The 72,089-nt window shown below is 43.9% G+C and overlaps 1 protein-coding gene and 1 long non-coding RNA gene across 2 annotated transcripts; both read right to left on the minus strand.

Annotated features, from left to right (window-relative positions):
- Positions 1–22,686: 22,686 nt before the first annotated feature.
- On the minus strand, positions 22,687–27,291 carry LOC109940150 (uncharacterized). The gene is made up of 3 exons (XR_002262668.3): positions 26,862–27,291; positions 23,792–23,892; positions 22,687–23,065 (listed from the first exon to the last, which is right to left on the minus strand). It is a non-coding gene; the product is annotated as an uncharacterized lncRNA (long non-coding RNA).
- A 6,876-nt stretch (positions 27,292–34,167) lies between these two features.
- On the minus strand, positions 34,168–35,929 carry LOC111589572 (mitogen-activated protein kinase kinase 1). Its single transcript, XM_023300433.1, has 4 exons — positions 35,848–35,929; positions 35,645–35,729; positions 34,598–34,732; positions 34,168–34,284 (listed from the first exon to the last, which is right to left on the minus strand). The coding sequence occupies exons 1-4, from the start codon at positions 35,913–35,915 to the stop codon at positions 34,228–34,230; spliced, it is 345 nt and encodes a 114-aa protein (XP_023156201.1). The 5' UTR covers positions 35,916–35,929; the 3' UTR covers positions 34,168–34,227.
- Between the last annotated feature and the right edge of the window lie 36,160 nt (positions 35,930–72,089).

A 72,089-nucleotide genomic window follows, 5' to 3' on the forward strand; every position in this document is an offset into this window, starting at 1 on the left:
AAGCAGTACGTGCCGAAGGGTGTGATGAAGCTGGTGCTGGCCTTGTCTTCCTCTTTCATGTATATCTAGTGGTAGCCGGAGAAGCAGTCAAGGAGGGACATGACTTTGCATCCTGCTGCGCTATTGACTATTTTGTTGATCCGTGGCAGCGGGAAATTGTCCATGGGACAGGCCTTATTGAGGCTGGTGAAGTCGATGCACATGCGCCACTTGCCGCTTTTCTTTTGTACCATGACCATGTTGGCGAGCCATGTAGGATAAGCGATTGGTTCGATGAAGTTGGCTTCCAACAGGCGGTGCACCTCGGCTTTGGTGTCTTTGGTCTTTTCGTCGGACATTTTGCGCAGTCGTTGCTTTCTTGGGCGCACCAAAGGGTCGATGCCCAAACCGTGCTCAATGATGGTGCGACTGACTCTGACTAGGTCGAGGGCGGACCGGGCGAAGACGTCCTTGTTTCGGGAGAGACAGGAGATGAGTTTCTCCTCGTCTCGCGAGGTCAGGTCTTCGCTTATTACGACCGTTTGCTTGGGCGTGGCCGTATCGAGGGGTACCGCCTTCGTTCCGTCGTTGCTCTGTAGCTGTGCCTTTACTTTTTCGTCGGCGACTGGGCGGGTCCCTTCGAAGACTTCGCGTTGTGCTGTGAGGCAGTGTACGTTCCGTTGGCCTAGAATGAAGTCTCTTTCAATAGACTGTTATCGCGCCTTGCGGACTCGAAATTTTCATGCAGAGGTAAAGTCTGTGAATGGCCACTTCAAATTTATTGATGGAGCCCGGCCCATTATAGCGTTGTACGGGTAAACCATGTCGACGATGTCGAAGGTGACCTGCTCACTCCGTGCATTGGGTGCTACGCCGAATGACAGAGGTAGTTCTATCTTGCCGATGGGAAAGGTGCCCTTGCCGCCGAAGCCATATAGGGGGTTGTCCGAAGGCTTGAGTAAGCTATGGCTGATACCCATGCGGTCGAAGGCGTGTAGGAAGATGATGTCAGCTTGGCTGCCATTGTCGACCAGGACTTTGTGTAGGTCCCAGCCTGCTACGCTGCAGTTGATCACCATGGCGTCCACGTGAGGCGAGCTACGCAGATCAACATCTCTAGCGTCGAAGGTTAGTGGCACATGTGACCACCTTGTTTGTACCACTGGGCCCGTGAGAGCGACATGGTTAACGCTTCGGTAATGATCCCTCTTCTGCTGCTTCGTTTCGAAGTCGACGCTGGACCCTCCGGTGATCATGTGGATGACTCCGCGATATGGCTGCTCGGCGAAGTCTTCCTGCTTTGGTGCTTGGGGGTGATTTTGGTGGTGTGGGTTTGGGTGATGCGGAGGCGGATGCGGGGGTGGAACAACTTGTACTTCCTGATGGTGCTGGTATGCGTGGTTGTGTGGATGCGGGGCGTGGTCGTTGTTGTATTGTTGTTGTTGGTGGTGGTGGTATGTGTGTGCCACAACTCTCTGGTTGTCGGCTGGCTGTGCTCGAGACATCCTGTCCCTGGTGGCCTTTGTTTCTGGGCAATCTCTTGTTGGGTGTGCGCAATCCTCGCCATGAAACAGGCAGTAAAATCTGCGTGGTTGTTGCGTCCGTCCCCGGCCCTGCCCTCTCGTGCCATTACCGCGGCCCTGGGGGGATATTCCTGATGACGAGCGGCCTCGTCGACAGGGTGCTGGTTGGCTATGTTGTGCACTTGCTGCTGATTGTGGCTGTCCCGTCCGGAGTCTAGCTGCGAAGGCCTGGTCTAGGTTCTGCTGGACTGCGGAGGGTCCTTAGCCTTTCTCTGAGATTCGACCTTTCGCTGATGTAGCTCTTCGGATCTGGCATACTTCTCGAATAGATGATATAGCTCTTGGAGGTTTCTGGGTGGGTCCCTGATGCAGTGACTGTATAGGACGCCAGCCCGAAGGCCACTGATGGCGTAATGGATCACGATGTGGTCGTCGACCGATGGCAGTTGTGACTTGAGAGTCAGGAACTTGCGGTAGTACTCCCGAAGAGTTTCCTTCTCTTGTTGCTTGCAGAGTGATAGCTCGGCCAAGGCATCAGTATTAGGTCGGTGCCCTTGGAAGTTGAGCAGGAACTTGTCCCGGAGTCCTTTCCAGGAGTCGATGGATAGTGGCGGCAACCTAGTGTACCAGGTCAAGGCCGGACCCTCAAGTGCGATGATAAAAGATTTGGCCATTGTGGCGTCATCCCCTCCGGACGATGCAACGGCGACTTGGTAGCTCATGATGTATTGTGCTATGTCAATGCTGCCATTGTACTTGGGGTAGGTCCCTGCCCTAAAGTTGGCGGGCCAAGGTGACGCTTGGAGTTGTGGAGCCAGGGGGCTTTGCTCATCAAGGTAGTTGATCCCTTGGAAAGTTCTGACATGCAAGATGAAGGGTCCGCGCTGAGGTATGAATAAGTCTCCGGCTGGGATGCGCTGTTGGAGGGGCGGTCCGTGCTGCAGATCATGCTGGCCTTCGCTCTGCATGAGCGTGATTTCTTGCTCGAGCTCTTGAGCTCTCTACTCCTCGTCTCGTATCATCTGGTGCACCTTGGCTTGCGCAGTGACACGTTAGCGCTTGGCCTTGAGGATGTATTTCTGCTTTTGGAGGTTGTGGTTCTTGATGCGTAGGGCCCGTAGCTGTAGCTGTTCTTTGGCCGAGATGCCGATGACTTTGCCGTCCTCTACTGAGTCTTCGCCCTCTGGTGGAGCGAAGCCTGGAGGTGGTGCTTGTGATAGTCCTCCGGAGCTGCAGGTGCGTAGGGTGCCTTCGGGAGTGGGGTGCTCTTGGCGCTGTCTTTTGCTGAGAGATTCGTCTTCGAAGGCTTCTTGGGGGATGTTGTCCGTGAGGTCCTTGCCTTTTTTTTCTCAGCTAGTAGTGCTGCCTTCACTGCTTCGTCGATGGATGGGGCTGCCTTCGAACTAGCTCGCTTGGGTGCCATCGCGGGTGGTTTGTTCATAGCACGAACGGTGGGCACCAAATGTTGGTACTCGCCTTTCTGGGCAAATAGATCCAACGGGAGATTGGTGAGAGTGTTTGCCAAGTTCAACGAGGAATGGCAATAGCTCTGTTAAATCTGGCCTCTCGAGGGCACTGTACGGGGGTATTTATAGGCACCCAAGTGACCACCGACCTATGGTGAGGACGTTTATGCCCTCGGGTACCCGGACTATCCCCAGAATATTCTCACAAGGGGAGGTTACAGACCGTCATTACAGAAATGGCTATTACAGACGCGGCCCGTAACACGCTTATCCGCGCGGGGCCCGTTACAGTGGGCCGAATCCCACATGGGCCTCCAGACACGATGAGGACGTGGGACTAGCAGACTTCGATGGAGCCTTGCTTTCGTCTTGTAATGGAAAGGACGAAAGGCGACCGTGCCGGTCCTCATCCGTTGGCGTAGCGAGGCGATGAAGGCATCGAGCGAAGGGTAGCGTCTTCGCCTTCGGCTCAACAACCATCTAGGAAAAGAAAATGTTGTGGCAGATGCTTTGAGTCATAAAGGTCAAGTAAATTGTATTACTACCTATTTGATGCTACAAGAATTATGTTGGAAAATGGAACAACTAAACCTTGGTGTGCTGAATAATATGGAAGCAACAATTATGGAAGTGGAATCTACTTTGGAACAAGAGATACATAAAGGACAGGAATCCGATGAGAAAATTAAGGAAATTAAAACTCTGATTAGTTTAGGTAAAGCCCCAGATTTCACAGAAGATGAACAAGGCACCGTTTGGTTTAAAAAGAGAATCTGTGTACCAGAAGTCGAACATCTACGTCAACTTATTTTGAGAGAAGCTCATGATTCGACTTATTCTATTCACCCTGGAAGTACTAAGATGTACTAGGACCTAAAGGAAAAATATTGGTGGTATGGTTTGAAAAGAGATGTTGCTACTCATGTTGCACTATGTGACGTATGTCAGCAAGTTAAGGCAGAATATCAAAGACCCACAGGTTTGCTACAACCTCTTAACGTGCCTGAATGGAAATGGGAAGAAATTAGTATGGATTTCATAGTCGGGTTACCCCACACACGTGATGGATATGATTCCATATGGGTTATTGTAGACAGATTGACTAAAGTTGCACACTTTATACCTGTGAAGACAACTTACTCCGGAGCCCAGTTAGCAGAGTTATACATGTCAAGGATTGTTTGTCTGCACGAAGTACCAAAGAAGATCGTATCAGATTGAGGAACCCAATTTACCTCGTGCTTTTGGAAAAGATTACATGAGTCCATGGATACCAAGCTAAACTTCAACTCAGCTTACCATCCACAAACCGATGGACAAACAGAGAGAACAAATCAAGTAATAGAAGACATGTTAAGAGCTTGCGCTCTAAAGCATGGAAGAAGCTGGGATAAAAGTTTGCCCTATGCAGAATTCTCTTATAACAATAGCTATCAAGCAAGTCTAAAGATGACACCATTTGAAGCACTTTATAGACGGAAATGCACAACCCCACTATATTGGAACCAAACCGGAGAAAGTCAAGTGTTTGGCATAGAAATTCTCCAAGAAGCAAAGAAGCAAGTGCAGATTATCAGGGAGAATTTGAAGACAACACAGTAAAGGCAGAAAAGCTATGTTGACAATAGAAGAAGAGAATTGATATTTGAAGTTGGAGACTTCGTATATCATTAACTTTCTCCAATGAGAGGAATGAGAAGATTTAAGGTCAAAGGCAAATTATCTCCCCGCTACATTGGTCCTTTCAAAATTTTGGAAAGAAAAGGTGAAGTAGCATATCAGTTGGAGCTACCCGACAGTTTATCGGACGTGCATGACGTATTTCATGTATCACAACTTAAGAAATGCTTAAGAGTACCGGAGAAACAATTACCTATGGAAGAACTCAACGTTAATGAAGATTTGACTTATTCGGAGTACCCTATCAAAATTTTGGAAACATCTCGCAGAATTACTCGGAGTAAAGTTATCAACATATGCAAAGTTCTATGGAGTCATCATTCGGAGGATGAGGCCACTTGGGAAAGAGAAGATGAACTCAGAGCAGAATACCCCCAGTTATTTTTAGAAGTTCCCTAATCTCGAGGACGAGATTCTTTTTAGGTGGATAGGTTTTGTAACACATTAAATCTATCAATTAAAACAATACATTACTAGTAGTTAAACTTACTAGAGAGTAAATTAAATTTTTGGAAACAAGTGCTTGCTTTTATTTACTTTTGGAGAATGATTTTTGTTTGCTAATAATTGATTGATGATTTTATTTATAAAATCTTTTTATTCGAAACCCAAATTTTTAATATTATAGACTTTGGTCTAAAGATAAATATTTAGTATTTTAATTACAAATATTATTATTAGATTTATTATAATTTTGGAATATTTTAAATATATTTATGAATAACCTTTTCTAAAAAGAAAATAGAGGACAATGAATTCTGAAATAAAAAAAAAGAAAACCCAACCAAACGCACTCAAGCATGCATAAGAAAAGAAACAAATTTTGAAATTTAAAAAAAAACATCACACACGATAGCACAGGCCTAGCAGACTCAAGCGCCAGACTCCCTTTCTCACATGCATCTCCCCTTGGCTGGCTGGTGGGCCCGTGTAACACTCTAAATTTAGGGTATAAAATTTTTTTCTTATTATCATCCAAATTCAGGTGTTACTCTTCTCTATCTCACTCTAGTTTCTCTCTCTCTAGTTTTCTCCCTCTCTTTTTCTTTTAATTAGGGTTAGTTGAATTAGTGAAGGATTATTTATTTTATTTTGCCCAAAACATATGAGTCATGGAATGTTGCATCATATTGAGCCTAAATATTCTTTGAATTGTTGCACATATTTGATTTGGTTTGAATTTGAAACTTGATTTGAATTTGAATTGAAAACCCTAGAGAAAATAAATAGAAAAGGCAATAGAAATTCTGGTAAAAAGGAAAAGGCCAATTCGGCCCAAACCAACCCACTAAGCCGAGCCCGCACGCGCGCTCGCACTCGCACACCCTCGGTGCCTGATAGGCGGGCCCCGCCTGTCAGCGCCAACCCGAGCGCGCTCACTCTCTCTCTCGCTGCTCTGTGGGGCCGAGATGTCGGCGCCGTTCTTTTCCCCCGCGTCCTTTCTCTCTGTCCCGCTGTCCCCACCTGTCAGTCGTCCCTAACCTCTCGCCCACGATCTCCCCGCCGTACACGCGCCCACGTCCACGCGTTCTCCGACCACGTCCTCGCGTCTGTGCCCCTTTTGAGCCCCGCGCCCTGCTCGCCCACCTCCCCTCGCTCATTTGTGCCCTCTGCCAAGTCCCCTCACCCTCTCTCTCTCTCGCTCTGCCCACGTGAGCAGAGAGCTCTGCCACCGCCCGTCGTCGACTGCTGCCTGTTCTGCGGCCACCGTCGCGTTCGCACCCCATCCCGTGCCACGGTGAGTTCCGCCTTGCTGTTAGCTGCTCACCGGAGCTATTCTTGCGCAGCCAGATACCCGCTGTCGTTGCCGTTCCCCTCTCTGTTTCGTCCGGTCCACGCTCACCGGAGCGATTCTTGCGCAGCCGGATACCCCCCGTCGTTGCCCCGTCGCGTCCTTGCGCCTCCGCCGTTGCCCCGTGACTCCAGCGCTACCCCTCAAGGTGAGCAACCCGCCCGCACCCTTAATTTGGTCATTGCTGCTCTGTTGCTCGCGTGATTGCTCGTCGGAGCTGTCCCGCGCTGCCGTTAGCTAGCCTCGCCGTGTGCAGCGCCCTCTAGTGCTCCCGCGCCGGCGTGATGCCCATGGCCGAGTCTGCCAGACCGCCCTGAACACGCCCGAACTAGCCCCTGAGCCCCTGGAGCTCCGCCCTGGCCAGCCTCCTCGTCTCCGGCGAGCTCTCGCCGTGGGACCGAGCGGCGCCACTGCGCTCGTGTCTGCCCCTGGCCGTTAGATCTCGGGCGTTTGTCCGAAATCGGGCGGTTTAGACTTAACCCAAGAGAATCTAATCCTAGCCCTCCAATCTAGATCTGACCACCCCTCTCTCCCCCTCACTCGCGCCCCTGCCCCTAGGCCCGGCTGGTCAGACCGCCTAGCCCGCTGACGCCCTGGCCCCGCTTGTCAGCCGCGTCCGCGCGCCTGCGCCCGCGCGATCTAATCTGGGCCGCTGATCTCTGATCCGATGGCCAAGGTTACCCCGTACCCCTTCTGGTGTAAGTTTTGCTTAAGAAACCCCTTGGTTTTAAGAAATCAACCCACCGTCCTCTATTTTAACGCGCAGGCCCTGGCTTCTTTTGAATAGCCCCCTGTACTTTTATTTAATCACAGATTTAACCCTAATTTCATATTTCAAACTTCAAAACTTGTTTATTTCATATCTTTTTCATATGAACTCCAAATTTAGTGGTTCAAATTGCAAAATGTTCATAAAATTATTCTCTGTTCAAATAAAATAAGCCCAGCCATGCTCTGTATACTTTAATTTTACACTTAGAATATAGGATTAAAGTATATGTTGATTTATTCATTTAATGAAATAAATAAAAGGAGAATCCTAGGAGTTAAAGTATATTTAATCTTGTGAGATTAATAATATGTACTACATGAATTCACCTTTGGTTTAACTTTTAGGTCTTAATGAAATGAATAGAATTAGGTTATGTAATTATGGATAACACTTAAAGGATAATCAAATTCCTAAATAAGAGTAGTTCATCTTATAATTTAATCTTTTCTTTGTTTAATTACTACTTTACTTTTTGAGCTATGTTCCAACACTTAGAGAGTAATCAATCCCAATTAAGATTAGTCCATTTTATAAGTTGATCTCATTCTCTTTTATTTAATACTATACCTTTTGAGATGTTATTCAATGTTGGTATATGCTTGATGTGATGTTCATTTTGTACTTTCCAAATGTATTGAATGTATGATCGCTTTATTTAGACAACAAGCAGCTCGTGGTTCCTGAGTGTGTTGCCAACGATCCCTCTGAGCAACAACCTGGTGAAGGCAAGTGTCCTCAGACCTATCATGTCCTACTTTACTTTATAATTCACTGTCCCGCATTACATTATTGAAAATTAAGGATTGACTAGTCTGTATTTACCTAACCCTTGTTTACCTGTTTGGGTCAATCATGGTTAGCTTATGCTATTGCTTAAACTTAATCAATGAACATGATGTGATTATTTATGATACAATGATGTTATCTCGATGAGGTTCTTGTGATTACCTTAGGGGGGCTCAGGCTGTTTGCTGAGTACCTCTCCGTAAGGACCTGTTTGGGGAGTGACAACCCAGGATAACACTCCAACCATAAGGGTGGAATGGGGCGCCCTTAGCTGATTAATTAGAGGAACCAGAGGATTAGTTGGCTTCGCCGTAGGGGCCGTCAATGGGGTCCGGGCACAGTACTTGCTCTACTGAGGCTGGTTGCAGAGGTTCTTTGATTTGGTTTTGTTAGTCACCCTTCCTTTAGGGAGATGTACTGTGTTTATCAAACTAGAGAAACCTAACAGGAGACTATGGCCTCTCAGGAATCTTTGTAAAGGCTACATAGTGAGACCCTGCTAGGTCACCTTGGTACTGATCAATGGGGAGGCTAGAACCCTGGGCAGAATGGGAATCACGGCTTGTGGGTAAAGTGTACGACCTCTGCAGAGAGATAGAAACTGGTATATCAGCCGTGCTCACGGTTATGAGTAGCCTTGGGATCATCTTTAATTAGAAGAACTTTGATTACATTTATGATGATGATTAGCAATGATGGTTATAATTTTGATCTCTGGTATTTCCTCTTGGAGGGTGTACTCCTGGGTAATAACTTGGTTTATTACTAAAAGTTGGCTCTATTTATAGTAATAAAACTTGACCAACTAAAAGCAACTACTTAACCTTAGCTCCACATACAACTAGTCCACCTTAGCCAAACGGGACATTTGCTAAGTACGTTGAAGTGTACTCACCCTTGCTTTACAAACCACCCCACCCCAGGTTGTCCCCATTGTACTCAGTGCTCAGGAGGTGAAGGTAGCAACATGGAGGACTTTGAGGAGTTCCAGGACTATGACGAGTTCTAGTTTACTTTAGTGGCAAACCCCTGGTCAACTGCCTGTGTAGGATTATCTTCTACGTTTCGTTACTCAGCACTTTGATATTATTGTTGAACACTATGGATATGTATTAGACTCTGTGGATGTCTCAGACATCTTGATGTAATTAAGTACCTTTTTGTTATCTAATTCGAGCATTATGTGATGATGTCCAATTATGTAATCGTTGTGTACATGAGTTCTGATCCTGGCACGTACATGGTTCGCATTCGGTTTACCTTCCAAAACCAGGTGTGACATATGTGGTATCAAAGCCTTGCTGACTGTAGGACCGCTAACCTAGACAAGAATGGTCGCCCTAAGGACTATAGACCCCTACTCTTACCTTGACCTTAGTGTCTTTTCAAAAGTTGGTTATCTTGACCAACTCTATGTTATTTACTTATCTCAAAAAGTTTTGTCTCACTTTTCTTTCTGTTTACTTTTTGGTCTCATAGTTCTATTCTTACTCTTGTGCTTACGATGTCTTTTGTAGATGGCTCATATCTGGTGCACTGCACGTAAGTCTGTGATCCCCTTTTTGCCTTCTCGCCTGGCAGTGCGTCCACTGCGTCGCATGATGTCAGGTCAGTCCAGTCACCTGGAGAGACTGCATTGTCGCCTACATGAGGAGCAGGAGCACCAACGCCAGGAGCAGGAGCAGGAGCAGTAGGACTCTTCCCCCTTGCCTCAGTGGGAGGTGGAGTCTGAGAGGCCGCCTTCCCCTACACCTCAGCCAGAGATGCCCCCTGCACCACCACAGGGCATCCCGGCTACTGGAGGAGACCCTGACAGAGACAGAGACGACGACAACGTCGGTGGCAGTTCGAGCCACGACACGGAGCGCTCGGAGAGGGGTGGATCACTAGACCCGTCACTCGTGACGCTGCTCACGGGTGTCACTTCCATGATGCTCTCGACACCCTGCTGCGTCGGGCCTTCAACCGACACACTTGGTCCATCGAGTACCGTTGTGTAGTCTACCAGCATCGTCGCGGGTTATACCCAGACCAGTGGGAGGCTACTTGCTTAGTGCGCCATCCGGACGATGATCTCCAGGGTGTAGAGGCCTTCTCAGAGCTCTATTACATCACTAAGAGGGACACTGCCGAGGCAGCCATGCAGGATGCAGCATGACGGGCACTTTCTCAGTATTGCTCGTTGTTCAGTGGGGTAGCTGACGGCCTTGACCTGAAGTACTACCCTCGCCGTTCTACCGGTAGTGCTGGAGGTGTGATTGTCTCACCCATCGGTGAGGGCAATCCCAGGCTGAACAACATGGTCAACCTGGTCGTCGTGATCAACACAGAGTTGGACCACGCCCTTGACGAGTTGGGCAAGGTTCGGGCAAAGGTTGCGAAATTGCATGCTGAATGTGCGGCACGCCACTATCTTCATGGTGGTTCTCCCGCCCTTGTCGGGATTCAACACCTTTATCGTTCACCGCCCCATGGTCACTTCGACTATGGTACCCTAGGCTGCAGGACCCGGATAGATTTAGATCCATAGATCGATGGAGTAGGAGTCTGTAATAATGCTTAATTCAGTGTCTTATTCTAGCCAGTCTTAATTAGAGTTAGTTTGCTTATCTTATGTTGGATGCTTGTCATGATGAACATGTAATGAAGTTGGATCTTTGTAATGATTGTCACCAAGGTGTGGGTATCCCCTGCAACTTGGTGTAGTTATTAATAAAGTGAGTTATTTAGTTGGGTAATCCATTTATTTCCACTTTCCTCTTTATTTGAGAATTTTTCAGTGAAGATGATCAATTGTTCAGTGCTATGAAGATTTTCGTATATCTTTTCTTATGCTGAAAGACTGTAGAGTCAGATCTGATATGTGTGTGATTTCTACAGATGTTTGAGAACAGGCGCAGAGGTGCGAGGCGTGCTCAGCCAGAACAGTAGGCACCCCAGGAGGATGCAACTCAATAGCAGCAGTTGCCACCCTCGATGACAGTTGAGCAGATGTTCATGATGCAAACTCATGCAGTCCAAGCAATTGGTCAGACCTTAGCAGCAATGCAGCAGGTGCAGCAGCAGCCACCCCTTCCTCAACCTCCAGTGCATGTTCAGATGCCACAAGTGCCTAGAGACAAGCGGGCAGAGTTCATGAGGGGTCATCCCCCTGTCTTTGCCCACTTTGCTGATCCCATGGACGCAGAAGATTGGCTGCGTACCGTGGAGCGTGAGTTGCATAATGCTTAGTGCAACGATCGTGCGAAGGTGTTGTTTGGTCCCCGACAGCTGAGGGGAGCAGCATAGTCTTGGTTGAAGTCTTACCTCGCCACCCATGCCAACCCTGAAGCCATTACTTGGGAGGAGTTCAGGGATAACTTCTGTCGCTACCATGTGCCCGAGGGACTGATGATAGTGAGGAAGGAGGAGTTTCTCACCCTGAAGCAAGGTCCCTTGTCCGTTAGTGAGTACAGGGATAAGTTTTTGCAGTTGTCACGTTATGCCCCAGAGGACGTTAACACGGATGCTAAGAGGAAGTACTGCTTTCTGAGAGGATTGGTTGATCCTCTCCATTACCAGCTAATGAACCACACTTTCTTCACCTTCCAGCATTTGATTGACAGGGCAATCATGACTAAAAGGAAGCGTCGGGAGATGGAGGATATGAAGCGCAAGATCGGAGGATCTCAGGCCGGGAGTAGCAGTCGTCCCTGCTACTCAGGCAACTCACCACAGCAATTCAAGCTAGGTCACCAGCACCAGCATCAACGTCAGCACCAGCACCAGTACCAAAGGCAGTTTCCTCAGCAGCAGCAGCAGTACCGTCAAAACACCCAACTAGGAGGAAATCAGTTCCAGCGTCAGAACAACCAGGCAGCTCGTCTTCCCGCCCCAGCAACCAACCAGAATGGCCAAGCAGCCCCAGCACAAGTAGGAGGTCGTGCATGCTTCTACTGTGGAGAACAAAATCACTGGGCGAAGAATTGTCCCAAGAAAGCAGCTCAGAAGCCGCCAGCATTCAATGCCCCAGCAAGACAAGGAGCACCACAGCAAGCACCAAGAGTCCTTGGTCAGGCCTACAACCGTGGAAAGGTGAACCACCTGGAGGCCGAAGCAATCCAGGATGCTCAGGACATGGCAGTAGGTATGTTTCCAGTCGAATCCTACCCAGCAAAAGTACTATTTGATACTGGTGCCACACATTATTTTGTTTCTACATCTTGGGTAGAATCACATAACATCCCCATAGAACCAATGATTCCACTTTAAGAGTTAATTCAGTTGGGGGAAAGTTCAGTCCGATAGGATTTGTCCGAATCTAAGGATTGAAATAAGGGGGATAGATTTCCCCGCTAGCCTATTAGTAATGGGAACTCAAGGGTTAGATGTCATCCTAGGGATGAATTGGCTACACAGAAATCAAGCCACTATCAGTTGTGACAAGAGAACAGTTAAGTTGGTGTCCCCATCCGGAAAATAAGTAGTAACCAAGCTGTACTTACCTGAACTAGAAGGAGCCTGTCAGCATTTATCAATAGATGACAAGGAGTCCAATCCGATTGAGGCAATTAGGATTGTGTCAGAATTCCCCGATGTATTCCCCGAAGAATTACCAGGCATGCCACCTGAAAGGAAAGTTGAATTTGCCATAGAGCTTATCCCAGGCACTACCCCTATTTCCAAGAGAGCCTATCGAGTGTCCAGACCAGAATTGGTGGAACTCAAGAAGCAAATTGATGAGTTATTAGAGAAAGGCTACATCAGACCAAGTACTTCACCTTGGGCAGCCCCAGTACTATTTGTGGAGAAGAATTATGGTACGAAGAGGATGTGCATCGATTATAGAGCTTTGAATGAAGTCACTGTCAAGAATAAGTACCCCCTGCCTTGAATTGAAGACCGATTTGATCAGTTGAGAGGAGCCAGTGTGTTCTCAAAGATAGATCTGAGGTCAGGTTACCATCAGCTTAGAATCCGGCCCGCAGATATACCTAAGACATCATTCATCACTAAGTATGGATTATATGAGTTCATGGTTATGTCATTCGGATTGACGAACACGCCAGCTTACTTCATGTATCTGATGAACAGTGTGTTCATGGACTACCTCGACAAGTTCGTAGTTGTTGGGGACTTGTTCTCAAATGCTAAGAGTTAAGAACAAGGCAACACAGAAAATGTTAAACGTTAAAGTCCTTAGTCCTTCGAAGCATTATTTCACTTGGGATATAATGATTTTCGGACGAAGGTCATGAAGGACATACCTTCATAAACATTACATATCATAATGAAGAAGGAATTACATGGAATATAAAAGATAACATAAACAGTTATGTATTATTATCAACTCATTTCTATTTTATTGCTATGGAAAAATGGAAATGATATCGGGTTACAAATATACCTTTGACTTGAAAGAAGGTAAAAGTACAAACGTGACGCAAAAGCAAATGTCAAGTCAGCGTGATCAGTACAGGGTTACTGTTCACCTATTTATAGGCACGGGACGCAACCCATGTAAAATTACACCTATGCCCTTTACATCTGCTAATAACTCTATAATAATTCATCGAGGTCTAAATAGTCTTTTCATCTTTAAGTCGGTTTCCCTTTCCGCTATCATGCTGAAGCTCTTCTACACACAGCTTCGGCTCCGCGCCATCCTTCGTACCCCTTCTGTGCTTCTTCACGTTGTGGTTTTAACTCAGGTCCGAAGATACCTGTTCACACATTGTACTCCAGAAACATTGTTAAATCATGTTTTTGAGGACCTTCGGAAGCCGAAGGCCCCCAACAGTAGCCCCTCGCAATATTAATTTGTTAGAATGATAAATTCAGATTGCGATATGGACGAAGGCCCCGAGCCGAAGGTCCGAAAAAACACCTTCCCTTTGCTAGAATAGCAACAGCCACTGACAAGCGGGACCCTTCTGTTTTCGACGTACTCGGCATATAAATAAGAGCACATCGCGGATTCATTTGACACACTCCCTTGCCATCTGCTTTTGCTTGCCCAATTTTTAGCCCTTGCGCACCAACACTTTCTTGGCTTTGAGTTTTTAAGCTTCATATTCGAGAGCAGTTTTTCAGCACCTCTGAAGATGTCTCAAGATAAAAAAGCTGTTGCTGAAGCGAAACTGAGCCTTTTTGAAGAGAAGAATCTTGGTTTTCTTGAATTAATGGCAAAGACAAATACAGAGAAGATTACCAGGGAGATTTTGGAAGGCTTGTCTGAAGATACTGGTGATAGCGACAATTATGATGTGGAAAGTGGTGGAGAAGACTACGAAGATCGATCCTGGCGACCAAGTCATACAGTTTTTGGAAAATCAACTATTAAACAGAGTCATCTTGATAATATGAGGGGAAGATATTTTCGGGACATGTCTATTGTAAGGGCTGATGACAGAGAGAGGACTGTGCCTACTCCCGAAGAGAATGAAGTTGTGATCTTCCAAAGCTTTTTTAAGGCTGGGCTTCGGTTTCCATTAAGCAAATTTGTGGTTGAGGTTTTAAAGATTTATCAAGTCTACCTACATCAAATTACGCCCGAAGCAATCATAAGAATGGGAATCTTTGTCTGGGCCGTGAGGAGCCAGGGCTTGGAGCCAAATGCAAAAAGCTTTTGTAATTTTCATGAGCTAGTAAATGAGACGAAACCCTGGGGTAAAGAGCAATATCATAACAATTTTGGCTGTTATAGCTTCGGTGCCCGCTCTAGGTCAAGCTGTCACGTGCCAACTTTTCGGAAGAGATGGCTCGGGGACTGGATGAAGGAATGGTTCTATGTGAAAAACGATTTGAAGGCACGAGAAGATATTAAAGATATCATCATGCGCCCTATCTGGCAGCGTTTCGGACTCCGGAAACCGAAGGTGGAAATGGATGAAGCAGCCGAAGAATGCCAGAGGGCCTTCGGCGTAGTCTGCTCTTTCGTCGGGACAAGAGATTTAGTCCAGGAGCACATAGCTTTCAGAGTATGGCCACTTGTAGAAAAGTGGGAAATGCCAAAAGAAACTATTACCAAGCCTGACGAAAGTGGGCTGATTAGGATGAAGTTCACCTTCAGATACGAAGGTAAATTTGTCGAGCCAGATGATGATTGGCTGAAATGTATTGAAGCCACAAGCGATGAACTGCTTGGGCCATACTGCAAGACGGAAGATAATGCGCTATCAGCGAACTTCGGTGGTCGGAAAAAGAAGAGGCTGAACAGAGTTTTTGATGCTATTGGATTCGTCTATCCTGACTATCGTTACCCAATACAGGGTCAAAAAAGAAAAGGTACAACTTCTGTGAAGGAAGTTGCTTCGGCCGCTCCTAGTGAGCCAACGCCGAAGAGAAAAAAGATGAAGGTTCTTACGCACCGGCCACGCTATATTGAGCCGGCCACAGTGCTTGAGTTTGTCGGCGAGGCTTCTTCGGCTACTGAAGTCAAAAAAACCTATACCTGCGCAGAAAGCTGAAGAGTTGTCTGCAACACCGAAGGCTGAAAGAACTGAAGAGTCGAAAGCTGAAGGGACAAAAATATCAGAAATTTTAAGCCCTTCGACAGAAGTTGGAGTGCCACAAGCTCAGAAGGGTCCGGCTGTGACCCCAAAAAGGAAAAGGATGGTTAATGTTTTGGATGTACTGGAGACAATAAAGTCTTCAAGCTCTACGCCAAAAAAAGTTGCCGAAGCTCAAAAAGCACAAATTGAAACAACAGCCTCTGGAGGCGAAACTACAAAGCACCAGGCTGAAATCAAAACTGGACCTTCAGAGTATGCCAAAGAAAAAATCCTTGGAAACTGAAGGAGAAAGTAGAAAGGAAACTTTAAAGCAAATTCTGTCTGAAAAAACTCTTTCTTCAACTCCCGAAGCACCTTCCAAATTGCCTGATTATATTGTGCGACATGCTTCGGGCAAAATACTATCTGAAGAAGAAAAACGAGAAGCTCATCATTATGCCCAGAAATTAAAATATCCGAAAGGGGCGTTGATATTCAATGGCAGTGGAAAAGAAGACTTCTTGTATTGTCTCCCAGACAACAAGGAGATCTCTGTCTGCCGAGAGATGGCAAGAAGCTTCGGATTCCCAACTCTAGAAGGTGGGCTTTCAGTTTTGTCAAAAGATGAATTGGCCGACAGCTTAGCATATAACAGCTTAAAGGTGAGAAAATACACTTTTTGTGTGGTTAGAAATCCGTTTGTTTATTTCTTAATATCACATTCCTTTTGCAGGGCCTTATTCTCAGCAATGCCCTCAGAGCGCAAAAAAGTGCCGAAGATGAAGGGTGCACCATGGCTTTAAACAACCTTCGTTCCAAAGTAATTGAGCTAAGGAATGAAGGTCTTGAGAAAGATAAAATATTAAATTCATTAGTGAATAAAATAAAAGAAGACGAAGCTGCTTCCAAAGCCCAAGCTGAGGCCCAGAAGTGCGAAATTGAGGATCTTCGGAAACAGCTAGCCGAAGCTAAAGAAAAATGTGCAGTTGCAGAAGCTAAAAGAGAAATTAGTGAACAATGGACAAATCATTTAGAGAAAAACCTTGAAGAACTTCGTGCATCCAAGGAAAGGTGTTATGAAAAGTCTATAGAGTGTGTTAAGAAAATAAAAACTAGCTTCGCCAATGTTGGCGCACTCTCTAACGAAGACAACTTCGTAAGAGGTGATCCTGAAGGCCCAATTGATTGGATCAGCAACGAAGCTGAAACTTTTGAGGAAGTTTTGAGTGGTCGCGGGGATATCTGCGCTTTCTCAGGTGCCCGAGGAATCATGGCTATTTTGGAGCAATCAGGCTGCGACCATGTGAAAACTTTGGCTCAAGCCGAAGCTACTTTAAGTATTGAAGATACAAAAGACTCTTCGGCCGAAGCCAGCTTAGTGGGCGGAAAATTCTTTACTGACATCTGGGAGAATGGCGGCCGAAAGATGGCACATGAGATAATAAAAAAGAGTGAAAAAGATTCTCATGATGCAAAAGAAGCGATGAAGGCAGCTGAAAAAACTGCGGAACTAGAAAGGAGGATAGGTATTGCTTAATAACTTCTAACTTTATGTTTTATTTTTGCGACTTCGAACTTATTTACGGTTTCTATCGCAGCTGAGCTATCTCCTTCCCCAGAGCCCTTCGAGCCAACGGCCGACCCAGAAGCAAAGAGAGAGGAAGAAATCACTAAAATGGCCGAAGCTATTTTAGATGAAGATGTTTCTCAACTGTTGAACGAAGCTGCGGAAGCAGTTTTGAAAGAAGAATAGCTGTTATTGTAAAAACATTTGGAATGTAATATTTGCTGAACAAAGTGTGTAATATTTTTATAATTTTGAATGTAATGTATAAGTTGCTTATAACTTAATTCTTTACGATGCATGAAACTTTACATACATACCGTTTTTGAGCCTTCGGCGAAAAAAACACCTTCCCTTCTTTTTAGGCTTCGTGAAGAATATCCATATTTCATAAAAACATCCAATCTTCGTAAAATCAGTAAGCAATAGATCTTTTAATTTTAGAGTTTGACGAAGGTATGCTTCTTCAATAATTATTTTGTGCCTTGGCACTGCTTCTTCGAAACAATCTCCGAAGATCAACATTGAACCCCCTTCTTGCGTCATTGATGCAATATGATGTATGATGTTATGCTATGCAAATGATGTGATGATGTGATGTTATGCAAAATGATATTTGTGCCGAAGATCATCGCTGACTTTTCGCTGCAAGCCTCCCTTAGGAGCTTCTTCGCCTTCTATTTCGGCGGTATCAGCGTTTATTTTTCGCTCTAAGCCTCCCTTAGGAGCTTCTTCGCCTTCTATTTCGACGGTATCAGCGTTTATTTTTCGCTGTAAGCTCTGCATTCCCTTTGGAACGACTTTTGAGCAGAAAACTTACGCTGTGCTCCCTTAGGAACGACTTTTTGTTGCTTCGGGAAACTTACGCTGCGTTCCTTAGAACGACTTTTTGTTATTTCGGAGATTCTCCTTGTAACCATAAGTTCTTATGCTTCGGCAACTTTTATTTGAACTCCGTTATTCTATGGAGAAGGTATATTTTTACTATGGCAAAAACGAAGCTATTACAAGAAATTGAAAATGACAAAAAACACTTAGGCTTTCAATAACTGTTCCTTATTAAAAAGAAAATGATACTAAATGCAAAAATTGTTGCCGAGGTAGGATATCTGTTAGTAGATATGCTTCGATTCTGGCACAGTACTATTGACTGTGCGAGCTTCGAACTCCTCTCTGAAGTCTCATTGGTGGTGAGTGTGCTGACTCCCTTCTGGCTGCTGGCCTCGTTGCATTGGTGGTGGAGGTGGAGGCTGTTGCCAAGATGCCTGAGGTTGGCTTGCCGAAGCAACAGAAGCTGCAGGGTGGTTACCCACATACTCTGGAATATACTGTGAGTGGTACGAAGCAGTATGCATAACTTGCTTCGGCTAACTCTGTTGGGCTGCAGCTTCTGCTATCTCTTTCTGTTTCTGGATGGTGACATGGCACATCCTGGTAGTGTGGCCCTTGTCCTCACCACAGAATAGGCAATAAATTTTTTCTGGACTGATCCCCAAACCTTCCTCCGAAACCCCTGGCGCCTCTGCCCCTTGGAGTTGGGGGCCGAGGATAGCTCTGTTGCTGCCCCGAAGCATGGAGGAATATTGCGGCCTCTACTGCTGACTTCCCCTGTCGTCATTCTGAGTGGAATGAATTGATCTGACATGCCTAGGATGGATTCTCCCTCCGAAGCCCCTGGCCATTTCGGAGAACCTGTAAGCTTCCTCCCTTCTATGTCGAAAGTCATTGTCAGCGCGGATGTATTCATCCATCTTCTGAAGCAGTTTCTCCAGGGTCTGAGGGGGCTTCCTAGCGAAGTATTGGGCTGAAGGTCCTGGCCAAAGTCCCTTAATCATGGCCTCAATGACAATTTCATTGGGCACTGTTGGCGCTTGTGCCCTTAGGCGCAAGAACCTTCGGACATACGCTTGGAGGTATTCTTCTTGATCTTGCGTGCACTGGAACAAAGCTTGAGCGGTAACTGGCTTCGTCTGAAACCCTTGAAAACTGGTGACCAGCATGTCCTTCATCTTTTGCCATGATGTGATTGTTCCTGGCCGAAGAGAGGAGTACCAGGTTTGTGCAACATTTTTGACTGCCGTGACGAAAGATTTCGCCATGACCGCTGTGTTGCTGCCATAGGAAGATATTGTTGCTTCGTAACTCATCAGAAACTGCTTCAGATCTGAGTGTCCGTCATACATGGGGAGCTAGGGTGGCTTGTAAGACGGAGGCCAAGGTGTAGCCTGCAGTTCTGCTGATAAAGGAGAAGCATCATCAAAAGCAAAATTTTCATGATGTTAATCCTCATACCAGTCATCCTCATTGAAGAAGCCCTCTTGATGAAGCTCTTTGTGCTGAGGCCTTCGGTTTTGCTCATCTTGAGCAAGATGACGAACTTCTTCAGAGGCTTCGTCTATCTGCCTTTGTAGATCAGCTAGCCGAGCCATCTTTTCCTTCTTCCTTTGTACTTGCTGATGGAGTATCTCCATATTCCTGATCTCTTGGTCCAAGTCGTCCTCCTGGGGCGTTGGACTGGTGGCCTTCCTCTTCTGGCTTCGGGCCTCTCGAAGAGAAAGGGTCTCCTGGTTCAGGTCCAGCGGTTGCAGAGCTGCAGCCCCTGTCGCTGAAGCTTTCTTTGGCGGCATGACGAAGGTCGATGCTTGCCTAAGGTGTTCGAAACTCAAAAAGTGGAAGTGAGTTCACCGGAGGTGGGCGCCAATGTTGGGGACTTGTTCTCAAATGCTAAGAGTTAAGAACAAGGCAACACAGAAAATGTTAAACGTTAAAGTCCTTCATCCTTCGAAGCATTATTTCACTTGGGATATAATGATTTTCGGACGAAGGTCATGAAGGACATACCTTCATAAACATTACATATCATAATGAAGAAGGAATTACATGGAATATAAAAGATAACATAAACAGTTATGTATTATTATAAACTCATTTCTATTTTATTGCTATGGAAAAATGGAAATGACGGGTTACAAATATACCTTTGACTTGAAAGAAGGTAAAAGTACAAACGTGACGCAAAAGCAAATGTCAAGTCAGCGTGAACAGTACAGGGTTACTGTTCATCTACTTATAGGCATGGGACGCAACCCATGTAAAATTACACCTATGCCCTTTACATCTGCTAATAACTCTATAATAACTCATCGAGGTCTAAATAGCCTTTTCATCTTTAAGTCGGTTTCCCTTTCCGCTATCATGCCGAAGCTCTTCTACACACAGCTTCGGCTCCGCGCCATCCTTCGTACCCCTTCTGTGCTTCTTCACGTTGTGGTTTTAACTCAGGTCCGAAGATACCTGTTCACACATTGTACTCCAGAAACATTGTTAAATCATGTTTTTGAAGACCTTCGGAAGCCGAAGGCCCCCAACAGTAGTGGTGTTCATTGATGATATTCTCGTATATTCCCAAAATGAGCAAGAGCATGGGGAACATTTGAGGAAGGTACTTCAGAGGCTACGAGATTGCCAGTTATATGCCAAGCTTAGCAAGTGCGAGTTCTAGATCAGCGAAGTTCTATTCTTGGGTCATATTATAAACCGAGATGGACTAGTTGTGGATCAAAAGAAGTTAGCAACGATTCTGGACTAGAAAGCACCAAAAGATGTCCGAGGAATTAAGAGTTTCATTGGAATGGCCGGTTATTATCGGTGTTTCATTGAGGGTTTCTCCAAGATTGCCAGACCAATGACAGCCTTGCTAACAAAGAAGGTTGAGTTCAAGTGGACCCCAGCGTGCCAAGAATCATTTGAAATGTTGAAGCAGAAGTTGACAATAGCCCAAGTGTTGGTTCTGCCAGATGTTCACAAGCCATTCTCAGTATATTGTGATGCTCAGACTGGATGTGTGTTAATGCAGGAAGGGAAAGTAGTGGCATACTCGTCCCGACAATTGAAAGTTCATGAGAAGAATTATACCCCACTCATGATTTGGAGCTAGCAGCAGCGGTTCATGCACTAAAGACCTGGAGACATTATCTTTATGGGCATAAGTGTGATATCGACACGGACCACAAGAGCCTCAAGTACATACTCACTCAGTCAGAGTTAAACATGACACAACGAAGATGGCTAGAATTGATCAAAGACTATGAGTTGGAGATCCATTATCACCCAGGCAAAGCAAATGTGGTTGCAGATGCTCTTAGCAGGAAGAGTCAAGTCAATATGTTGGCCTCTCAACCGATGCCATTCGAGCTAGCAAAGGAATTCGACAGGTTGAGTCTCAGATTTCTGAACAACACTCAAGGAGTGGCAATTGAGCTAGAGCCCACCCTAGAGCAAGACATCAGGAAAGGTCAGAAGGATGATGAGAAGATCAACGAGATCCAGCTGCTAATCATAGATGGGAAAGGTCTAGATTTCCGTGAAGATGCAGAAGGAGTGGTATGGTTCAAGGATAGGGTGTGCGTTCCCGACATCACATCGATCAGTGAACTGATTCTCAAGGAAGCTCATGAGACAGCATATTCTATACACCCTGGTAGCGAGAAAATGTACTAAGACTTGAAGAAGAGATTCTGGTGGTACGGTATGAAAAGAGAGATAGCAGAGTATGTGGCCAGATGCGACAGTTGTCAGTGGATCAAGGCAGAACATCAGAGACCTGCGGTTTTGTTGCAATTGTTGCAGATTCCTCAGTGGAAATGGGATGAGATTGGGATGGACTTTATAGTTGGTCTGCCCCGCACTCGAGCTGGTTATGACTCCATCTGGGTAGTAGTGGACTGTTTAACAAAGGCAGCCCATTTCATACCAGTCAAGACCACCTATAACAGTGCAGTGTTGGCAGAATTATACATGTCTCGGATTGTGTGCTTGCATGGTATTCCAAAGAAGATAATATCAGATAGAGGCACCTAGTTTACCTCTCACTTTTGGTAGCAGCTACATGAAGCTCTAGGCACACACTTGAAGTTCAGTTCAGCTTATCACCCGTAGACAGATGGTCATACTGAGAGAACCAATCAGATTATTGAGGATATGTTGAGAGTCTGTGCTTTGCAAGACAAGTTAGGATGGGATAAGAGGCTACTGTATGCAGAATTCTCCTACAACAACAGCTATCAGACCAGTCTGAAGATGTCACCATTCGAAGCGCTCTATGGGAGGAATTGCAGAACTCCATTGCATTGGGTTCAGCCCAGCGAAAGGCAGGTATTCGGTCCAGAGTATTTGCTTGAAGCCGAAGAGAATATCAGGATGGTCCAGGAAATCTGAAGGTACACTACAACACTTGTGACCTTCTGTGACAATCCCTTTGTGTCACAAAACCTTGAATTTACGTCACATTTTGCAGCTTATGACATCTCCATGACGAAAATCGCTTCGTCACCTATCATGCGTGGCATTACATGTTCTATGACGATTCATGTTTTTCCATCATAAATTTAGTGACATATGTTTCATCGTCATTGTTTTGTGACACACTTTTTTCGTCATTAAACATCTCAAAAAACAAAACAACATACCCCCACATAATATAGAAAACGTCACAAAATTAAACACTAACATGACATGGCATGACTTGGATCTTACGTGTCATTCAAGTTATGACAATTTTTTCATCACAAAACATTTGGCCCAACCAAGGCCATTTTACTTTTTAACTATCAGCATTATCAATATAGCACATGAATCACAACCCATTATAATTAAACAACAATGATTGATCATCACATATACTTAGCAACGTATTATCATAGATATCATTCATCAAAAACCAAATCTTGGAGCTACAATACCAACATTTAGCATCACCACCATTGCAGTTTCTCTTTGTTGCAGCTACAAGAACAACATTTTGAAAAAAAAATTGATGAAGCAAATACTTGAGCAACTCTTGGAGCTACAAGACCAACATTTCTACTTCTACGCATGTAGCATCACCACCATTCCCGCTTCTCTTTATTGCAGCTACAAGAACATTTTGAAGATATCTTGATGAAGCCAATACTTGAGCAATTGCTTCTATAGAGGTCTTAGATTCTTTCCCTTCTATTCTAGTCTCAGTCACAAGTGCTTCCATTGTATCCTATCAACAAGAATGTATAAAAATAAGACAAGAGATATGGATAAAACGAAACCAAAACAAACATTAGCATACCAGAATGCATAAAGTTATCTCTAATATACAAACAATTACACACTTCACATTTTGGATGTCAAGACCTTGTGTAGCTTGCAGCATAATTCTATTTTGAATTGAGTTAGCAATGTGAATAGGTGTAGCTGATCACCGCTGTCTTTGAAAAAGTAAGGAACAAAAACAGTCATAACATCATAGAATATTCATTATGGGAATACTAACTAGTAACCAAAACCCTAATGATTTGTATGATTATGTTTCCTCAATTAGTAAAGAAAAATGGTATAAAATAAGCAAGTAACCATCAAATCACATTTAGAATGCAGCAAAACCAAGATATATGTGTAACCCTTGAAGAGGCAGAGAAATGGGGTAGTCTGCATCTAACTAGAACAGTAGGCGTGTGTTGCTTGCCTCACCAGGGCTCTAGCATTTTGTATTATAACACAGTGACCAAGTAATAAAATATGACACAAAAGGTTATATCAAAGGTGAAACAATATAGAGAGCGGTTACAGTACGACTGATTAGATCAAAATGTACTTCTTACCCACACTGAAGTGTATTGGCAGTTCGGGTACCTGACAAGGAAACAGGTTTGCAAATGTGCATCCATTCACCTTTCATTACTCACAAACCGAGGTAGGAAGATGAGGGAGCAAATGAGCCTACAATTCTGTGGAGTCAAAAGAAGTTGAAGCTGGCATCGTAGGCGGCGTCGAGGAGGTACTGCAAGCATGCCACCCCGCTCTGCTATCCCATCGCCATTGTCCCTGCAAGAATTACACACCTGAGATACCTCAAAAAGTGTTGCTCAGCACATGATCGATCTGATCCGTTGAGCTAAGAACACCACTTGCCCCTCCCTCCTCAGTGTCCTGCCTAGCTGCCATCACCATCGCTCTAGAAAGCAGCCACTTGAAATTATATAGAAATTTGATATGAATCAGTCTAGTCTTTTAGAACAAACGTAGGGATAGATAGAAAGAAAAACCTCATGCATTCCAAGCATCGAGAAAAGAAGAAAGCCATACTGTTGAAATGTTCCTTTTTTTATTTTCTTTTACTTCCTGTTGTGAACTGTAACACAAGAGTCTCATTTGAACTAATGACATTTTGGATCTTCTGCTCTATTCCATTTGTCTTTGATGTGATGAACTGTCCTTTTTGTCAAGAATAAAGAAAGACAAATAACCAAATATCAGTTAAACTACTTTTAGCTCTAAAAATCTATAACTTTTTTAGGCTGGAGCTTTGCATTTATATATGGTTGGTCAGAACAATGGCTATGCCAGAAACACCAGCTGACCAGCAATAGCAAGCTGACCAGCAATAGCAAGCAATGATTTCAAGTCGTCCGATTAATCATGATTATCGGGCTAGTCGCCTGTTTGTGTTCGATTAGGTAGATGACTCAACTAGATAGGCTGGTCAATCTAGTTGTCCTACTAATCGCCGATTAGGGCGACTAATCATCCGCTTAGTGTTTCCTGGTTGCCCGGCTAGGGTTTTGGTATTGTGCCATTTTCACCCGGCTAGGGTTTCGTTATTGGGTCATTTTTAGCCCATCTACAGTATCATTTAGTCTGGCCTCTCCTCTCCTCTGCCAATACCTAGTCGCCCAGCCACCAAAACCAGGGTACACCTCCTCTCTTGCTTGACCTCCAGCCTTCAGACCTGGCCTACTGCAGTATAGAAGACCAGCACCGGTGGTGGCTGTGACATATGACAGAGCACCGGCGGCGACTATGACAGACTACTGGCTTCTCCACTCTCCTGCATACAAGCACCATTGATGAGTTGAGTTGGTCATCTAAAGGTTCCTCCTGCTCCCCCTTCTCTGTATCTGTGCCAGTGACCAGTGCCGAACTAGTGGATAGTTTTTGGCTTACTTCTCTACTCCTAAGCCATTGCTAGGTAGTGCCTTGCTCCTATGTCTATGTTTGCAATCTACAGAGTTTAAAGCAATATGTTATTTTGTTTATCCTAGCTATTTGTTCTAATTTATATAATGTGTGTGTATTAGAACATAATCTAAATGGTCTAGGACGACCAGGGACCGACTAGGGGTCGACTAAATGCCCTAGTCATCGCCTAATCACGACTAGTCGCCTAGTCGGTCCCATGGTTTGAACAGGCGACCAAGCAACTTGAAATCATTGATAGCAAGTCTATGGGATCGATTTGGCATATTCCTACTTGCAACAACTGTGGATTCCAGGGCAATCACGCTGGCAAAAGTAGAAGTTGGTTTGTCCTAGAAGTGATATAATAACATAAATAAGGCTCACAATTGACTCTTCGTCACCTTCACCATAGTGCAAACATGTAAATATGATTCTGATTGTAAACATAAATGATTCTAATTGTAATAACATAAATAATTCTGATTGTATAATAACATGAAAACATGGCATGTTCGATTGTGATTAACAGAACAAGCTTCCAAACATGTAAATGATTCTGATTGTAAACATGGCATAATAACATTAATGATTCTATTTGTAAACATGGCAAGTTAGATTAACGGAGCAAGCTTCCAAACATGTAAAAAATGTAAATAGACATAATCAATATCATCACAATGTGGAATAAGCTCATGAGTTCTAGTTAGGGATATTAGTAAAATTGGAATGTCTTCCGATAGTGTTAGAATCCTCTAAAAAACTTTGAATAAGTCATCAGATATATAACTCCTTATAATGTGTGTCAGGGGCTAGGGCATGTGTGGCCTGCTCCTCACCCCACACTACCTATAATTTATACCTTTCTTGAACTAGCTACCTGTTGTAGTTATCAATATACCAAAAACAAATCTGAATTAGTTGACATTTCACCACGTTACTAGATACTATACTCGTGAAAACATGGTTCTGCAATAAGGTCTAACTATGAATTCCTAAGAAAACTGGAGAATGGAGATTATAGTGCATATTACATGGGAAAATGGCCATAACAATGAGTCAACATTAAATAGAACATGAGATATTCGAACTCATCAAACTTCACCATTCTAACTCAGGATATATTCTACCAGCATCAACACTGCTTACGAAGACCAAGAGAACATCAGGACCTATATTACCTCAAGTTATTATATGAATAAATTTAACAGAACCTGTTAATGGAAAATGCAGAGCTGATCATGGCAGCTAACAAAATAAATGCAAAACTTATATTAAGAGAGGAAATAAATGCACAAAAATAAATGGTCAAGCATCTTACATAGTGTTAATCTAAGTTAAAATTAAATGGTAAAGTAGCTTATAGAGTGTTTTTAGAGACAAAAAATATGGCATTAGATCTAAGCTAAAATTGACAAATTGTTAATGTAATAAGACAGGGAACCAGAAAACCTTACGCAATAGCAAACCTCAATTAGTAAAAATGAGTGAGATACTCTAGATTTCATTGTCATATAACCCCCTCAATTAGTAGCATGATGAGGACGTTTTCATTGAATTTCCAATGATGTTGATAGCTTACCACTTGACATAGCATGCTCATCATACTTCTCACTCTGAACAAACCAAGTTTCAAGCTAGTAATGGTTAGTTTGACTCATCGCAGAAACCAGAGAGTTAGTCTGCATAGATTTGTTAAATGAAAATAAGGATTTAGATCCCTTCTCTATTATATGATAATACTGCTAGTCTATGAACTCAGTCTCTCTGACTCTCTCGAATATGCACCATGGATCATCACAGATAGCAGATTAGCAGAACAGAAGATAGTGAGATACCTTCATACTGGCATGTGAGCCACGGATGCGATGGCCATGCACCAGCGAGATGTGGCGGTCCTAGCAACACAGTCCATGTGTGGCGGCTCTGCTCTGGCGAGATGTGGCGGCCCTGTCCTGGCGGCTAGCAGGCTGCGATTGCGGATGGGGGACGGTGAAGGATGCAGTAGGGTGGGTGGCGGCGGGCCGCCGCCGGATCTGCGAGTGGGCGTGGTGTGTCCGTCTGGGTGTGACATATGTGGTGGCCCTAGGGAGCAGGATGTGGCAGCCCTGTCGAGTTGCAACCGCTGATCGGTGGCGGCGGCGGATGTGATGGGCAGCCGATCAGTGGCGGCGGCGGATGGTTGGGAACTTGGGAGGGATCGATGGTGACGGTGTGAGGACGTGGTCTGGGAGTTCTCTAGAGAGTTGAACAATGAAACATTTCTGTAATATAAAATGTCTTGAGTTTGAATATTTTAATAAACATTTTCCTTTTTTATGAACACATTTTTCACTTTTTTTTCTTGTGGACACAATTTTTATCATGGTGTGATTGCCATTTAAATATTATGATCATACATATAGAGATACTTTTCGATTAATAACTAAAATGGCCATTTTAAACTATTACTTATTTGTATGACGATATAGGATTGTCATATATTTATGATATTTATTGCTACGACCTTGTGATAACAAGATGTTCGTCATGATACGGTGAATAGCTAGTGTTACGACGTTTTCTCAATGCTATTAGCGACGTTAGACTCAATTCATCATAATTTTATCTTGCCACAAAAAATACGTCACAAAACAAAATGATCAATGACGAAAATATCCATTGTCATGGCATATTCGTCACAAAAGGCCACATGTGTTGTAGTGGTAGCGCAGTCCAGACAGCGAAGCTATGCTGACACCAGAAGAAGGGAACTCAGTTTTGAAGTGGGAGACTATGTCTACTTGAAAGTGTCACCCATCAGGGGAACCAAAAGGTTTGGAGTCAAAGGCAAGCTAGCCCCTCGCTATATCGGGCCGTATCAGATTCAAGGAAGACGTGTAGAAGTGGCTTATCAACTCAGCTTACCGGAGAATCTACCCGTAGTGCATGATGTGTTTCATGTGTCTCAATTGAAGAAATTCTTGCGAATACGAGAAGAACAATTGCCAACGGAAGACCTTGAAGTTCAAGAGGATCTGACATACATTGAGAAGCCCACACAAATTCTGGAGACAGTAGATCGGGTCACTCGGAGGAACACCATCAGAATGTGCAAAGTCAAACGGCGCCATCACTCAGAAGAAGAAGCAACCTACGAAAGAGAAGATGATCTGAGAGCCAAGTACCATGAACTCTTTGCTAGCCAGCTCTGAATCTCGAGGGCGAGATTCTTTTAAGGGGGATAGGTCTGTAACACCCTGAATTTGGGGGTATAAAATTTCTTTCTTATAATCATCCAAATTCAGGTGTTACTCTTCTCTATCTCACTCTAGTTTCTCTCTCTAGTTTTCTCCCTCTCTTGTTCTTTTAATTAGAGTTAGTTGAATTAGTGAAGGATTATTTATTTTATTTTGCCCAAAACATATGAGTCATGGAATGTTGCATCATATTGAGCCTAAATATTCTTTGAATTGTTGCACATATTTGATTTGGTTTGAATTTGAAACTTGATTTGAATTTGAATTGAAAACCCGAGAGAAAATAAATAGAAAAGGCAATAGAAATTCCAGGAAAAAGGAAAAAGGCCAATTCGGCCCAAACCATCCAACTAAGCCCGCCCGCGCCCGCGAACCCTCGGTGCCTGACAGGCGGGCCCCGCCTGTCGGCGCCAACCCGAGCGCGCTCACTCTCTCTCCCTCTCTCGCTGCTCTTTGGGGCCGAGCTGTCGGCGCCGTTCTTTTCCCCCGCACCCTCTCTCTCTCTGTCCCGCCGTCCCAACCTATCAGTCATCCCTAACCTCTCGCCCACGATCTCCCCGCCGTGGACGTGCCCACGTCCGCGCGTTCTCCGGCCATGTCCTCGCGTCCGTGCCCCTTTTGAGCCCCGTGCCCTGCTCGCCCACCTCCCCTCGCTCATTTGCGCCCTCTGCCAAACCCCCTCACCCTCTCTCTCGCTCTGCCCACGTGAGTAGAGAGCTCCGCCACCGCCTGCCGTCGACTGTTGCATGTTCTGCGGCCATCGTCGCGTCCGCGTCTCGTCCCGTGCCACGGTGAGTTCTGCCTCGCTGTCAGCTGCTTGGGACACCCTTCGGTGTGCCCTTCCTCTCTCTGTTTCGTCCGGTCCGTGCTCACCGGAGCGATTCTTGCGCAGCCAGAGCCCCGCCGCCGTCGCCCCGTCGCGTCCTTGCGCCTCCGCCGTTGCCCTATGACTCCAGCGCTTCCCCTCAAGGTGAGCAACCCGCCCGCACCCTTAATTTGATCATTGCTGCCCTGTTGCTCGTGCGATTGCTCGTTGGAGCTATCCCACGCCGCCGTTAGCTAGCCTCACCGTGTGCAGCGCCCTATGGTGCTCCCGCGCCAGCATGATGCCCCTGGCCGAGTCCGCCAGACCGCCCTGAACACACCCGAACTAGCCCCCGAGCCCCTGGAGCCCCACCGTGGCCAGCCTCCTCGTCTCCGGCGAGCTCTCACCGCGGGACCGAGCGGCGCCACCGCGCCCGTGTCCGCCCCTGGCCGTTAGATCTCGGGCTTCCGTCCGAGATCGGGCGGTTTAGACTTAACCCAAGCGGATCTAATCCCAGCCCTCCGATCTAGATCTGACCACCCCTCTCTCACCCCCTCACCCGCGCCCCTGCCCCTGGGCCCGGCTAGTCAGCCTGCCCTGGCCCACTGACGCCCTGGCCCTGCTTGTCAGTCGCGTCCGTGCGCCCGCGCGATCTAATTTGGGTCGTTGATCTCTGATCCGATGGCCAAGCTTACCCCATACCCCTTCAGGTGTAAGTTTTGCTTAAGAAACCCCCTGGTTTTAAGAAATCAACCCACCGTCCTCTGTTTTAACGCGCAGGCCCCTGACTTCTTTTGAATAGCCCCCTGTACTTTTATTTAATCACAGATTTAACCCTAATTTCATATTTCAAACTTCAAAACTTGTTTATTTCATATCTTTTTCATATGAACTCCAGATTTAGTGGTTCAAATTGCAAAATGTTCATAAAATTATTCTCCGTTCAAATAAAATATGACCAGCCATAGTCTGTATACTTTAATTTTAAACTTAGAATATAGGATTAAAGTATATGTTGATTTATTCATTTAATGAAATAAATAAAAGGAGAATCCTAGGAGTTAAAGTATATTTAATCTTGTGAGATTAATAATATGTACTACATGAATTCACCTTTGGTTTAACTTTTACGTCTTAATGAAATGAATAGAATTAGGTTATGTAATTATGGATAACACTTAAAGGATAATCAAATTCATAAATGGGAGTAGTTCATCTTATAATATAATATTTTCTTTGTTTAATTACTACTTTACTTTTTGAGCTTTGTTCCAACACTTAGAGAGTAATCAATCCCCAATTAAGATTAGTCCATTTTATAAGTTGATCTCATTCTCTTTTATTTAATACTATACCTTTTGAGATGTTTTCCAATGTTGGTATATGCTTGATGTGATGTTCATTTTGTACTTTCCAATTGTATTGAATGTATGATCGCTTTATTTAGACAACGAGCATCTCGTGGTTCCTGAGTGTGTTGCCGAAGATCCCTCTGAGCAACAACCTGGTGAAGGCAAGTGTCCTCAGACCTATCATGTCCTACTTTACTTTGTAATTCACTGTCCCGCATTACATTATTGAAACCTAAGGATTGACTAGTCTGTATTTACCTTACCCTTGTTTACCTGTTTGGGTCAATCATGGTTAGCTTATGATATTGCTTAAACTTAATCAATGAACATGATGTGATTATTTATGATACGATGATATTATCCCGATGATGTTCTTGTGATTACCATAGGGGGGCTCAGGCTGTTTCCTGAGTACCTCTCCGTAAGGACCTGTTTGGGGAGTGACAACCCGGGATAACAGTGCAACCATGAGGGTGGAATGGGACGCCCTTAGCTGATTAATTAGAGGAACTAGAGGAGTAGTTGGCTTCGTCGTAGAGCCGTCAATGAGGTCCGAGCACAGTACTTGCTCTGCCAAGGCTGGTTGCAGAGGTTCTTTGATTTGGTTTTGTTAGTCACCCTTCCTTTAGGGAGATGTACTGTGTTTATAAAACTAGAGAAACCTAACGGGCGACTATGGCCTCTGGGAATCTTTGTAAAGGCTACGTAGTGAGACCCTGCTAGGTCACCTTGGTAGTGATCAATGGGGAGGCTAGAACCCCAGGCAGAATGGGAATCACGGCTCGTGGGTAAAGTGTGCGATCTACAGAGTGTTAGAAACTGGTATATGAGCCGTGAGCACGGTTATGAGCAGCCTTGATGATTAGCAATGATGGTTATAATTTTGATCTCTAGTATTTCCTCTTGGAGGGAGTACACCTGGGTAATAACTGGATTTATTACTAAAAGTTGGCTCTATTTATAGTAATAAAACTTGACCAACTAAAAGCAACTGCTTAACCTTAACTCCACATACAGCTAGCCCACCTTAGCCAAACGGGATATTTGCTGAGTACGTTGAAGTGTACTCACCCTTGCTTTACAAACCACCCCACCACAGGTTGTCCCCATTGTACTCAATGCTCAGGAGGTCAAGCTGGCAACATGGAGGACTTTGAGTAGTTCCAGGACTACGACGAGTTCTAATTTACTTTAGTGGCAAACCCCCGGTCAGATGCCTGTATAGGCTTATCTTCTACGTTTCGTTACTCCACACTTTGATATTATTTTTGAACACTATGGATATGTATTAGACTCTGTGGATGTCTCAGACATCTTGATGTAATTAAGTACCTTTTCGTTATTTAATTCGAGCATTGTGTGATGATATCCAATTATGTAATCGCTGTGTACGTGAGTTCTGATCCTGGCACGTACATGGTTCGCATTCGGTTTACCTTCCAAAATGGGGTGTGACAGTCGGGCCTCACTCAGCATTTCTTCTCAGCGCCGCCTGGCTCACGGAGGCACGAACACAGCAGCCCCATGGCAAAACCAAGCGTTGCGAGTTCAGCTGATGTGGACGCCGTCGCCATTCGGATGGATGCTGCAAACGCCCCTCCGCCGCCTTCCTGCGTGCCTAGCATTTGTGGAGCAATTCGTCGTGCCGCCATTTATTCCCCATTTCCATGCCCCTTCCTTTTCTCCCCACTAGCACTACCGTTTCTTCCTGTAACCGCCGCTCACCATCAATGGCGAGTCCATCCCTTGTCCTCCCCCTCGACGCCGTTTGGCTCCGTTTCGGGGCTATAAATCACGAGCTCGAGCCCCTGGTCGAGCCGTTCCTAGCCATGCTGACTCTTCCTCGTACCTACAACTCTCTGCCACGGTGAACCACACCGATCGCTGCTGTCCGCCATCACCTGAGCCCTCTGCTCCCTCCCGTCGCCGACGAGCAGCTCGCTGGGTAACTCGCGCTCTCTTCTCGTGTTCCACTGTTCCAACTCGTCGTTCGCTATCGGGAGGCTAGTTTCCCTAACTCGCCAATGTCTCTGTTGCCGTAAACAAGAGAGTAAGAGGTAGATGATGGTTCTTTTGCTATCTAGCCCTAGTATTTTGTCTATTTCGTGCCAGAGTTTTCTGCTGTTCAAAAAGATTTAAATTAGATCCTATTTTATTGCACGCTACCCCTGAAGTCTATAGGTAATAAGAAATGCACCCCTATTGCTATATATCATTTGTAAAATGTGTATATCAGATATGACACAACAGCACTGTAGATAGCCGCCGAAAATAATGTTATTTCTGGCGGCTTCTGACACTGCCGAAAATAACGTTATTTTTGGCGGCTTCTGACACAGCCGCCAAAAATAACGACTTATTTTCGGCGGCTATCCCTGGCCGCCGAAAACTAAAAGTTTAAAACGGTCGCGGTCGCCCTTCTTCTCTTTCTTTCTGTCTTCCCTGCCCGCCTGCACTGCCGCTCCCTGCCCACCCGCGCCGCCGCTCCCTGCCGCCCCTGTGCTGCCGCCCCTGTGCTACCGCTCCACGGCCGGCCACGCGCCGCCGCTGACCCCACGCCGCCGGTCCCCGACCGCCCCCGCGCTGGGACGCCCGCCCGAGGACACCGCCACCGCGCCCCGAGCCACCGCCGCTCCGAGCCGCCACCATCGACCGTCGCCTTTCAAAGCCCCGAGCCGCGGAAGTCGTGGAACCTCTCCGCCATCGTCGCCGAGCTCTTCCCCATCGTAAGGTATTTTTTGCATTTTTTATTCCATATTTTCGGCAGCCGTTAGTTAATTGTCGCCGAAATTAGTATATATTTATAATTGTGTTTGTTTGATTAGTTGTGTGATTAGTATTATTGTTTAGTTCGATTTCATTAATGTATTAGTGGTATATGTGGTTTAGTGATTAGAGGTATAGTGTATTTAGGCTATTAATATGTGGTACTAATTATATTATTAGTTTTAATAGTACATTGTATTGGTACGTAGAATTGTTGCATTATTATGGTATGTGGTACTTAGTTTGATTTGATTTAATAGTATATCATTCTCTGTTTTATATATAAGTAATATATTGTTTAGTGGCAGCGAGGTTATGATGCCGAAATTTTTTTGGTCCTGCTAGCTTGCTGTGGGTTTACACTACACGACGGTTCACTTACAGCGACCTACGGTTGGTTGCTAAAACGGCTTTCAGCGACCTACGGTTGGTCGCTAAAAACTTTTAGCGACCCATAAGGATGGTCGCTGTAAGTGCCGTCGCTAAAGGCTTTAGCGACCGACATCTTTTTAGCGACCCACCGTCCGTTGCTAATATTGTACATTTAGCGACCAACTGTGGGTTGCTGTACTATAAATTTAGCAACCAACCGTAAGTCGTCATACTATACATTTAGCAACCAACAGAAAGTCGCCCTTTTTACAGTTGTTATTAATAATAATATACATTTAATTAAGCACCACAAATCACAGATTTTTATACACAAATCATAAAGGCATACACAGTTAATCAGTATACCACAGTCATAGATCCATCACATAAACATAAAAGCACCACAATTATATATTCACAAAAGCATCACAATTATAACATCATTCACAACTAGATCATTTACAAATAGCTAGCTAGATCACAATAAAAATGCACAGGACCGATCTACAGGTGCTGTTAAATCTTTTAATTCTAGAAGGAAGAATCTTCAAACAGAAAATACACTGAACAAAGTCCTTTATAGTGTGACAGTGTATGGCCACTTCCCAAACTTCCATCCAGGGTCCTGTGACCTTGCCTGCTCTTCGGATCAGTTGCTTGTGCACGAAGCTCAGGAGACAGTGGCAATCTGTGTGTGTATACTCTCGTCAATATTTAGTTGAATAACCTGCAAACACAGTGGCAGATGATGAAGGAGGACCATTTACAACAGTTAGGAAGATTACACAAAGAAGATACTCCCTCCGTTCTTTTTTATTTGTCGCGTTTAGTTCAAAAATAAACTAGCGGACGACAAATATTCGAGACCGGAGGTAGTACTACCTCCGTTGTCGAATATTTGTCGTCCGCTAGTTTATTTTTGAACTAAACCGCGACAAATAAAAAAGAATGGAGGGAGTACAATGCAGAGATCGTTCTAAAGTCTTGACTGTAAAGAACCATAAATAAGCAGCATCAAAGAATGATTGCGTCAGAAATACCTTCAGAGCAAAAAACTGGCCAGTAAATTTATGGCGGACCAATTGCACATTTCCGCTGCTACCTTTCCCGATCACTTTTATAACGTCTAGATCATCTAAGCTCAGTTGACTATCCAGTGGCTCTATAGGAGGAGCCTGAAGAACATTTTTTAGCAAGTCAGAAAAAAGCGTGGGAACAGTATCAGAAATTTTTAATAGGTAAATAAAAAGTAAAACACCAATAATTTGTGTCTCATTCAGAACGAATTCAGCTAACAGAACAAATTCTCCACCGGTCACATGCCCCTACACCCTCTGCAGTCGCCCTAGGATCCTCCATCCTATCAGGTATGACAAGATTTTCCCCACAATTTGTGTCTCATTCAGAACGAATTCAGCTAACAGATACTACATCTATAATCCCAGTGCGCCAAAGAACGTACATATATTTATTGCTAGTGCCTCATTTGTGTCTCACTCATCAAATGGGAAAAGGTGTCAACTGTCAAGAGCCACAAAGCTACCTGTCATTTTCCCTGAACTAGTCTCTTAATTAGAGTACCAAATGGATGGGATGGTGGCCCAGTCATCAAATTGAAAAGGCCGTAAAAATGCCACAAGGCTACATATCGTTTTCCCCCAAATCAGTATCTTGGTTAGATAATTAGTGGACGGGAACGCCACATATGCAGACATGCTATTAGAAAACTTCTGTGAAGTGGAGAAGCTACTAGTGCAGAACTTTGCCCAAAATATCTACGTGCTCGCCGACTGATTTGCATTACCGTGAAGAAAACAAATGCGACGGAATTATCACTGCGCAACGCCCTGATTCCCGGAGACTCCCAGTTCCACGAACAAACAGAGCTCAACGACGAGATCAACCCATCTCTACCTGGCCTGCCAAAGCAATCATCCATACCCCCAGCGCTTCCTCAAGAGAAGCGGCTACAAGAGCCGATTTTCGCTATCCCGATCCCACGACGATTTTCGAACGGGACGACGCCGCGATTCCTAGTCCTTATTACAGCGGGCGATTCTTAGTCCTTATTACAGCGGGCGGCTTACCTCGCCTCCCTCCCTCCGCGAGACGATGCGCAGGCCGTCCTTGTTGACGCGCAGATCCCCGTCCGTGAACGTCCCGCTGTGCGTCCTGTGATCCAGAACCCACTCAAAGGTTGAGAGCCCCAGTAAGTAACCAGCGCCGGGCAATTAATTAACCGACAGAAAAGGAAAAGGAAGCCAGCGAGGAGGGGGAGCGGAGAGCGTACAGGAACTTGCCGATGGTGGTCTTGTGGGACGGCAGCGTGAGCTTGATCGGCTTCCGTGGCGTCGCCATCGGAAGTGCGTCCGGCGGCGGCTGCGCCGGGTTCCTCTTCCTCGCCGGGCTCGGAGGAAGGGGAGGCGGAGTGGACGGGCTGGTCGGTCGTGCAGCAGCAGAGCTGGCGGTCTCCTGGCGTCGTGCTCGGGGTGCAGGTCACGCGTGCAGAGAGAGGGAAGAGGAGAGAGTGGGTGGCGGCTGAGGGAGAGGAAGTAGGAGCGGCAGCCACAGGGAGGAGCCAGGGCGCGCGCGCTAGGGTTAGGTGTTGGGCCCCTAGTGGGCCAATTAGGTTAGGGTTTGTGTGTTTTTTTTTCGAATTTCCTTTTTACTGCAACAAATATATATATATATACTCTCTAAAAATTATAAAAATCTCAAAAATAATAGTTTATAAATAAAATACATAATTTTCGAATAGATTCCACTTAAATCAAACGTGTGTCACAATAAAACAATAAAAGTGAAATTTTTGCAAATAATTATATACAAAATGATTAACCTTAAAAATTGAGTCAAACAGATTCAAGGTTCAAAACCTTAAAAATCCTTTTTTACAATTTATTTTCTTTACCATAATTGTTTTTCTTTTCTACAATTCTTTTTTTCTTTACTACAATTTAGCGATCAATGTTTAATTGTTTTAATTATTTTTTAGTCAATAACATCTACAGGTACGTTCAGGCTATAAGATTTGATAGTGATCCTTGCTCTATAGCGACCCACCGCTAGTCCCCAAAGACATCTATAGCGACCAACCATAAGTTGTTAAATTTTTAGACTTTTAGCGACCAACCGACTGTTGCTACAAAAGGTTTTAGCGACTGACCATCGGTCCCTAACCTTTAGCAACCAACAGTTGGTACCTATTAAGGGTCGCTAAAGATCAACCGTCGTGTAGTGTTAGAACCTATCCTTACCTATACATATAGGACCTAAACCCTTAACGAAGTTGAATAATGTTTTCACGATATGGTTCGGTTTAATAGGCTCAGGCATGGCTGACGATCGTGCATGGATGTACAATGGCTGGAGTAGAAATGGACGTCATTCTGATGATTGGGTAGCCAAAACCAAAGATTTTGTGGACCACATATTCTCCTTATCCTTAACCGGCATTGTCAGATGCCCTTGTAGGCGGCACGAAAACAGTATATTTCTTAATAAGGAAAGAGTTAGCCTAGATCTTTGTCAGTTTGGATTTATGCCCGGATATGAGGTGTGGGAACATCATGGTGAGGTAGTACCCAACCGGAATGTAGAATAGGAGGAGAACAATGATTGGGCTGACGATGATGCGATGCATGAGATGCTAGATTCGCTACGTCCAGAATTAAACCTAAGCTCCGAGGATCCTGCCACACCAGAGGTTTCTAGATTTTTCAAACTACTAAAAGACTCTGAAGAGCCGTTGCATGAACACACAGATGTGAGTATACTCGCTTTTGTGACTCGGCTCATGGCCATTAAGTCCAAGTACTTTTTCTCGAACAATTGTTACAATGAGATTTTAAAGTTATTAGGAGATGTGCTCCCAAGGCCCAATAAGTTGCCTAAAGACATGTACCATGACTTCCATATATTAATGGAGAGGATTATCCTTGTCATGTTTCGTGGTTATATGCCCGACGCCATGTGGCAAGCAATAACTGAGCTAAGTTATTTCTACAAGCAGATCTGTGCCAAAGAAATAAGTAAAAATATGATGGAGAAGTTGGAGAAAGAAATACCAGTGTTGTTATGCAAGCTAGAAAAAATATTCCCACCTGGATTCTTTAATCCGATGGAGCATACTTATTCACATTCCATATGAGGCAAAGGTTTGTGGACCTGTACAATATAGGTGGATGTATCACATTGAACGTGCACTCAAAAACCTACGAGGCATGGTTCAAAATAAGGCTAGAGTAGAAGGATGCATCGCTGAAGCTTTTTTGGTAAAGGAGGTTTCATACTTCACGAGTGTGTATTTCGCAGAGGAACATAATGTCTATGCTGCTACCATGCGATACAATGTCGATGAGGAACCTCCAGTTAGTGATCTCAACATTTTTCCAATGGAGAGGCACAAGTACTAGTAAGGGCACGTTCTACCACCTTAGCATGGATGAAAGAATGCCCGCATTGCTATACATGTACTCTAATATGGAAGAGATGGAGCCATATTTCATGTAAGTCTTTATTTGACCCCTGAATTTCTTTACCAAAGGAGCCATATTTAATTACTTATTTGTCGTACAGTAAGTTCGACGAGGAAAATTGGACTTATTCCCATCAGCCTACAAGCAAACAACTAGATACGATGCGACGACATGGGAGGCAAGGAAGACCTAATTTTGTTGACTGGTTTCGCGAGCATGTAAACTCTTTATATTCCTTACTTTAATGTCATTTAGACTTTTACGCGAGGTAGTCAATTTAACTGTATGTTATTTGCAGTGCACAAAGACTCCTAACATACACGAGGACTTGAGACAGCTATCTTATGGGACGGTTGACTTGCAGAACCTTTGGTAGATACGATGTGAATGGCTTCCGTTTTCGTTCAGACCAATTTGAAAAGTCTCGTCCTCGTGCAGCCACATGTAACACTAGAGTTCTGACTAGGGCACTCGATGCACTCGGCAGAGAAACTAATTATTATGGCATCATTCAAAACATCCTAGAGTTTAATTTTGCAGGGAACAAAACTTTGAAATTAGTATTCTTTCTATGTGATTGGTTTGACATCACTAATGGGATTAGACAAAGTCAATATGGCATAACTGAAGTAAAGCACAAGGAACGACTTCGAGGCCATGATAATTTTATCCTTGCACACCAGTGCGAGCAGGTCTACTATATGTCGTACCCAAATCCAAAGTTTAAAGCATGGTGGGTAGTTCATAAGGTGAACCCTAGGGAACATTTACATACTCCTTGCACTGCTGGTTATCAATTCGAAGACGAACAGGCCGATGATGTTTATCAAGAAGAAGAATTGCCAACCACTTTTACTATCGATGAGGGTGTTGCATTGAACTCACTAGTCGGAGACCGTAACGATGTCACTGCTGATGAGTGTGTTGCACCGAAACAAAAACGAAATCCAAGGAACAAAAAACCCACATTGTGAGCTTTGGATCGAAGAAGACTCCTTGATCGTGATTCTGATGAATTTTGATGTGTAATGCATAATTTCATATTACGTGATGTATTATTTGATTTTTATTAATTCACTTAATTTTATGGAGCTAATACATTTAATGTTTTTCTATTGAACAGGATGAGTTGTGGGAAAACAAAGCGCACTGCTAGGGGGTTTCTTAATGCGGCTAGCAGGATACTCCGTGGTGCACGTTCCCTTTTCCAAGGGAGTTCTTCTAGCCAGAGCAGATAGGAGGCGTTGCTGAGACACGCCCGGCCAGAACTATGTGATACACCTATCACTCTACAACAGACTACCGATGTAAATGTTTATGTAATTGATCTTATTTGTCAGTCACTTATGTAATTGATCTTATGTAAATGTTTACATGTCTCTATTTCATGTCCATAGGAAGAGGAGGACGACGAGGAGGAGGTGCAACACCATGAGGAGGAGGACGAGCAGGACCATGAGGAGGAGGAGGAGGTGGGCATAGATGATGAGGCGGATGACGATACCATCGAGGCTCCTGTCGTTCGACGAAGGGGCACTCGGAAGGTCCACTTTGTCCTACGTCCGTCAGTGCCTGCACAATCTGAAGCTCGAGTACTGATCATCCCGGTTGGTGATAGGTACTCATGTTTGGCCACTTTGTTCTTACTTATTTGTTTACTGTACACTATATATATGACATGACTTCCTTGTTTTTTTGTCATGCAGCCAATGGGAAGGCACGTCATTTGACGGTCGAGGTCACTATAGATAGGTTAATCAAGTCTTAGGTAACCTCTATCGTCTACATAACCCAGGAATTGTCACCGACCCGAAAGGTGTGGTGGTTCCTTGCACTAGCTAGTCGCACTTCGCACTAGCTCCACATGCTACATATGGAACAACTCAAAGCGCCGTCAAGCACGACTTTTGGGTAATATTTCAAACTAACATTTATTAGTTGTTTCAAACTAACATTTATTAGTTGTTTTCAAACTAATTTTATTTTCGATGTTGGACAGAGACGCTATCGTGTGGAACCTGAGGCTCAAGAGCATGCAGACCGAGTATTAGAGAAAAATGCGAAGAAGGTGTGCAGGGATGCATTTTCCAATGCTCGTCTACAGGTTGTGAACGCGTACATGAAGCGCCGAGATTATTCTATCAACAACTTTCGACAATATTCGGATGTCTACTTGACTGTAGACCAGTACATGGAGGTAAAAATCTAATTTAACAGCTCATTCAGATGTGACTCTTCCATTCAGATGTAATTTTGAGCTAACGCTTTATATGCAGGTAACTCTTCCATGGATGGAACACCGGCCACAGGCTTACAAGGCTTTGTGTGAGATATGGGCTTCGCCCGAGTGGATTGAGAAGTCAAACAAAAATCGACATAGGCAGCACCATCAGTAGGACGAGGACGATGATGAGGTTGTAGTCAACCATACCTATGGGGCTGATGGACACATTCGGTTGGCTAAGCGAATGGTGAGTATGTCGTATTTTGTTTTACTTAGAAATGAAACCGGATTGAACTCATATATTTGCAGGAGACTCAGACTGGAGTTGTCCCGAGCCCAATCGATGTTTATAGGAGAGGGCATAGAGCGAAAAACAGTGAAATCTCCGATGAGCTGTGTAGTCAAGCGGCCGTTGAGCGTATGGTTAGTTGTTATGATTAATGTTTTCTTGTCATATATCTATAAATTACATGTGTGCTGAACCTTCATATTATATTGCAGGAGACATACGGGCAAGAGATGGTTAAGAAGTATGGAGAAGACTACGATTGGCGAGGAGCGCCTACCATCGACGCTGAAGTTGTGCATTCACTTGGAGGCAAGGCGCATGGACGGTATGAACTTGTGAATTTTTTTCAATAATATTGGAACTATGACCGAATAGCTAATTTTCTTGTTTTTCAAGATATTCTATGTTTACCGGTGTTATCGATTCAAACGGAGTTGCGTTGTCGTGGTGGCTCTTCGTCGTAGGCGGGCTGTGGTATTAGCAGCCATAGTCGCCACTCTGTATCTAACATGGAGGAAGCTATGAGGGAGCAGCAAGAAAAGTTTCGTGAAGAGCTGCGGCAACAACAAATGGCATTCCTCCAATAGCAATCAGAGTACATGGCTGCTTACAACGCACAGACGCAACAAACAATGAACGTGAGTGTCTTATTTATTTTTAACACGCTCGATATTGGTTCTATAACTAATATATTATATTTTCAACAGTCTTGGTTTCCACAACAGGCACAGCAGCAACCATTTATTTTCCCTCAGTTTCAGCCGCTGATGCCTCAGTGGGGATTACATGCTCCGCTACCTCCACCTCCACCTCAGGTTCTTCAATTTAGTTAAGACTTGTCGTTTGTATCAACCTAATTTCAAATCTTTACTAAACTTGATTTTGTAGGGATCCGGGGTCATGGGCCACAACACACCACCACCGGTCATACCAGCACCAAGAGGAGCTTATTATGCAGGGGAGGGAGCTACTCCAGGAGAGGTTAGTTTGAGAAACAATTTATTTGAATAGTCGTCATACATGTAACCAATGCTGTTATTAATGTCTTCTTTTTCTTTAAAATCCAAACCCGTCACACGACTTCGTCAACCAGTTTTTCGCTTCTGGAGGTAGTGGACACAACTCCAACGACCCCGATATGTGATGGTTTATGTTTTGTGCCGAATTGTGCGTTGTAATGGATTATTTATGAACTTTATGTAGTATGGACAATTTGTGAACTCTCGGATGTTGTAATGGACTACTTGTGAATTATGGACTATTTGTGAATTGTGGACTATTTCTGAATTGTGCAATTGTGGATTTATATTTCTGTCATTTTATTGTGCTTATAATGTTGATGAAATTTCTTTTATTTTTTGCATTTTTTCAATTTTTTGTCTGAAATTATTAATTTTCGTCGGCTATCTGAGGCCGCCGAAAATAATAGCTGGTCGTCGGAAATATCCTATTTACGGCGGCCACGTGTCAGCCGCCGATAGTCAACAATTATTTTCGGCGGCTGAGCAGCTAGCCGTCGAAAATAAAGGCTTATTTTTGGCTAATTTTTTCTGGCGGCCAGGAACCGTCGAAAATAGGCCTAAGGCCGCCGAAAATAACTTATTTTTTGGCGGCAAAGGTCTTATTTTCGATGGTTTCTGGCCGCCGAAAATGATTGTAGCTCTTGTAGTGTGAATAAACTATTTTTTGTTAGTTTTATAGATATGTGCCAATTTTCAATAGTTTCCACTCGATGATTTAAATAATGGTTGCTATAATCGTTATATATGGTTTTCTACGTAAGAACTAAAACACACACGGTTTCTTAACTTAAAATAAGAATATAAATAATTATATCTCTCATTGAAAGGGAAATGTGCCCTTGGGCCATTTCTAAGTATTTTGGTGATTGAGTGCCAACACAGGTGCTTAAATGTGAATCTATACCCATGGATGGACAAAATGCAAATCAAGAGTAAAGGTATGTTTCTAAGCCTTAGTACATTGTTTTGAAGACTAATGTATTGTGTCTAAGTGCTTGAAACAGGAGAAATCAAGTCAGAGAAAAGTTGGCTGTGTACAGCCAAAAGGCTGTTCGGTCTGGAGCACCGGACTGTCCGGTGGTGCACCGGACAGTGTCCGGTGCGCCAGGTTGCCTCGAGCAAAGTGGCCGCTCTCGGGAATTTGCCGACGGCGTACGGCTAAAATTTACCGGACTGTCCGGTGTGCACCGGACTGTCCGGTGAGCCAACGGTCGGCCGGGCCAACGGTCGGCCGCGGAATCTATGCGCGACACGTGGTCGGGCCAACGGTCGGAAGGGGGCACCGGACTGTCTGGTGCGCCAACGGCTCCCAGATCTGCAACGGTCGGCTGCGCTGTTTAAGGAAAGAAATCGGGCACCGGACAGTGTCCGGTGTGCACCGGACTGTCCGGTGCGCCCGAAGATAGAAGGCAAGATCAGCCTTCCAGAATTGCTCTCAACGGCTCCTAGCTGCCTTGGGGCTATAAAAGGGACCCCTAGGCGCATGGAGGAGGATACCAAGCAACCTTAGAGCATTCTTGATCATCCACACTCAGTCTTTGCGCATTCGTTTGTCATTCTCAGTGATTCGAGCTCCGTTCTAGTGAGAACTTTGAGATAGTCTTTTGAGCTCGATTCTTGGTCGTGTGTGTGCGCATTTTGCTGTGGATTTGTGTGTGTTGCTTCCCTTCCTTACTCCGTGATTCTTTGTGAACATCAAAAGTGTAAGGGCGAGAGGCTCCAAGTTGTGGAGATTCCTCGCGAACGGGATAAGAAAAGAAAAGCATAACACTGTGGTATTCAAGTTGATCATTGGATCACTTGAGAGGAGTTGAGTGCAACTCTCGTCCGTTGGGACGCCACAACGTGGAGTAGGCAAGTTTTGTACTTGGCCGAACCACGGGATAAATCACTGTGTCTTCTCTGTGTTGAATTCTTTGTGATTATCGTATTGTGCAAGACCTTCTCTCTAGCCACTTGGCGATTATTGCGCTAACACTTAACAAGTTTTTGTGGCTATAAGTTTAAGTTTCACAGGATCACCTATTCACCCCCCCCTCTAGGTGCTCTCAATTGGTATCAAAGCCGTTCTCTTCAAGAAGGGACTAATCGCCCGAAGAGATGGATCCTAAGGGGAAGGGAATCGTGATCAACGACAAGGAGAAGGAGTCCTTCGTCAACGAGCCGAAGGATGACAAGCCTACTGACTCGGGCTCGGGCCACAAGCGTAAAGATGGGAAGAAGAAGAAGAATTATAAGGAGGCAAAGGGCGAAGCTCATCTCGGCAAGGAGTGGGATTCGGACTGCTCCTCGTCCGACTCCGACAATGAAGGACTCACCGCCACTGCCTTCAACAAGTCATCCCTCTTCCCCAGCGAGCGTCACACATGCCTTATGGCAAGGGAGAAGAAGGTGAGTATTCGAGACTCCACTTATGCTTCTTCTAGTGATAATGAGTCTAGTGATGATGATGACATAGATTATTCATGCTTGTTCAAGGGCTTAGATAGATCTAAGATAGATAAAATTAATGAGTTGATTGATGCTTTGAATGATAAAAATAGATTACTAGAAAAACAAGAGGATCTTTTATATGAGGAGCATGATAAATTTGTTAGTGCACAAAATTCTCTTGCTCTAGAAATTAAAAGAAATGAAGTGCTTTCTAGTGAATTATCTTCTTATCATGAAACCATTGCTACTTTAAAAGGTGTTAATAATGATTTAAATGCTAAACTAGAAGTGGCTAGTAAATCTAACTCTTGTGTAGAACATGTTATGGTTTGCACTAAGTGTAAAAATTTTAATGTTGATGCTTGTAGTGAACACCTAGTTTCAATTTCTAAATTGAATGATGAAGTGGCTAGTCTTAATGCCCAACTTAAGACTAGCAAAAGCGAATTTGATAAATTAAAATTTGCAAGGGATGCCTATACGATTGGTAGACATCCCTCAATTAAGGATGGACTTGGCTACAAAAGGGAAGCCAAGAACTTGACAAGCCATAAGGCTCCCATCTCCGCCAAGGAGAAAGGGAAGGCCCCTATGGCTAGTAGTGTGCAAAAGAACCATGCCTTTATGTACTATGATAGAAGACAACCTAGAAATGCTTATAGGAGTTGTAATGCATATAATGCCTTTGATTCTCATGCCATGTTTGCTTCTAGCTCTTCTTATGTGCATGATAGAAATGTTGGTAGGAGAAATGCTGTTCATAATATGCCTAGAAGAAATGTTGTTAATGTTCCTAGGAAAGTAAATGAACCTTCTACAATATATCATGCTTTGAATGTTTCCTTTGCAATTTTTAGAAAGGATAGAAAGGTGATTGCTAGGAAATTAGGGGCAAAATGCAAGGGTGATAAAACTTGCATTTGGGTCCCTAAGACAATTGTGACTAACCTTGTAGGACCCAACAAGAGTTGGGTACCTAAGTCCCAAGCCTAAATTTGCCTTGCAGGTTTATGCATCCGGGGGTTCAAGCTGGATTATCGACAGCGGATGCACAAACCATATGACGGGGGAGAAGAAGATGTTCACCTCCTACGTCAAGAATAAGGATTCCCAAGATTCAATTATATTCGGTGATGGGAATCAAGGCAAGGTAAAAGGGTTAGGTAAAATTGCAATTTCTAATGAGCATTCTATCTCTAATGTGTTTTTAGTGGAGTCTCTCGGATATAATTTGCTATCTGTTAGTCAATTATGTCATATGGGATATAACTGTCTATTTACAAATGTAGATGTGTCTGTCTTTAGAAGAAGTGATGGTTCACTAGCTTTTAAGGGTGTATTAGACGGCAAACTTTATTTAGTTGATTTTGCAAAAGAAGAGGCCGGTCTAGATGCATGCTTAATAGCTAAGACTAGCATGGGCTGGCTGTGGCATCGCCGCTTAGCACATGTGGGGATGAAGAACCTTCACAAGCTTCTAAAGGGAGAACACGTGATAGGTTTGACTAATGTGCAATTCGAAAAAGATAGACCTTGTGCAGCTTGTCAAGCAGGTAAACAAGTGGGAGGAGCGCATCACAGCAAGAATGTGATGACCACTTCAAGACCCCTGGAGCTGCTGCATATGGACCTCTTCGGACCTATCGCCTATCTGAGCATAGGAGGGAGTAAGTATGGTCTAGTTATTGTTGATGACTTTTCCTGCTTCACTTGGGTGTTCTTTTTGCAGGATAAGTCTGAAACCCAAGGGACCCTCAAGCGCTTCCTCAGGAGAGCTCAAAATGAGTTTGAGCTCAAGGTGAAGAAGATAAGGAGCGACAACGGGTCCGAGTTCAAGAACCTTCAAGTGGAGGAGTTCCTTGAGGAGGAAGGGATCAAGCACGAGTTCTCCGCTCCCTACACACCACAGCAAAATGGTGTGGTAGAGAGGAAGAACATGACGCTAATCGATATGGCGAGGACGATGCTTGGAGAATTCAAGACCCCCGAGTGTTTCTGGTCGGAAGCCGTGAACACGGCTTGCCACGCCATCAACAGGGTCTACCTTCATCGCCTCCTCAAGAAGACTTCGTATGAGCTACTAACCGGTAACAAACCCAATGTATCTTACTTTCGTGTATTTGGGAGCAAGTGCTACATTCTAGTAAAGAAGAGTAGAAATTCTAAGTTTGCTCCCAAAGCTGTAGAAGGGTTTTTGTTAGGTTATGACTCAAATACAAAGGCGTATAGAGTCTTCAACAAATCATCGGGTTTGGTTGAAGTCTCTAGCGACGTTGTATTTGATGAGACTAATGGCTCTCCAAGAGAGCAAGTTGTTGATCTTGATGATGTAGATGAAGAAGACGTTCCAACGGCCGCTATGCGCACCATGGCGATTGGTGATGTGCGACCACAGGAACAATTGGAGCAAGATCAACCTTCTTCCTCAACAATGATGCATCCCCCAACTCAAAACGATGAACAGGTTCATCAAGAGGAGTGTGTTCAAGGGGGAGCACAAGATGATCATGTGATGGAGGAAGAAGCACAACCGGTACCTCCAACCCAAGTTCGAGCGATGATTCAAAGGGATCATCCCGTCGACCAAATTCTGGGTGACATTAGCAAGGGAGTAACTACTCGATCTCGATTAGTTAATTTTTGAGGAACTCAGTAACTTCAAGCGCAATGAAGTTTGGACACTGGTGCCTCGTCCCAAGCAAAATGTTGTGGGAACCAAGTGGGTGCTCCGCAACAAACAGGACGAGCACGGGGTGGTGACAAGGAACAAGGCTCGACTTGTGGCAAAAGGTTATGCCCAAGTCGCAGGTTTGGACTTTGAGGAGACTTTTGCTCCTGTGGCTAGGCTAGAGTCAATTCGCATCTTGCTAGCATATGCCGCTCACCATTCTTTCAGGTTGTTCCAAATGGATGTGAAGAGCGCGTTCCTCAACGGGCCGATCAAGGAGGAGGTGTACGTAGAGCAACCCCCTGTCTTCGAGGATGAACGGTACCCCGACCACGTGTGTAAGCTCTCTAAGGCGCTCTATGGACTTAAGCAAGCCCCAAGAGCATGGTATGAATGCCTTAGAGACTTTCTAATTGTTAATGCTTTCAAGGTTGGGAAAGCCGATCCAACTCTCTTTACTAAGACATGTGATGGTGATTTGTTTGTGTGCCAAATTTATGTCGATGACATAATATTTGGTTCTACTAACCAAAAGTCTTGTGAAGAGTTTAGCAGGGTGATGACGCAGAAATTCGAGATGTCGATGATGGGCGAGTTGAACTATTTCCTTGGGTTCCAAGTGAAGCAACTCAAGGACGGCACCTTCATCTCCCAAACGAAGTACACGCAAGATCTGCTAAAGAGGTTTGGGATGAAGGACGCCAAGCCCGCAAAGACTCCGATGGGAACCGACGGACACACCGACCTCAACAAAGGAGGTAAGTCCGTTGATCAAAAAGCATACCGGTCAATGATAGGGTCTTTACTTTATTTATGTGCTAGTAGACCAGATATTATGCTTAGCGTATGCATGTGTGCTAGATTTCAATCCGATCCTAAGGAGTGTCACTTAGTGGCGGTGAAGCGAATTCTAAGATATTTGGTTGCTACGCCTTGCTTCGGGCTCTGGTATCCAAAAGGGTCTACCTTTGACTTGGTTGGATACTCAGATTCCGACTATGCTGGATGTAAGGTCGATAGGAAGAGTACATCAGGGACGTGCCAATTCTTAGGAAGGTCCCTGGTGTCGTGGAACTCTAAGAAACAAACCTCCGTTGCCCTATCCACCGCTGAGGCCGAGTATGTTGCCGCAGGACAGTGTTGCGCGCAACTACTTTGGATGAGGCAAACCCTCCGGGACTTTGGCTACAACCTGAGCAAAGTCCCACTCCTATGTGATAATGAGAGTGCTATCCGCATGGCGGAAAATCCTGTTGAACACAGCCGCACAAAGCACATAGACATCCGACATCACTTTTTGAGAGACCACCAGCAAAAGGGAGATATCGAAGTGTTTCATGTTAGCACCGAGAACCAGCTAGCCGATATCTTTACCAAGCCTCTAGATGAGAAGACCTTTTGCAGGTTGCGTAGTGAGCTCAATGTCTTAGATTCGCGGAACTTGGATTGAATTGTAGCATACATGTGTTTATGTTCATTCTGCATTTTGCTGTTTAGTATGGTGCTCAAGTTGTACAAACACTCCCTGGACCTCACAAGTCCGTTGCAAGTGATGCACAGTTTTAGGGGGAGATGTGTTACAACTTGACCCTTTGAGACTAACCATATGCTTGAGTCTGCTTGTTTTAGTCTCAAAGGAGAATTAAAAGGGAAAAGGTGGACTTGGACCATGAAAGACTTCCACTGCACTCCAATGAGAGGGTAACTTATTCCAAGTTCATCTCATGTCCTCCTATTGCCTATTTGCTCTTAATTGAAGATTTTGGTGAGGCAATGGGGTTAAAGGGCCAAGATTGATCCCGTTTTGGTGCTTGATGCCAAAGGGGGAGAAAATAAAGGCCAAAGTGATAAATGGATCAGCTACCACTTGAGAGATTTTGAAAACAGTAGAATAGAGCTTTTTCAAAACTCTTTTGTTGTCTCTCTTGTCAAAAGTTGGCTTCTTGTGGGGAGAAGTATTGATTATGGGAAATAGGGGAGTTTTTGGAATCTTGAATCATTTTTCTTTGGAAAACCTCTCTTGATGTCTCTACAAGTGGATTTGACTTAGAGATAGGATTTTGAGGTTGATTTGCAAAAACAAACCAAGTGGTGGCAAAGGAATGATCCATATATGCCAAAACTGAATCAAAATAAATTTGAGTTTTTATTTGAAGTGATATTGCACTTGTTCTAGTTGCTTTATGTTGTGTTGGCATAAATCACCAAAAAGGGGGAGATTGAAAGGGAAATGTGCCCTTGGGCCATTTCTAAGTATTTTGGTGATTGAGTGCCAACACAGGTGCTTAAATGTGAATCTATACCCATGGATGGACAAAATGCAAATCAAGAGTAAAGGTATGTTTCTAAGCCTTAGTACATTGTTTTGAAGACTAATGTATTGTGTCTAAGTGCTTGAAACAGGAGAAATCAAGTCAGAGAAAAGTTGGCTGTGTACAGCCAAAAGGCTGTTCGGTCTGGAGCACCGGACTGTCCGGTGGTGCACCGGACAGTGTCCGGTGCGCCAGGTTGCCTCGAGCAAAGTGGCCGCTCTCGGGAATTTGCCGACGGCGTACGGCTAAAATTCACCGGACTGTCCGGTGTGCACCGGACTGTCCGGTGAGCCAACGGTCGGCCAGGCCAACGATCGGCCGCGGAATCTATGCGCGACACGTGGTCGGGCCAATGGTCGGAAGGGGGCACCGGACTGTCCGGTGTGCACCGGACTGTCCGGTGCGCCAACGGCTCCCAGATCTGCAACAGTCGGCTGCGCTGTTTAAGGAAAGAAATCGGGCACCGGACAGTGTCCGGTGTGCACCGGACTGTCCGGTGTGCACCGGACTGTCCGGTGCGCTCGAAGACAGAAGGCAAGATCAGCCTTCCAGAATTGCTCTCAACGGCTCCTAGCTGCCTTGGGGCTATAAAAGGGACCCCTAGGCGCATGGAGGAGGATACCAAGCAACCTTAGAGCATTCTTGATCATCCACACTCAGTCTTTGCGCATTCGTTTGTCATTCTCAGTGATTCGAGCTCCGTTCTAGTGAGAACTTTGAGATAGTCTTTTGAGCTCGATTCTTGGCCGTGTGTGTGCGCATTTTGCTGTGGATTTGTGTGTGTTGCTTCCCTTCCTTACTCCGTGATTCTTTGTGAACATCAAAAGTGTAAGGGCGAGAGGCTCCAAGTTGTGGAGATTCCTCGCGAACGGGATAAGAAAAGAAAAGCATAACACTGTGGTATTCAAGTTGATCATTGGATCACTTGAGAGGAGTTGAGTGCAACTCTCGTCCGTTGGGACGCCACAACGTGGAGTAGGCAAGTTTTGTACTTGGCCGAACCACGGGATAAATCACTGTGTCTTCTCTGTGTTGAATTCTTTGTGATTATCGTATTGTGCAAGACCTTCTCTCTAGCCACTTGGCGATTATTGCGCTAACACTTAACAAGTTTTTGTGGCTATAAGTTTAAGTTTCACAGGATCACCTATTCACCCCCCCTCTAGGTGCTCTCACTCATAGAATGTGATTTAGCTAGTAATTAATGTTTCATATATATTTTTATGTAATATATATATATATATATATAAACAAAACAGTTCTAAAAAAAGAGAAATATCTTTTCATTACCTTCGTTATGAATATTTCGGGAAAGGAATGATATTCTAATATGATTTATTTTTAGCTTATCTTTGATGATTGGCGTATGTTTATTGAAATGGTGTATGTTTATTCATTTGCGCATGTTTATTTTTGTATGTGCGATGTGCGACTATAATAGAAGTCGACTCTGTGGTAGAAGAACCGAATACGTTCGAAGACGAATCGCAGGACAAGTTTGAGCAAGGCAAGTGTATTCTCCCTCTGCATTTCTATTTGTACCCAAATAATGCATATAATGATATTTACTTTTTGAATATTTGTATAATTTGATGGGATTTGTCTAAATAGGATTTCCTAGAAATACCAACATTATTCCTTGATTACCTGAGAAAAATACTATGCTTAGCAATTTGTGCTACTGCTCAACTTGATAATTACGATGTCACCCTTTAACGATATTATTGTTCCGAAAATGATTTTTGTATTATAATGTTAACCCGATGGTTAAACAAGATTAGTTCATATTAAATGGAACATGGAGTGACCACTCAGGATAACAGTGCAACCACGAGTGCTATCATGGCTCTGACTTTGGTAATTAGCTTAATATGTTTAGTGCTTAGCAACCTTACCTGAAATATGGGCAAGAGGGGGGGTCTTTTTGGTGCTTCTCTTTTAGGGTGTGCCCGGGGTTGTCACCATCCCGACTCGAAACCTTAGTGGTTGTTTTGTATTACGTGTATTTTGTGAAAGCCTCATAGTGAATCCCTAGCCATTCACCTCGGTAGTGAATATGGGACTCGCGAACCCAGGCTAGAGGGGATACACGGCTTGTGGGTAAAGTTGTACCACCTCTGCAGAGTGTAAAACTGATATATCAGCCGTGCTCATGGTTAAGAGCAACGTGGACCCTCACATGATAATCAAACTCAAACATGGATGTTAAATCATGATCTTCTGGGATAATGTGGTTTGCTTAAGTGTTTTCACTTAAGTGTTTTTGGATATAATTATTTATGCTCATACTTATTTTTGGGATGGGATACACATATACTTAGTAAGCAGGTGTTGACTATAAAATATTGACCAACTAAAATGCTAACCGCATTAAACCATAGCCTTACCTTGTTAACCTTGCATAATTTCCCCCACTTGCTGAGCCCCGACCATAAGTGAGCTCACCCTTGCTAATATTTTGATCAGAAGGTGATGAAGAAGACTTTGGTAAGGATTTTGATGAGTTCTAAGTCTAGCAACACTCCGGTCATGTTCCTCTGGGAGATTGCTCATGTTATTTCTGTCGTACTTTGATTATGATACTATTTAAGACTCTTAAGTCCGGATGATGTAATAAAGTTATTATACTCTCTTTTACGCCTTTATTGCATTGTACTTTGATATATTACACTTGTGACATCAACATATGTGTGGAAAATAGATCCTGGCACACATATGCTATCATTCGGTTTTGCCCCTAAAACCGGGTGTGACAGCTCGTTAGGGTTCAGGGATGATGATCCAATACTCGATTTTGGCGGTCGTCACCGATTGAAGCGAATCCCAGCGAGGGTGTGGCCGGCGGACGAACGCGCCGTCACTAGGGACTTGTTTTGTGAAGAAATAGAAATACAAGGGCTTAAGTGCAATGGTCAGAGACATGTGAATAGTGCTTAGGGATTCTTTACAGGTTAGTCAAATGGTTAGGGCCTTCGCGCAAAACCGCCTGCGCGGGCGTGGGCATGCGCGTGTTTCCCCGTTCGCGGGCTAGTTTGGGCTGAATTGAGCCCATCACTATTCATTCTTTTTCCTATTCATTTTACTGCCAGATTACAAAATTTGTAGAAAATATCAAAAAATTGGTAAAATCATGAGACCAATTTTGCTGGACTCCTAAAATTACATAGAATTTAATAAAAATAATTCCAAGATTTTTATCCCAAACCTAGAATTATATAGCCTTTAATGGTGTTCAAACCAAGCCCTTTAGAATTTTAGAAATAAATTAGTAGCTCCAAAAATGGTAAAACTTTTTTGGGTAGGCTTAGTATGATGATTGAAGACCTTGGGTGAAGTTTGAAATGATTTGGATACTGTTTGGTCACAAACCCAATAAACTAGCCTCCTAGGGTTTAGCTGCTTAATACTGATAGAATACCAACTTAGTGATTAGTGTGTACCGTAAAGGAAAGTTGTATTCAAGATACAACTTAGTATGTTTCTATTATGTGACTGCATATTCATAGCGTCGCATAAGCATTCATGTACATGTAATGTCATGAATAGAAAACAAGGAAGAGAATGTGGTTGGAGAAGAAGTTGTCACTCAAGCTGAGAATCCTCCAACCGAGAATAACTTCTACTTTGACATCTATGGAGTAGACCCGGAACCTCCTGCAACACAAGGCAAGCCCCAGTGCATTGACCCTTTCCTTGTTGTTTTAAACTCTTTATCACTTGAGATGATGCATTAGGTGATAGGAGTTGTGTGCTAAACAATTGCTGCATTCGCTTCCTTGGAAACAGATTACCATTCCTTGTTACCTGATTTACTTAAAAGTTTTCTGATGCTTAGCTTTGCTTTAGGAAACAAAATGTTTTGTTTTAAACAAAAGGTGATGCTTCATATGGGATGGAAATTTTTACAAAGAAAAGACTTGTGATGGTGAATCTATCATGGCCATGATGGGTTCAACATCTGAAAAGATGTACCTCTGTTAGGTACCAAACTTTGGGTTTTAAATAATAAAGACGAGACCGGGCAGGTGACTTGCACAAGAAGAGAGTCTCAGTGTACTGTCTCCATCTGAGTCGATTAAGGACCGAACCGATGTAGGCTTGATGATCGAGGACCTTTTAACTGGCCACATGCCTCATCATGGGTAACCTTTGCCTCGGTCGGACCAATACCAGAAAGGCCACCACGCAATGGGAGTGGAGAGATGGCGAGAGTAGCGTGTACCCTCTGTGGCAAGAGACTGGACGATGGTGTATCTGTGCTCTCGGTTGGCGTGAACCCATTCTGGTCTTGAGAAACCCGGTGGCGAGTTGACATATGTAAGGGTTAAGTGTTACATATGTCGTGTGGTTGGAGATCCCCAGCTGGGTATTAATCGATTTGGATCGCCGTTACTTCTCGGACATGAAGGGTCACTGCCCTACACGTAGCAATCAAGTGAACTGAAGGAATGATAAAAGACGGCTAGCATAGGCCAATGCATGATCTAGGATAGAAAGAACTCTAGATGTAGGTAACTACTTAAACTGATAATAAAAATGGATTTTTAAGGATCCACTCATAGTAAGCTTTTCTGCAAACAGTCTTTGAATCTTGATAAGCTTTACCTTGATTCCCAAAAGCTAGCATATCCTTGGGAGTCTTTTTCCTTTGACTGGTAAGACTTGCGAAAGTACACTCCATACTCAGGGTTTTCGAACCCATGTTGTTGTAGGTGATGAAACAACTGAGTTCTGCTGTTTCTGCTCCAAGGTGGTGCCGAAGCAGGAGGAAGAACACTAAACTTGTTTGGGGAGGGATGTTTTGCCTCCTAGTAATGTAATAATAAGTTCCACACTTGAACACCCGGTTATGTAATATTTACTCATTCTATACTTTGGTAAGAATGTAAATTATATTATTGTAATCCTTTTCGCTCATTCTCTTCTCTGATTATGTGTAATGTCTGCGTGATGGGATAAGCGCTCTTGGGCTATATGATGAAGATACAGATAACCGAACTCGCCGAGTCATTATGCGCACTTGCATAACTGTCTAAGGTCCTTAGGACAATGACATATGTAGGTGGGCCTAATACCTTGGGAGGTTCCGTCATAGCTGGTATCGGAGCGAAGCTCATCTCTTTGGACATTACATAGTACTTCAAAAGATTTTTAAATACTTACCTTGAAACATTCTTTATAGGGGTGAAAACGGGCGGATACGGACGAATAGTAGCTCATCCTGTATCCTACCCTAATGTATTTAAAACAGATTCGGGATCGGATACAGATAGTTAGAAATGGGACGGATACGGATAAAGGGACCAGATATTTATCCATGTGGATAAGTGACAGATACAGACATTATTTGATCGGATATCAGATACTTGTCGGACAATGCATTAATTGGTTATCATAAAATATTCTTTTTGACCACAAAATTGCAAGTAAATTATCAATACTAATAAACATTTAATAGAAGATAATCTCAAGTTCCCACATAAAAATGGTAAAGTGAAGTATTGATTATGTTGAAACTTGGATACTTAGAGTGATTTCACGTGTAACTCACGCAATAAGTGAAAATAAAATAGAAGAAACGTTGACATCCTGTGGATTTTATGGTCCCATTATTTTTGATGACTATATGTGGCCATATGTTGTACCTTCGTATAATTTCATGGATTTCTGAGGTTATTTACATTATTAATTTCTTTCTACATAAAATCATCAAAATATAATTAAAATTCACAAAATACACTAGTTTTGAACCAAAAATGCAAAAAAACTTACCAAAATAAATAAACATTATATTCAAATATAACCTCAAGTCTCCACATGAAAATGATAAGTGAAATATTGATTATGTTGAAACTTCGATACGTAAAATGATTTCACGTGTAACTCACGCAATAAGTGGGAGTGGAATGGAAGAAACACCAACATCTTGTGTATTTTATAGTCCAAATGTTTTTGAGAACTATATGTTGATATATGTTGTGTCCCCGTAAAAATTCATGAAATCTTTAGGCTATTTGGTGTATTATTAATTTCTCATTGTAGAAAATCATCAAAATACAATTAAATTCATAAAATATTGTAGCGTCGACCGAAAATTGCAAATAAGTTACCAATATTAATAAATTTTTTATAAAAAGGTAATCTTAAGTTCCCACATGGAGATAATCTTAAGTCCCCACATGAAAATGATAAACTCTATTATTTTGATATAAATTTAGACATTATTTCAATGATTTTGGCCTAAAGATTTGTTTAAACAAAAATGTGATGTACTACAAAGTTGTAGATCTCTTCGAGCTCTACAATTTTCATATAAACTTTATTTTCATCCAATTTTATATGTAAACGTTATAATTTTATAAATTATTATTATACAGAAAAAAACGGGTACCCGAATTCCGGGTACCCGTATCCGACTCGAATATCCTTGTATTTACCGGGTAGTACTCGCTCCGTATCCGACCCGAATACGAAGATGCACTATCCGGGTATTACCTGTATCCGTCCCGAATACAAAAATACCCGAATCTGTATCCGAAAAAACGGGTATTTGCACTATCCGTATCCACTACCCGGTGGGTATACCCGACCCGTTTTCACCCCTAATTCTTTCACTCTTATCTTGTCACATTCTTTTAGTAACTTACCTTTTGAAGTCGAGTAATTTATTGCCAAATAATAGTATATGTAGGAGGTAGGGGATCAACGAAAAGTTGATTCCATAATCATTAGGTCAGGCATGCATCATGTTTAAACTATACTAAATAAATCTTCCCCTCTTATGGAGATATGGCGTGTACCAAGACCACCCAACGAAAAGCAACCAGACCTCGAAGTGTGCCTCGACACCATTTGGCTCCTAGACATGAAGGGAGCAGTAGCGGAAGCAATGATCCAATAGGGGATCTGGAGGCCAAGGTGGAGCGACTCATGCCAGAGCTACGTCATGGAAATAGGGAGCATGCACGAGATAGCCGCCGCATTGCTGAGCTGTCAGCGGAGGTTAATCGCTTGCAGCAGGAAATCGTGGAACGAGATACAGCTATTGATTGGGTCGTAAATTCGCGCTCTTTCGCCTTGGACTATGAGGCAAATGCTCTAGCCCGGGTAGCGGAACTAAGCGCATCCCTGGAGAATCTACAAGCGTATTGTAACACCCTGCATGAAGAGGTGCACGTGTTATACGACCGGCTGCGTCTGAATGTGGCACCAGAGGTTGCAGCAATGGGAGCCAGACCATCTGGAGCAGCTAGTGGAGGACCTGATGGGGAGTTGGACCTTTTTGGAGCCCCTCTTTCCATGAACCTTGCAGATGAACGTTCTCCTGATGCTGGCAGTGGAGCAGGAGCGGCCAAGGACAAAGATAATTAGAGTAGTGTAGTTTAAGTAGTGTCCTTATGTAAATTAAATAAGAAAGTTGAGTTGTATCAGTGAGTATGTATAATTATTACCAGTTCAGCATAATGTAATATAGGTGGTGTACTTTCGGCATGTAATAATTCATTATATTTTTCTTCCTTAGATGCCATCAAGAACTCATGCTCATGACGGGGCGGGAACTTCCCGCGGCGAGGAGGAAACTCCAAACCCGCCACCTATACCTCCTACATTAGCTGAGGCTATCGCTGCCTTAGTTAATGCTATCGCTGACAACACACGTTTCCTGCGTGAATTGGTAGGGAATCAATTTTAGCAACATGGAGGCAGAGGTCAATCTCAAGGGCCACAAGACACCACTTACTTGGAATTTTCTGAAACCCGTCCACCGCTTTTTGTCAAAGCAGAAGAACCATTGGAAGTAGATGAATGGGTACGGGTTATGGAGCAAAAATTCGGACTAATCCGATGTACTAAAACACAGAAGCCCCTATTCGCTGCCCAACAGTTGAGAGGTCCTGCCAGCACTTGGTGGGCAAATTTTTCAGCTATTCCGCCTGCTGGACATCTGGTCACGTGGGCAGAATTCAAACATGTGTTCAGGGAACATTATGTTCCAGAAGGAGTTTTACAGATGAAACTGGAGGAGTTCATCCGTTTGAAGCAAGGGGGAGTCTCAGTAATGCAGTATCTCAACAAGTTTAATCATCTCTCTAAATATGCTATCGACCAAGTGGACACGGATTTAAAGAAGAAAAATTGCTTCATGAGAGGTTTGAATGATCGACTCCAGCACAAGATGGCTACATTCCTAGATCTCACCTATAGCAGGGCTGTAAGCACAACGCTGTCAGTGGAAGCCAAGAATTCAGGTCAAGGAAAAACCAAGAGATATGGAGGTGAAGGATCATCTCATGGGTCTGAAAAGCGGACAAGGTTAGTAATCCGTCCCTTCAACCCAAATCGTTCTTCTCCTCGCCCATCCACATATCCTTTAAGCAACCCGTGTCCATCCGTCCCACTCCCGTCTCCACCCAAAACAATCAACCGAGTGCCCCGCGTGCTCGTTTCCCCGCCCTACCCAGTTCCTCAAATGACTGCTTTAATTGTGGGAAGTCTGGACACTTTATCAAAGATTGCCCCTATCCGAAGCAGAATAAATCAAATTTTCAACAGACTCCTGGGAACGCTAGTCAAGGAAAGAGAAATGTGGTCAACCCTCCAGTGGGCAAGAATACAAAGAAAACTAGGCGAGTTTATTACACCCAAGTGGCGACTACCCCAGAAGGAGAACCGGTGATGATGGGTACGTTTCTCGTTGCCAACCATCCCACCGTTATCCTTTTTTATTCTGGTGCATCGCATACCTTTATGAGCAAGACTTTTGTGGAGAAGTATTACATACATAATACTGAATCAAGGGAGGGATTTGTTATTCAATCACCTGGGGGTCAAATATTTACTAAGGAAGTAGTCTTCCACGTACCCGTAACATTGGCCGGACATGAGTTCCTTACTAACATGATTGTTATAAAGGTACAAAATGTAGATGTAATCCTAGGCATGAACTGGTTAGCCCAGAATAAGGCAATCATCAGTGCGGATCAAAGGACCATTCAATTGAGTCATGGACAAGATGAAGTCAAACTGTCCATCCCTGTATCTGTCCGAGCTAAAGTCTCTAGACAAGATTTTGAGGCCATAGTACAAGAAATACAGGACATTCCGGTTGTGTGTTAATTCCCGGATGTATTCCCTGAAGATTTGCCCGGGTTACCTCCGTAAAGGGATGTGGAGTTTCTGATCGAATTAAAGCCCGATACGGCTCCTATCTCCAGAAGATCGTACCGTATGCCACCCAATGAGCTGGCGGAACTCAAGACACAATTACAAGATTTGTTGGAGAAAGGATTTATTAGACCAAGTTCATCGCCATGGGGATGTCCAGCAATCTTTGTCAAGACGAAGGATCAGACCCTTCGAGTGTGTGTGGACTACAGACCCCTCAATGAAGTTACTATTAAGAACAAGTATCCTCTCCCTCGGATCGATATTTTATTCGATCAACTCACTAGAGCCCGGGTGTTTTCTAAAATTGATCTCAGATCGGGCTATCATCAGATCTGAATTCGACCCGAGGATATACTCAAGACCGCATTCACCACTCGGTATGGGTTATTTGAATATTTGGTTATGTCTTTTGGATTAACAAATGCTCTAGCCGACTTCACATACTTGATGAATTCGGTATTCATGCTGGATTTAGACAAGTTTGTGGTGGTCTTCATTGATGACATTTTAATCTATTCCAAGAATGAGGAGGAGCATGCAAAACATTTGCGGATCGTGTTAACGCGCTTGAGGGCACATCAACTTTATGCCAAATTCAGAAAATGCGCGTTCTGGTTGGAAGAAATCTAATTTCTTGGACATGTTTTGTCTACCAAAGGGATTGTGGTTGATCCCAGCAAGGTCAAGGATATTTTGGAATGGAAATCACCCACTACAGTGCATCAAGTTTGAAGTTTCCTTGGGTTGGCTGGTTATTACCGCAAATTTATTCCGAATTTCTCCAAAATTGTTAAACCCATTACTGGGTTATTGAAAAATGACACTAAGTTTGACTGGTCCTCTAAGTGCAACGAGGCCTTTGAACAACTGAAAGTATTATTGACCACTGCACCGGTTTTGTCCCAACCAGATATTGAAAAGCCATTTGATGTTTATTGTGACGCATCAGGCAGTGGACTTGGATGTGTCCTGATGCAAGAAGGACGAGTAATAACTTATGCTTCAAGGCAGCTGCGCCGGCATGAGGAACATTATCCCACACATGATTTGGAACTAGCTGCGGTAGTTCATGCCCTTAAGATTTGGCGTCATTATCTGCGAGGGAATATATGCCACTTATATACGGATCACAAGAGTTTGAAGTATATCTTCACCCAGTCAGAGCTAAACATGAGACAAAGAAGGTGGCTCGAGCTAATCAAGGATTATGACTTGGAAATTCATTATCACCCAGTAAAGGCTAATGTGGTGGCAGATGCTTCAAGTAGTAAAGCCTCTTGTCATTGTCTAACAGTAAGGACACCTGACACCACTTTATGTCAAGAAATGAAAAAATTAAATCTGGGGATAGTACAACAAGGAACTTTGACCCATTTGAAGCTCGAGTCAGTTATTCTACAAAGGATTACTGATGCTCAAAGAACATATAAGGGTATGAAATATGTTGATGAGAAAATGGAGGTCGGCAAGGCTAATTGTTTTAGGAAAGATGATCAAGGAGTGATATGGTTTAAAGACCGCATAAGGATGTTGAAGTCCATCAACAAATCTTGGACGAAGCTCATCTTAGTCGGTATTCCATTCACACTGGAAGCACTAAGGTGTATCAAGACTTGAAACAACATTATTGGTGGACTAAGACGAAGATTGAAATCGCACGCTATGTGGCAAAATGTGACACTTGTAGACGTGTAAAGGCGATACATATGAAGGATGCTGGACCGTTACAATCCTTGCCAATCCCAACCTGGAAATGGGAAGATATCAGTATTGATTTCATTGTGGGATTACCCAGGACAGCTAAAGGATTCGACTCTATTTGGGTCATAATTGATCAGCTTACAAAGACTGTCCATTTTCTTCGCGTCAAGGTGAAATATCCAGTGGTTGCATATGCAGAACTTTATATCGCTCGTATTCTCAGTTCGCATGGAGTTCCAAAAACGATAGTGTTGGACCAGGGACCGCAATTTGTATCCAAGTTTTGGGAAGAGCTGCACAAATCTTTGTGTACTAAATTACTCCACAGTTTGGCCTACCATCCTCAAACGAGCGGACAAACTGAAAGGGTAAATCAAATACTTGAAGATATGTTATGAGCCTGTTTCTTGGAGTTCCCACAGAAATGGGATGATTGTCTGCCGTTGGCAGAATTTTCTTATAATAACATTTATCAAGAAAGTATTAAGATGACACCATTTGAAGCTCTATACGGATGATGATACAGAACACCCTTAAATTGGTCAGAATCCAGAGAACGGTGGTTTTTCAGGCCTGATTTGGTTAAAGAAATGGAAGAAAAGGTCCAACGTATAAGACATAACTTGAGAGAGGCTCAAGCTCGGCAGAAAAATTATGCGGATAAACGACGTCGACCATTGGTTTTTCAAGCCGAAAATCATGTATACCTGAAAGTATCACCAATGAAGGGTGTTAGTCATTTCGAGGTTAAAGGAAAATTGGCACCCCCGATATATTGGTATGTTCCCCATTCTTGAGCGATGTGGGCAAGTTGCGTACAGACTTCGATTGCCGGAATCATTGTTTGTGCTGCATAATGTGTTCCATGTATCTCAATTAAAGAAATGTCTTCGGATTCCCGATCGAACTATAGATGTGGTGGATTTTACTTTGGAACCAGACTTGAGTTATTTAGAACATCCCATTCGAGTTCTGGATCAGAAGGACAGAATCACTCGAAAGAGGACTCTCAAGTTTTATAACGTACAATGGAACCAACACACCGAAGAAGAATCTACTTGGGAGACTCAAGACTTCTTAGGGAAGAATTTTACTAAGTTTTTAGCTTCTTGTAACCTGTAAGATTTTTGTACTTTATTGTAAAGTTAGAACAAACCCCACCTCACCCCTTGCTCTGTAAGATAAATTAGGAAATAAAGTTGTGACGCGTTTCCTTTTCCAATACTTACCCTAGGACCTTAAATCTCGGGATGAGATTCTTTTATGGGGGGAAGGATGTAACACCCCTGGTGTTACAATAACTAAAACTTGGGCATGGCATCATATGCATCGACATTTCATTATGTATGTTACACCAAGAGTGCATCCACTAGGCTAAAAGTTCAAAACAAGTTGTGATGCGATGACTTGAAGTGATCCTTAACCCTAGGATAGGGTACTTAACCAAGGGATAGAGGTATGTGGGTGTGTGTGATATCCAATTGAGTATTATCTCAAAGTTTAGTGGAGATGTTCATAAGAGACTAAAACTTGGAGAGTTTGAGTGGAACATAAACCGTAGAACACTCAAAACCCTAATAAGAACCCTAGAAACCCTAATTTGTGCTCTATGAGATGAGATCAATTTCTATACACTTTTGGACTAAGGTGCATATATAAAATAGGTAGATAATAAAAAACTAAGCAACTTTTACATTTGGGGATTTCCAAGTTTTGTGGAACAATTTGGAGTTATTTGCAAAAAGTCTCAAAAGTACCCATATGACTTAGCTCTGAAAAACAGTGTAATTAAGGTGACTTTGGGACCATGTATCTCTTAATCCATGGAGATTTTGCCATGGGTCATTACAACAAACTTGTAGAGCTATGTTAGTAGTTCAATTTTGATTAAGTGATCTAGCCCTAGAGCTACATAGAAATTGGAATAAAATGCCCTAGAAGTTGGGCTTTCAGACAACTTCAGTTCTGAAAATTGGAAGTTCAGTGACATTTGGTCAACTTTGAAGACAGTTTGTGATTGATTCAGTGGAGTTAAGACCAGGGTAACTATGGCAAAATTGAAGCCCTAATATTAGTGAACAAACTTGTTATACTGAGCTTGGCCTGGTGTTGTACAATTTTTGGAGTAAATTGCTCCCAAACTTGGTCTGTCATGCAGCTCGGGTGGTGTTCAGTGGTGAACAGTGGACTGAACAAGATCGCCAGATTCAGTGAATCTCTATAACACCCTGAATTTAGGGGTATAAAATTTCTTTCTTATGATCATCCAAATTCAGGTGTTACTCTTCTCTATCTCACTCTAGTTCCTCTCTCTCTCTAGTTTTTTCCCTTTCTTCTTCTTTTAATTAGGGTTAGTTTTATTAGTGAGGGATTATTTAATTTATTTTGTCCAAAACATATGAGTCATGGAATGTTGCATCATATTGAGCCTAAATATTCTTTCAAATGCGACACATATTTGATTTGGTTTGAATTTGAAACTTGATTTGAATTTGAATTGAAAAACCTAGAGATAATAAATAGAAAAGCAATTAGAAATTCCAGGAAAAAGGAAAAGCCAATTCGGCCCAAGGCAGCCCAGTTAGCCCAGCCCACGCGCGCACGCCTGCGCGCCCCCTCTGCCTGACAGGCGGGTCCCTCCTGTCGGCGCAACCCTGAGCGCTCGCACTCTCTTCCCCCCCTCTCTCTCGCTACACCGTGGGGCTGACCTGTCGGTGCGGTTTCCCTCGCGTGCACCCGCTCTCCCTCTCTCTGTCCCGCCGTCCCCACCTGTCAGCTCGTCCCCAACCTCCCGCCCACGATCTCCCCGCCGTGGACGCGCCCACGACCGTGCGTTCTCTGGCCACGTCCGAGCCCCCACGCCCCTTTTGAGTCCCGCGCCTCGCTCGCCCACCTCCCCTCGCCCATTTGCGCCCTCTGCCAGACTCGCTCGCCCTCTCCCTCGCTCTGCCCACGCGTGCAGAGAGCCCCGCCGCCTGTTCTGCGGCCACCATCGAGTTCGCGGCCCGTCCAGTGCCATGGTGAGCTCTGCCTCACTATCAGCTGCTTGGGACACCCTTCGGTGTGCCCCTTCCCTCCCTGGTTCAGCCGGCCCGCGCTCACCGGACTGATTCTCGCACAGCTGGAGCTCCGCCACCATCGTCTGTCGCGTCCCTGCGCCACCGACGTTGCCTCGTGACTCCATCACTTCCCCTCGAGGTGAGAAACCTGCCTGCGCCCCTAATTTCCTATGTGCTACCCTGTTGTTCGCGCGATTGCTCGCCGGAGCAATCTAGCGCCGCCGTTAGTCCGCCTATTCACATGCAGCGCCCTCTGGTGCTCCCGCGCCAGCGTGGTGCCCTCGGCTGAGTCCGCCAGATCACACTAAACACGCCTGAACCCCCCCCCCCCAAGCCTCTGGAGCCCTGCCGTGGCCGGCCTCCTCGTCTCCGGTGAGCTCCCGCCGCGGGACCAAGTGGCGCCACCGCGCCCAAGTCCGCCCCCCTGCCATTAGATCTCGGCCGTCCACCCGAGATCGGGCGGTTTAGACTTAACCCGAGCAGATCGGATCGTAGCCCTGCGATCCAGATCCAACCGTCTATCCCCTCTCCCCCTCATCCGCGTCTCTGCCACTGGGCCCAGCCGGTCAGCCCGTCCTGGCTCGCTGGCGCCCTGGCCCCGCTTGTCAGCCGCGCCCGCGTGATCTAATCTGGACCGTTGATGTCTGATCCGACGGCTGAGGTTACCCGTACCCCTTCGCGTGGTTGTTTTGCTTAAGAAACCCCCTGGTTTTAGGAAATCAACCCGCCGTCCTCTATTTTAGCGCATAGGTCCCTGATTTCTTTAGAATAGCCCCCTAGACTTTTATTTAATCATAGATTTAGCCTTAATTTCATATTTCAAACTTCAAAACTTGTTTATTTCATATCTTTTTCATATGAACTCCAAATTTAGTGGTTCAAATTGCAAAATGTTCGCAAGATTATTCTCTGTCCAAATAAAATATGACCAACTGTAATCTATATACTTTAATTTTTACACTTAGAATATAGAATTAAAGTATATGTTGATTTATTTATTTAATGAAATAAATAAAAGGAGAATCCTAGGTGTTAAAATATATTTAATTTTGTGAGATTAGTGTTATGCATTTAATGGATTCATTTTTGGTTTAACCTTTAGACCCTAATGTGATAAATAGAATTAGGTATGTGATTATGGATAATATTTAAAGGATAATCAAATTCCTAAATGAGAGTAGTTCATCTTATAATGTAATCTTTTCTTTGTTTAATTATTACTCTATCTTTTTAGGTTATGTTTCAACACTTAGATAGTAATCAATTCCCCCCCCCAATTAAGATTGGTTCATTTTATAACTTGACCCCATTCCCCTGTACTTAATACTATACCCTTTTGTGTTGTGTGCCAATGTTTGTAAATGTTTGATGTGATGTTGATTTTTACCTTCCAAATGTATTGAATGTATGCTCGCTTTACTTAGACAACGAGCAGCTCGTGGTTCCTGAGTGTGTTGCCGAAGATCCCTCTGAGCAACAACCTGGTGAAGGCAAGTGTCCTCAGACCTATCATGTCCTACTTTACTTTATAATTCACTGTCTCGCATTACATTATTGAACCTTAAGGATTCACTAGTCTGTATTTACCTTACCCTTGTTTACCTTTCTAGGTTAATCATGGTTAGCTTATGCTATTGCTTTAACTTAATCAATGAACATGATGTGATATTTTATGATACGATGATGTTATCCTGATGAGGTTCTTATGATTCTTTAGGAGGCTCAGGCTCTTTCCTGAGTGCCTCTCCATAAGGACCTGTTTGGGGAGTGACAACCTAGGATAACAGTGCAACCATGAGGGTGCAATGGGACACCCTTAGCTAATTAATTAGAGGAACCAGAGGAGTAGTTGGCTTCGCCGTAAGGCCATCAATGGTGTCCGGGCACAGTACTTGCTCTGTCGAGGCTGGTTGCAGAGGTTCTTTGATTTGGTTTTGTTAGTCACCCTTCCTTTGGGGAGATATACTGTGTTTATCAAACTAGAGAAACCTAATGTCACACCCGGGTATTAGGGGTCCAAAGCCCGGGCGCGAACATAATCACCAGGTGTGCTAGGACCAAGTCTCACACATATGATGAATCATGGCACAGGATCGAATGTCATATCTTTACTACATAACAGAAGTTCTATACAAAATAAATAATTACATTATAAGGAGACAACGGTCCAGCAACCCAAAGTTGACTGGGAGATGATGACCTAGATCTCTCACGAACACATCATAGCATCCTCCATGCGCCTCATCCTGTGGTACCTGTTCTTGACCTGTGGGGGGTGTGAGACAGCAAGAGTAAGCTCACATACGTTCATCGCTCAACAAGTTGTGGGGAATAATGTGCATGAACTCGCCAAAGGTGGGAGCTCACGTGAAGTGTAAGGCTTACCAAAGATGATGGTTAGAGCTGAGCATTGCTTTTAAAGTTGGTCAAAATTTTATTAGCAGTTACTAAGTATAAGTAAATACCAATCCAATTAAGTAGTAGAACAAAAGTAACATCACCTGCGATGCAATGCATATGACAAATTGAATTTAGTTCCATATATTAATCATCAGAGAGTCCTGAGCTGCTCATGACCGTGAGCTCGGCTAGTATACCAGTTTTACACTCTGCAGAGGTTGTACCCTTTACCCACAAGTCGTGTATCCCATGTCGGCAGGGTTAGCTAGACCCTTAGACACTACCGAGGTGAATGGCTAGGGATCCACTATGAGGCCTTTACAAAGTTCCACTAGCTTCCGAAAACCCGCTACAGTTTATGAGAAGCGCACTTGCAAGAATCCCCCGTCTGACCGCCATCGCAGCAAAATCAACCCAAGAACCTCCTTGCATGCAACTCCCCTACTGCTCTTGCCCCTTTCGGGTAAGGTAGTCTTCCGCTAGCTTTCCTAATTAATCAGCCAAGGGCGTCCATAAACCCTTGTGGTGGCACGTGTTTCTCAAGTTAAGCTCTATGTTCCAATTAACATTAATAAAATAACTGGAACATAGATATGATAAATAATTATCCCAAATCCATGTAAAGCAATAGCAAACTACCCAAGTGATTCAGGGGTAAACAAGGTAATGAGATAAACAATCTAGGGTAACCTATTGGGTCCCATCAAAATTAACCTATGCATGAATAAATGACATTAAGAACATTATTGGGTAAAAAGTGGTCAAGGGCACAACTTGCCTGGCACTTGAGATTCCAGTTACCAGCTTGCTTTTCAGATGACATGTAACCTCGCTGCTAGTCGTAACAATACAAACAAACATGATATAGACAAAATTAACATCACACCAAACATAAGAATATACTGCATAATAATGATCTACACGTTGCTACGAGATCGCGAGATCGAGAAATACTAAGATCGAAGTTACGATTAAGGAGTTATAGATTTTTAGATGAGTTTCCAAAGATTTCATGTGTTTAAAATAGGATTAAGAGGGAAATTACTTTTCTTACTGTTTTAATGTCACAACAGGGCCTCTAAGTGATAGAGAATAATATTACAAAATTTTAGGAACTGGAATGAAGTCATTTGGAGCTCATATGAATTTTCTATGAATTATTCAAATTCTAGCACTCATTTATATAATAAAAACCTATTTTCTAATCCATTTATTCAATTTATCACATCACTGGACTGGGCCTCAATTTCTAGAGAAGGCAGGGGGCTATGCGCAAGATATCCCAGACACAGAGAACAGGGTCCCTGGACGGCGGGTTGTTTTCTGATAAGCGTAGGGGTTCTTTTGTGAAATGAGCGGCCGAAGGGGTATCTTGAGTTCTCGGCCGCACGATATAGTATGGACGGCACGGATTAGACTTAGGGTTGCCCGAACCGGTATGCTGAGATGGTCCTTGGATTCAGAATCAAAGGCTCGGATTTAATTAACCCTAGATCTAGTTCCTGTCGCACGTTGGAAGATCGAGCGAAGGTGTACGCTGGACCTAATCTCAGCCGTTCACTACGAAACCAACGGTCAGGGTGCGTTCTTCCACCCCGCCGCACTGCCACGGAGGAGAGAAACCCCGCGCGGCGGCGCCCGTGACCGGAGATCCAATCCGTGCACTCGAACGTCCATTTTCTAATTCGGTCTAGCTACATATTGCAGATGGTACACTAAGCACGGGGATGAGTTTATTACCAAGGATTTGCGGTGTTGTGTATTCCTGACGAGGAGTTGCGGCCGCAAGATGAAACTCGCCCGTCGGTGAGAAATTCCACTCCAATTCCTGGCACACGGCCTCTGCTTCCTTCACAGAATCGCCCGCAACGCACCGAGGATTGCCCAAGTCACAGTCACGGCCGAGTTCCTCCACACCGGGACTTAGTTCGCCGGAGCGGTGGCACTCGGTTGGTTCTAAGCTCTGGTGGCGAGAAACTGGGGCGCGGCCAAAAGGAGATGGGGGCACGAGCGGCGAGGTCGTGGGGTCCATTATTTGTAGGCGTGGCGAGGTGCGGAACAGCTGCAACGGTCTCCGAAGTCTACGGCGAAGCTCCGCCAAGCACGCGTGTTCGTTACGGAAGGGGAAGCTGACAGGGGAGGGCCCACCCGACAGTGAGTACCCGAGACGCACGCGCGAACCAGCGAGACTGCAGGCGGGACCCACATGATAGTGTCACACGCACAGATGGCGGGAGTGAAGTGCTGGGCTGTGCGGAGGAGTTGGCCAAATGGGCCGAAATGAAGGCCTGCGGCCCAAGTCTCTATTTTATCTTTTTCTTTTATGTTTTGTTTTATTCCATATTTATTTGAATCCAAATTTAAATTTGAATATGAGTTTCGACTTTGAGTCAATTATACAAATTCAAACTATACTATAGGCATAATATATCTTCATTTACTTATTTTTCTCCTCATAATGTTCATTTTCTTCTCTTTTCTAAAGTCTAGAATCCCTTCTAGACCTCAATTTCCATTCTAGATTTAACATATTCATTTTTATATTACTATTTTTTACATTGTCACGAGTAATGCACACACAATAAAATCCCAGCATGATGCATGTGTCATTTTGGGTGTCTTTTGTTATCTATTTATTCTCGTTAAGTAAAGTGTTCTCATGTGATGGTAAATAAATATAACACCCACATAAAAATAAGAAAATAAATTTTTTATTTTATCTTTTACAAATTGGGTATCACAAATCCTACCCCCCTTAAAAATAATCTCGTCCTCGAGATTTGTAAAAAAAAGGATATAGAAAGAGTGGTTTGCAATTTAACTTTCAGTTTCTAATTATTTCAAAAATCAAAAACCTCTCTTTTTTCATTAGTGAGTGATTAGGAGAGCATGGGTATCCAGCTACTTATTATGTAGGATATAAGAGATGTATAGGCTAGGGCAAGAATAGCTAGGGGTAAGAAAGTTTATGGTAAGGAAGAACTCCGTGTTGGATGGTAAAGCATCTGAAGATTGAGTTTGACTTCTCTCCTCCCTTGATGAGGTTGATCTTTTCTCCTCCTGTCTTGGTCTCATTGACTCGCGGTGAGTGCATAATATCGGGGTTGGGGAATATGGTTAGGATAGATATGGGTGAGATAGACTTCATGATGTTGGTCAAAAGTTTGGATAGTCCAGTTATGTAATTCATCATTACTCTACTGGTTGAGTTAGATCTTTTTGCTCATGGTTGAGTTGGTCTAATGTGCGAGGTTAAGTTAATACCTGGTAGTAGGGTCTAATCTCTACTACTAGTATCACTAATTTGTTTAAGTAGACCACATTAGATTAGATCATATTAGATTAGATGGGATCTAGATTAGATTGGTATGACTAGTTTGACTAGATAAGATCTAATTAATTTGCATTAGATCATGGTTGTTAAACTAGGGTGGATAAGTATGCTTATTAGGATAAGATGGATCCATAAAGATAAGATAGAATATTTTGAGGTCAGTTAGATCTATTAGCATGACATAAAATCTTTTCAAGATAAGATGAGTATCTTTTTAAGATAAGATGGATCTATGAGTGTAGGATAGAATCTTTTAAGATGAGATGGATATTATTAGGCTAGATCCTTTAATGAGGGATAATCTAGTTTGTTTGAGTATATTTTTTATATATGCATATGTAGATGTAATTGTGGACATTACTCCACAACCCATCACACTCAATCAAACATTCAAATCAGACAAGTATCATAAGAACAAACATTCAAGTGCATAGATAACTATAAAAATTGTTTTGTTTTTGTTCCTAAGATTAGGTCTCCTATTCCTAAAGGTCACTTTAGGCACAAGATTAAGTGTGAAATCCACATTTGTCTTTAGAAGTGAAAAGATAAGAGTAATCAGAGTAAAGCGGAAATAGATGAGAGTAGATTAAGATAAGTTTAGAAAAGAATCAGAGTAAGGTAAGTGGATAATGGTTGTCCAGTTCTATCTATGTTTCGTCCTACAGTCAACATTCCTCTGATACCACTTCTGTCACACCCGGGTTTTAGGGGTCCAAAGCCCGGGCGCGAACATAATCACCAGGTGTGCTAGGACAAAGTCTCACACATATGATGAATCATGGCACAGGATCGAATGTAATATCTTTACTACATAACATGAGTTCTATACAAAATAAATAATTACATTATAAGGAGACAATAGTCCAGCAACCCAAAGTTGACTGGGAGACGATGACCTAGATCTCTCATGAACACATCATAGCATCCTCCATGCGCCTCATCCTGTGGTACCTGTTCTTGACCTGTGGGGGGTGTGAGACAGCAAGAGTGAGCTCACATACGTTCATCGCTCAACAAGTTGTGGGGAATAATGTGCATGAACTCGCCAAAGGTGGGAGCTCACGTGAAGTGTAAGGCTTACCAAAGAGGATGGTTAGAGCTGAGCATTGCTTTTAAAGTTGGTCAAAATTTTATTAGCAGTTACTAAGTATAAGTAAATACCAACCCAATTAAGTAGTAGAACAAAAGTAACATCACCTGCGATGCAATTCATATGACAAATTGAATTTAGTTCCATATATTAATCATCAAAGAGTCCTGAGCTGCTCATGACCTTGAGCTCGGCTAGTATACCAGTTTTACACTCTGCAGAGGTTGTACCCTTTACCCACAAGTCGTGTATCCCATGTCGCCAGGGTTAGCTAGACCCTTAGACACTACCGAGGTGAATGGCTAGGGATCCACTACGAGGCCTTTACAAAGTTCCACTAGCTTCTGAAAACCCGCTATAGTTTATGAGAAGCACACTTGCAAGAATCCCCCGTCTGACCGCCATCGCAGCAAAATCAACCCGAGAACCTCCTTGCATGCAACTCCCCTACTGTCCTTGCCCCTTTCGGGTAAGGTAGTCTTCCGCTAGCTTTCCTAATTAATCAGCCAAGGGCGTCCATAAACCCTTGTGGTGGCACGTGTTTCTCAAGTTAAGCTCTATGTTCCAATTAACATTAATAAAATAACTGGAACATAGATATGATAAATAATTATCCCAAATCCATGTAAAGTAATAGCAAACTACCCAAGTGATTCAGGGGTAAACAAGGTAATGAGATAAACAATCTAGGGTAACCTATTGGGTCCCATCAAAATTAACCTATGCATGAATAAATGTCATTAAGAACATTATTGGGTAAAAGTGGTCAAGGGCACAACTTGCTTGGCACTTGAGATTCCAGTTACCAGCTTGCTTTTCAGATGACACGTAACCTCGCTGCTAGTCGTAGCAATACAGACAAACATGATATAGACAAAATTAACATCACACCAAACATAAGAATATACTGCATAATAATGATCTACACGTTGCTACGAGATCGCGAGATCGAGAAATACTAAGATCGAAGTTACGATTAAGGAGTTATAGATTTTTAGATGAGTTTCCAAAGGTTTCGTGTGTTTAAAATAGGATTAAGAGGGAAATTACTTTTCTTACTGTTTTCATGTCACAACAGGGCCTCTAAGTGATAGAGAATAATATTACAAAATTTTAGGAACTGGAATGAAGTCATTTGGAGCTCATATGAATTTTCTATGAATTATTCAAATTCTAGCACTCATTTATATAATAAAAACCTATTTTCTAATCCATTTATTCAATTTATCACATCACTGGACTGGGCCTCAATTTCCAGAGAAGGCAGGGGGCTATGCGCAAGATATCCCAGACACAGAGAACAGGGTCCCTGGACGGCGGGTTGTTTTCTGATAAGCGTAGTGGTTCTTTTGTGAAATGAGCGGGCGAAGGGGTATCTTGAGTTCTCGGCCGCACGATATAGTATGGATGGCACGGATTAGACTTAGGGTTGCCCGAACTGGTATGCTGAGATGGTCCTTGGATTCAGAATCAAAGGCTCGGATTTAATTAACCCTAGATCTAGTTCCTGCCGCACGATGCAAGATCAACGGTGTGGATTTATCCGAGCGAAGGGGTACGCTGGACCTAATCTCAGCCGTTCACTACGAAACCAACGGTCAGGGTGCGTTCTTCCACCCTGCCGCACTGCCACGGCGGAGAGAAACCCCGCGCGGCGGCGCCCGTGACCGGAGATCCAATCCTCGCACTCGAACGTCCATTTTCTAATTTGGTCTAGCTACATATTGCAGATGGTACACTGAGCACGGGGATGAGTTTATTACCAAGGATTGTGCGGTGTTGTGTATTCCTGACGAGGAGTTGCGGCCGCAAGATGAAACTCACCCGCCGGTGAGAAATTCCACTCCAATTCCTGGCACACGGCCTCTGCTTCCTTCACAGAATCGCCCGCAACGCACCGAGGATTGCCCAGGTCACAGTCATGGCCGAGTTCCTCCACACCGGGACTTAGTTCGCCGCAGCGGTGGCGCTCGGTTGGTTCTAAGCTCTGGTGGCGAGAAACTGGGGCGCGGCCAAAAGGAGATGGGGGCACGAGCGGCGAGGTCGTGGGGTCCATTATTTGTAGGCGTGGCAAGGTGCGGAACAGCTGCAACGGTCTCCGAAGTCTACGGCGAAGCTCCGCCAAGCACGCGTGTTCGTTACGGAAGGGGAAGCTGACAGGGGAGGGCCCACCTGACAGTGAGTACCTGAGACGCACGCGCGAACCAGCGAGACTGCAGGCGGGACCCACATGGTAGTGTCACACGCACAGATGGCGGGAGTGAAGTGCTGGGCTGTGCGGAGGAGTTGGCCAAATGGGCCGAAATGAAGGCCTGCGGCCTAAGTCTCTGTTTTATCTTTTTCTTTTATGT

The sequence above is a fragment of the Zea mays genome, chromosome 6, assembly GCF_902167145.1.
Source record: "Zea mays cultivar B73 chromosome 6, Zm-B73-REFERENCE-NAM-5.0, whole genome shotgun sequence".
NCBI lineage: Eukaryota > Viridiplantae > Streptophyta > Magnoliopsida > Poales > Poaceae > Zea > Zea mays.

Coding starts and splice junctions, on each gene's coding strand:
- LOC111589572 (XM_023300433.1), bottom strand. CDS start 35,915: ATGGCGACGCCACGGAAGCCGATCAAGCTCACGCTGCCGTCCCACAAG. Junction 35,730..35,847: donor ACCACCATCGGCAAGTTCCT/GTACGCTCTCCG, acceptor TCTGGATCACAG/GACGCACAGCGGGACGTTCA. Junction 34,733..35,644: donor CGCGGAGGGAGGGAGGCGAG/GTAAGCCGCCCG, acceptor AATGTTCTTCAG/GCTCCTCCTATAGAGCCACT.